Source organism: Eriocheir sinensis, unplaced genomic scaffold, assembly GCF_024679095.1.
Source record: "Eriocheir sinensis breed Jianghai 21 unplaced genomic scaffold, ASM2467909v1 Scaffold329, whole genome shotgun sequence".
NCBI classification, from domain to species: domain Eukaryota; kingdom Metazoa; phylum Arthropoda; class Malacostraca; order Decapoda; family Varunidae; genus Eriocheir; species Eriocheir sinensis.
The window spans coordinates 156,414-228,502 of NW_026111642.1; the positions used below are offsets into that span (position 1 = coordinate 156,414).

General features: G+C 44.5%; 1 protein-coding gene and 1 long non-coding RNA gene across 2 annotated transcripts; both read left to right on the forward strand.

Annotated features, from left to right (window-relative positions):
• Positions 1–35,803: 35,803 nt before the first annotated feature.
• Positions 35,804–37,384, forward strand: LOC126991731 (uncharacterized). The gene is made up of 3 exons (XR_007745790.1): positions 35,804–36,057; positions 36,749–36,882; positions 37,217–37,384. It is a non-coding gene; the product is annotated as an uncharacterized LOC126991731 (long non-coding RNA).
• Positions 37,385–37,390: 6 nt separating this feature from the next.
• Positions 37,391–41,101, forward strand: LOC126991730 (serine-rich adhesin for platelets-like). Its single transcript, XM_050850424.1, has 2 exons — positions 37,391–39,212; positions 40,043–41,101. Exon 1 carries the CDS (start codon positions 37,461–37,463, stop codon positions 39,165–39,167), a length of 1,707 nt encoding a protein of 568 aa, XP_050706381.1. The 5' UTR covers positions 37,391–37,460; the 3' UTR covers positions 39,168–39,212; positions 40,043–41,101.
• The last annotated feature ends 30,988 nt before the right edge of the window (positions 41,102–72,089 follow it).

The following is a 72,089-nucleotide window of genomic DNA, read 5'->3' on the forward strand; positions in this document are numbered from 1 at the left end:
ATTAGTAAGAACACACCTAGAACACGCCGTTCAGTTCTGGTCACCGAACTATATCGAAGATCAAGTTTTGCTAGAAAAGATACAGCGACGAGCAACCAAACAAATTCCTGTGCTCCGAAACTTGCCATATGACGAGCGTTTAAAGCGTTTAGATATGTTTTCCTAAAAAGCGAAGGATAAGAGGGGACTTAATTGAAGTGTTCAAAATCCTTAATGGATTCGACAACATTAACCCAGATAGTATATTTCAGAGAGACACCAACACAAGAACACGCAGCAACGGTATGCAGTTAAAAGGAAATCGATGTAACACATTGGTGCACAGAAGTTATTTTCAATAACAGAGTCGTCGATTATTGAATAGACTCCCACCGTCAGTAGTTAGCGCACAGAGTATCAATAGCTTTAAGTCTTCTTTGGATAAGTACTTCATGGATATAAGATTATACTGACCCTTTTTCGCATGTTTTAGACAGATTGCAGCACGACCTCAACCTATATTCATAAAATTCTCCCCCAAAACATAGATATCAAGTATCGAAAGAAAAAAATAGAGTAAAGAAACATATAATATCCTCATGGCAGGTGGAGGAGGTGTGGTGCAGTAAGGTGACAGGTTACTGGTGCGTGCCTAGTACCGCCGGTAAAACGAGGATCAAGCCTCCACCTGTGCCCCTGAAACTACACCTCACCCATCGTGGGTCTTAGTGGGGATTCTGGGGCTGCCCTGTGTAGGCCACTGTCCTCTTCCAGTCTCCCTGTATTTCTATGTTCTTAGGTTCTTATATAATGAAGTCATTTTCCCCACAGCTTAGGTTACCAGTAGTGTGTTAAGGGTAGTAATTTCCTCTTATTTCTCTCTTTACTGTAAAATTTCCATGTCCCTTTCTTCCTTAAAGGTACATGGTGTTCTCTTCTAACTATTTCCTGCCGGCACGTTGCCGGAGGGAGAGGTGGGTGGGGAGGAGCCTTCATCTTTTATGTCCTATCCTACCACACGTAGATTACTATATAGTAGTGGTAGTAAACAGACACCTCGCCATAGACCGATAGGTCTTCTGGTGTCTGTTCTTCTATGTATTCCTATGTATTCCTCCTCCTCCTTCTCCTCTTCCCAATCCTCTTATTCCTTCTTTATCTTTATTTACTCCCCCCACGGCCCTTTTTTTCCTTCCTCCTAATCTTATTTCTTCTCTTCTTATCCTCCTCCTCCTCCTCCTCCTTACTAGGGCTAATACACTACGCTAAAGGCATCTCTCTCTCTCTCTCTCTCTCTCTCTCTCTCTCTCTCTCTCTCTCTCTCTCTCTCTCTCTCTCTCTCTCTCTCTCTCTCTCTCTCTCTCATCATCCACCTTATACAACTGACTCATGACTCATCCCTTTCATCCCCCTCTCCATTCCTTCCTCCCTTCACTGACTCAAATTCTCCCAAAGTCTATATTTCAATGACTCACAAATATGCATGCATTCTCCTTTAGTCTACGGGGTTAAGTCATTACTTCAAGCATGCAGAGAGGTGAGTCACACGAGGTCCCTCCTGAGTCGGCTTGTGTATGCAGGGAAGGTGTGTCACACAAGTCTTTCTGAGTCATATAATGCTTGCAGAGAAGAGGTGAGTCACGCTATATTCCTTTTGAGTCATCTTATTTTCGGAGAGAGGAGATGAGTCATGGTAAAGCCTTCCTGAGTGAAAAAGAAGTAGAAAGATAAATGAGAAGGTGGACGGAGGAACGAGAAGAGGAAGAGGAGGAGGAGGAGGAGGAGAGAAAAGAAGAGAAGAGAGACAATATGAAAAAGAAGTAGAAAGATAAATGAGAAGGTGGACGGAGGAACGAGAAGAGGAAGAGGAGGAGGAGGAGGAGGAGGAGGAGGAGGAGGAGGAGGAGGAGGAGGAGGAGGAGGAGGGGAGAAGAGAAGAAAGACAATATGAAAAAGAAGTAGAAAGATAAATGAGAAGGTGGACGGAGGAAGGGGATGATGATGATGATGATGAGGAGGAGGAGGAGGAGGAGGAGGAGGAAGACAGAATAAGGAAGACTGTGATGAATGAGAAATAGAAAGATGAGAATGAAAAGGAGGAGGAGAAGGAACGCCGAAATAACGAAACAGTCCACGACAATCCCAGCAACGTCAACGAGAGGCTTTTCAAACAGGCGAACCGAGACACCGATATGTCTAGGAAGACAGGCCCGGGTATTACACTTTGCTGATTAGCCTGTATAGCAGCAAGAAGACTCCCTGTGCCGTGCTGATGTCGCTAATAGGCTGCGTCATGGACCATCAGGGGCAGCAGCCCTCCTGAGAGCACGCGAGTAATGGCCTCAAATCTATAAATAGCCGGCGCCGCGTCATTCAAAAGCGTTCCCACGGACCCTCGCGTACCCCGGTTTAAAGTCCACCCGCGCCGCATTCCTCGCATTCCTCAGTGACGGGCTGCCTGGACACACTGAGTGACAGACACACACACACACACACACCGCGCTGCCTGCCGCACTGCTCAGAGGCACACATTCATCCCTCCCCGCACTGCGACCTTGAGATGCTCCACACACGCCCTTCTAGCACGCAGAATTCTATAGAAAATGAAAGTATTGAAGGACAGACTTTGGAATGTGGTGGAGGTGTGTGTGTGTGTGTGTGTGTGTGTGTGTGTGTGTGTGTGTGTGTAATTCACCTCTTGGTCTGCGGGTCTCTCTCGAGACCATAGCTGGGCACTATAACAGAAAACCTTATTCCCGATAACCGATAACTGATAATGAAAAACCTTATCGGTGATAACCGATATTCGTTAACTGGAGACACAAATATAGCCAATAACCGATAACCGATACCCGATATAAATCCACAATTCTGATACTAGCTAGCGATAAGTCCGATAGGTGAAAACGATACTATATTCATATTTCAAATAGAAAAACATAGATGAATTCAAATTTTCATTATCTGTATTTTAGAAAACTTACAAAACCCGAAAACCACACGTTGACACGTACCTATGGACGGTAATACTAGAACGTTTGAGTTGGTGGTGTTATTTGGCGTCCTCATCGTCAACAAACATTGTTCAGAACTGCATGCTCAGACCAGCAAGCGTATTTGTATCACAAAGCTTTTTAATCATAGTTGAAGGCTGAATCAGACATACAGTATTAATACCACCATCCCCGCTGTTTCTAGAACGACACTCTGTACGAGTTGTATTTATATGTACCGAGTGTCGTTCTAGAAACAGCGAGGATGGTGGTACTGTATGTCTGATTCAGCCTTCCAGCAACTCTTAATGTGTTAAAAAGCTTTGTGAGACTGTACAGGGTTTCACTTACTGGTCTGAACATGCGCAGTTCACGAGAGACCAGTGTTTGTAAACAAAAGCGCCAGCTTTTGACGATGGGACACCAAATAACACAACACCGGGTGCCTTCAATACCATGGCATGCTCACAAACGAATACGGAATATCAAATTTGAGGCAGTGAATAATCATTTTGGGGGCAAAGTTAAATGATTTTTCAATTTGATATATTGACTTTTGAGTCTAATATAAAACATAACTTAGTTTTTTTAATGTTGATGATCTAAGTATGAAATCTCTTCACACGAAGATATTTCATACCCCGAAGTTTTTTCATACAACACCGGGCGCCCGGCCACGCATGCGCAGTAGGGAGGAGACGTTTTTTTTTTTCTGAGGCGGAAAAAAGTAGTGATTATCGCTAGTTTGGTTACAAAAGTAACGAAGATACCGATATATATTTAAATAAGTAGCGGATGGCCGATAACCCGATTTTGTTATCAGCGATAACTTATCGCGATAACGCCCAGCTATGCTCGAGACAGCCAGCCGTTTCCCTACGGAGGAGCACAGAGCTCGTAGTACCGATCTTTGGGTAGGGCTGAGACCACTCATACACAACACACCGCGACAACGAGGTCACAACTCCTTGCCTGACGTCGCGTACCTACTCACTGCTAGGTGAACAGGGGCTACACGTGAAAGAAGATTAACCCAATTTATCTTCACCCGGCTGGGGAATCGAACCCCGGTCCTTCTGGTTGTAAGGCCGACTTTCTATCAACTGAGCTACCGGGCCGTGTGTGTGTGTGTGTGTGTCATGCGTGCCTGCCTGCCGGCCACACGCTCCTGCTTAGAAATAAGAAAAAGAACAATGCGGGAGACACGAGTTCTCTTTTTCGATAATTAAAATCACCCGCGGCGCAGCGACACACAGGTCTGCCAGGTGCCACCGGGGATGTCAGAGACTTGACTGTGTAGTTGGTGGCTCCTGCAGACGGACCCCAGTGCTCTAACGTGGTGTTTTCAGGCGCTTGACTCTCACATCAATTATTCCCGAAGGCCGAGAGGGGATCGTTACCTTTGCAAACACAACAGCAACTTCGGAACAGTTTAATCGTCTTCATTGAGAGCCATGCATTGTGGAGGGGGGGGGGGGGGGTAGGGAAGGAGAGAGAGAGAGAGAGAGAGAGAGAGAGAGAGAGAGAGAGAGAGAGAGAGAGAGAGAGAGAGAGAGAGAGAGAGAGAGAGAGAGAGAGAGAGAGAGAGAGAGAGAGAGAGAGAGAGAGAGAGAGAGAGAGAGAGAATTAAACAGAATTAAAAAGAAAAAAAGACCACACAGACCCCAAGGTCCAGACTAGTTGGTCTATACTAAAACCTAAGTGATTTTACATTAATCAGATGGATCCAAATCTTTGCTTTTCTACACTAGTTAATATTAATATCAAGTAAGTGACGGTCGAGCTTGTTTTAAAGGAGTCAATCGTGTTACACTGGACCACTGAAGGTGGGAGCCTATTCCATTCTCGCACTACAACATTGGTGAAGAAAAATTTGGTGGTCTGAATTTACTTGTCTACATTTGAGTTTTATGCCATTGTTCCTCGTTCGCAAAGTGTCATCGATCATAAACAATGTTGATCTGTCTACATTCGTGAAACCATTAAGTATTTTAAAACATTCGATCAGTTTTCCTCGGATTCGACGTTTCACAAGAGAGAACATGTTAAGGGTAGAAAGTCTTTCTTCGTAGGATTTGTTGCGCAAGGAAGGGATCATTTTTTTTTTGCTCGACGCTGAACACCTTCTAGCTTAGCAATGTCCTTTGCATGGTGGGGAGACCAAACTGTACCGCATATTCCAAGTGGGGTCTGACTAAACTATTGTAGAGCGGAAGTATTACATCTTTATTCTTGAATAAGAAGTTTTTAATGAAGCCCAACATTCTGTTTGCTTTATTTGCTGCATCGATGCATTGCTGTGAGAATTTGAGGTTTGATGCGATTTTGACCCCAGGTCCTTAACTCATTGAGCTCCTATGAGTTTAACGCCGCGCATTTCGTAATCGAACTTCTTATTTTTGTTCCTACTTGAAGGACCTGGCTCTTGTCTACGTTATAGGGCATCTCCCATTTATCCGACCAATATGATATTTTTTGCTAATTCTCTTTGTGGGTTTGTCTTTGACTGAGAGAGAGAGAGAGAGAGAGAGAGAGAGAGAGAGAGAGAGAGAGAGAGAGAGAGAGAGAGAGAGAGAGAGAGAGAGAGAGAGAGAGAGAGAGAGAGAGAGAGAGAGAGAGAGAGAGAGAGAGAGATAGAGAGAGAGAGAAAGTACATCCATATTATATAAAAAATATAAAATCTATATTCAATTCACATCCATATCAAATAAAAATCTACATTTAGTTCACATTAATATTACGAAAAAAGAAGAAAAAACTGCTAAATTCTTGTGACAGCACCCCAGCACAATAATCATCAGTAATTTCTGGAAGGTCGAATTATACATCACCAAAAATGACACTACCCAAAATGAACACTTCTCACCAACCTCCAAGAAATCTCGCTAATGACAGATAATGATAGACAGGTCAAAAGATATACACGGGGTAGTCACACACACGCAGCTAGTTAAGAGGGTGTCGCTGCCTATAATAAAATGTAATACTTTGTACGCATTTTCTGGGTTAATCTGCGGTATGCTTATGGTATGTTGCAGGCCCGCTGTATCATTTGGGTCCATGCAACACGCCAGTATGCTACCTCTTCAAAATCAAGTTCCATATTCCAAATGCCTGCCCTCACATGAACTAATTCCAAAGTCCGAAAAGGAGATTCGTCGGGTTCTCGTAAGTGTTATTTTCACTTTCATGGCACAGAAAGCCGTGTGAAACTACCATCAGTGTCGTAGAGCTACTAATGGAAATGCCCACAGCGCAGTAACGGGCAAGTTTGCATAAATTAAAGCTCGGGAAAAAATAGACAAGAACTTGTTCACTAACAGGATGGTGGATGAGTGACCAAACTGAGCAGGGAAGTAGTTGAGACAAACATAAGTGAAAGCTTTATATGGATGTTAGCTGTGCTTATGGACGGGAGGACTTGGTGAATAATCCACTCCCTCGTATGGCCTCTCGTAGTATTGTTATAGTACGTCACCTTGACGTACGTCAAGGTGACCTCCACGCACTATGGATTGCGTTGTATACAAACTAAGACGGTAAACACTGACGGACGACATTCCTATAAGGTGGCGTGATCTATCTGTCGTGGGTTTTTTCCATTGACAATTGTATGCCTAATTCGTGGTGATATTAAATAATAATAATAATAATAATACATTGATATCCTACTATAACAGTCTCCTTGTATCTATCTTTTTTTTTTTACAGTAGAGGAAACAGTTCAAGGGCAAAAAAAGGAAACAATAATGAAAAAAGCCTGCCACTCACTGCTCTAAAAGAGTCAAGAGGAGTGGCCGAAAGATAGGTCAATTTCTTTCTGTACACAACTCCTAAGAAAACCTGGGCAGATGCGTGTGCTAAGGCGCCGAAATATTGAGAATACTCGCATGTTTTCCTTCCCCCAGAAATGATCAAAATACAAAAATTCTGCTTAGTTTAACTTTTTCTTTATACCATATTTCTCTCGTCTTTCTTTTTACACTATAATCACCTTATAGGCCTCAACAGTGTTTCTTTCTTTTCCTCCTTCCTTTCTTTCTATCATTTTCCTTTTCCTCCTTCCTTTCTTTCTATCATTTTCCTTTTCCTCCTTCCTTTCTTTTCTATCATTTTCCTTTTCCTCCTTCCTTTCTTTTCTATCATTTTCCCTTTTCCTCCTTGCTTTCCTTCTATCATTTTCCCTTTTCCTCCTTCCTTTCTTTCTATCATTTTCCCTTTTCCTTCCTTCCTTTCTTACTTACTTCATTTCCTTCTTCCTCCCTACTCCATCTGTTCTTCTCCTGATGACCAAAACCAAACACCACACACATCTCTCATATCTTCTCTCGCATTTTTTCACCCACGCCCTTCCTTCCTCCCTTCCCCTCACTAACGCGACTGTCCTTCTCTTCCCTTTCCTTCCTCCCCGCCACTCTAGCTCCAACCGTCTCCCTAACGCACTTACAAATTATCTAATATCGTTATGTTATTATCCAAATTTACATACAAATTTGCGACCATTACTCTCATCCCTGTGGCTTTATCTCCTCGCCTTGTTCACGTCCTGCCGCACGCATGACACACTCTCTCTCTGTTATGGGTTTATTTGTGGTTTTATCACACTATTCATCTATTAAGTCTCTCTATGTCTGTGTCTCTTCCTGTTATCTCCTCCTCCCGTCTAATGGTTCTTCGTCCCTTAAAATACGTATTCCTGGCGCAATCTTTGGCAAAGCACAGTATTTCTAACCTGAGGAAATACTGCAGAAAGGTTGATTTAGTACGTTTGGGATCGACGGTCTATCTTTCTCTCTCTCTCTCTCTCTCTCTCTCTCTCTCTCTCTTCACACACAAATACACTCTTACACACACACACACACACACACACACACACACACACACACACACACACACACACACACACACACACACACACACACACACACACACACACACACACACACACACACACACACACACACACACACACACACACACACACACACACACACACACACACACACACACACACACACACACATAAACGTTTTCTTTCGTGTTGGAATCCTTTACTTTTCTTCTAGTTTTCTTTTTCTTCGCTGTAGTTTTCTTCTTTCACAAATTTATAACACTTCCTCAGTCGTCTATTATATTATATTAATTTAATTTTAATTAATATAATTATATTTAATTATATTACTTTGTGTCATCTGTAAAAAAATCAAACTTAGAGTCAACTGTACTTGTTTATATATTTTAATTTTGATCAGAAAAAAAGCAAAATTAATTGAATCGAAATATTATTCAGGATTTTATTACTAATTGATTCTGGCTATTACTACACAGTGTTATATTCCCACTGAGGATAACTTAATTGTATCACTATCAGATGTGTGAAAGTGATGAGCCGGAGCAAAACATCTGACGCAAACACAACAGCATCACGGGAATATTAATCACCTGACGCGGAAACATAGAAAAAATCACTGCTGACTCAATAATATGTAATGAGTGAGTAACTGTATGCAAATAAATATAGAGGGTTAGATAGATGCCAATATATATTTAGATGATAGATTAACAAACAGACACTCGGATACAGAGGTAGGCAGATAGACAGATAGACAGACAAAGATAAATATGTAGTGAGCGAGTAACTGAATACAAATAAATATAGACAGATAGATAGAAGCCAATAAATACTTCGATGCAAGATAAACAAACAGGCACTCGGATATTGAGGTAGGCAGGTAAGACAGACAGACAGTTGTTATGTATTAATGTATATGTATATGGCAATGCAAACATGTATCCCAGCGACAACAGGATATGCAGAATTTGTTATTGGAACACACAAAAAAAATGAATAAATAAAAATATAAATAAATAAATAAATGAAGATAAAAATCTAATCAAAAGATAATAAAAAAATAGCGCATCCATTTATCGAGTCTATGAAAACAAAATCATATTCCATTCTAAATGCAAATGGCAAATTTGTGGTGAACTCTTTGCTCTCTCTCGCTCTCTCTCCTCTCGTGCTCCTTTGGCCTTCCCTGCTGAAGTGACGACCTTTTCACATCAAAGTCCAGAAGCCTTGCCAAACTATCACAAGCCTCATAAAGCTACCCGTATAAATACTAAGACAACCTCTACCAAAGCCTTATCAACTATGCGTGTGTAAGGCCCGAAACGTTTGTGAATACAGGCCTGAAGCAACTATTTCCAAAGCCACAAAGATGATTAAACGGGTTGTCATGAGTGTTCTTCCCATCCATGTTGCAGAAGTCTTGTTAAACTATCACTTGTCTCATAAAACTACCCATAAAAACACTAGCACAACAACCTCAACGAAAGCCTTATCAAATGTGTGTGTGTGTGTGTGTGTGTGTGTGTGTGTGTGTGTGTGTGTGTGTGTGTGTGTGTGTGTGTGTGTGTGTGTGTGTGTGTGTGTAAGCCCCGAAACGTTTGTGACTACGGGCCCGAGAAACACTATATAGCTTCGTCCACAAAGGTTTGGTGGCCACGCTGTGCATTGCGGGTTAACGAGTCGCCGCAGGGCCCGGACAGATGGGGCAGCCGCCGGCCGCCGCACCATCACGGGCCAGTATTTGTTTTGGTGCAGATGCGGAAACATACGCCGACAAGCGGCTAGATTATAATGTAGGACTTTGTAGGTTAAAGGTGCTTTCCTATTTCCCCTTGACAATGACTGATGATTGGGAAGCTGACGGACGCTTGGACGAACACACACACACACACACACACACACACACACACACACACACACACACACATTTAGTTCATTCTTTTTCCAAGCCACGAGTTTCACTTCACTCACTGAACTCTACTTTGTTATCTAGCAATTCATCCGTCCCACACTTCCTCCTGGAGAGGTTTCAGTCACGTAATTAAAGATAAAATGAAAAAGACATCGACATTTAATAAAGTCATACATTGAATCCAGTTTGTTTTGATGCTTGTATCAGATGGAATACTCTTGAACACACTTACCTAACTAACACCACGAAGCCTGCTGTCATCACAACGGAAAAGAGAAAAAAATATATGCTACTGCTATAAGACTACAATAACGATGATGATAACAACAGCAAAAACAACAATAACAATGACAACGATAATAACAACATTGATGATAATGAGGCAATATGATAAGAATACAATAATGATGGCAATAATATTAATAGTAGAAGTTAGTTAATTAGTAACTTAGTGAGTGAGTCGGTTAGTTCAAAAGATAAATAAGTTACCGTGTGTGTGTGTGTGTGTGTGTGTGTGTGTGTGTGTGTATTAGTCATGTATCGGATGTCCGCATCCGCATCCGTATCCGCAGAACATTCGCATCCGCGGAGCATCCGTATCCGCGGAACATCCGCATAATTTTTCACATCCGCATCCGCTGTTTTAAAAAAAATAAACATCCGCACCCGCATCCGCATATGTGATGAGGTAAATATCCGCATCCGCAACCGCACCACACACAAACAGGATGTGGCGGATATATTTCATATATTACAGAGGCACAGACTCAGAGTGCAGACGACAGAGTACAGAGCTTGTGAAGTCGCCACATCTATGGCACCCCCTCCCTTCCCTCCCCCTGTGGGGTCCCTTCCTCGCGGGGATAAACTCGCGTCCGCAGACCGTTACATCTATGGCACCCCCCTCCCTTCCCTCCCCCTGTGGGGTCCCTTCCTCGCGGGGATAAACTCGCGTCCGCAGACCCCCACGCCACACAGAGCCGTGGAAAGGGAGTGTCGGCCGCTCGCCATTTCCCATTCCTGTCCCTCATGCTGGCAGCCTCCTGTCAGTGCTCCGCCTCAACACAAGCTGCAAAGATCACCATTTTTATCTCTTGGTGTTGAACTTGTGTTCAGGCAGACGACCCGGGTAGAAGGTAGTGACCCTGAGCGACATAGATGCAAGATGGCGTCTAGGGATCCCCTTGACGAAAACCTCCTACCCACAACTCTATCTGTGGCACTCCCCCCATTGGCACCGCCATCTCTGTGGGGTCCCATTCGCGGGATGCTTCTGCGTCCGCAGGCCTCCACGTGGCTATTTTCCATCGGCACTGCCTAAGGCACCCTGGCACACCTGCAGGCCAGAGCCTGCCCCGCCGGGCCGGCCCCTCTCAGCGCCTGCTCGCGGGGCGTCACCGGTGCGTCCACGAAGGAGACGCTGCAGAGGACCGTTTTGTGTCTTCGGTTTTATTAAGAATAGAAGTGTCTGAAGAGTCTGAGGTCGTGAACGTAGTTAAGTTATAGTAGGAGGATGGTGTCGCTGAATGTATGTACATTAGACGATAGAGAGTAGTGTCACGGTTTTCAGAATGTTTAGCCTGGTGGCGGTATCTGGCAACTATACCATGGTGGCGCATTCACTGGTGATGTTAGTGACGCGTATCAATGTGTACAGTGTGTGTGTGACCGTGAAATTATAATATTGTATAATAGGTATTGTATTATATTATAATATAACGTTGTTAGAAATATACCAGATTACATGAATTCAATTTAGAAATGCGATAATGAATGTCTTCTACATGATGATGATGACGACGAGGTAAAACATCACGAATAGTCTGAAACACTTTTTCTTATTAAACTTTGAAAATACCGTGTGCAATGCTGTCCCTCACAGAGGCAGGCAGTGACTAATGCTCCTTACCCTCAAACAGCAAATAGGCTTGAGGGTCTGTTTAACTCGCGGCCTTATTTCCCGTCACTATAAAGCCTCAAAGACAATTCAGATCATCAATAATCTAAAATCATTTCTCCTTGAAGATTACGTAATATCTAAGTATAAATACGTGTGTGTGTGTGTGTGTGTGTGTTGAGTGCGAGCGCGGAAAAGCCACGGTCGACGACGCCATCATGTGAATGTTTATAGCCTATTATTACGTATAATTTTATTAATAAAGAACAAGATCTCGGCTGTCAGGATTTATTTTTGCTAAAGGCACATCAATCTCCTTAATAAGTGCAGTATATTTTAAATGTATCATAGTTTGATAAATAACTTAGAATTGCTCATGACTAAATTTGACCGAAACTAAAAGCTCGTGTCAAAATGTAGCGACAGAGCCTAAAGAAAAAATATTTATTAAGCGTTGGCGACGGGCACTTTTGATGAATATCTGTCTTAAAATTATGTAGAGTGCACCTGTGACCACCATCACCACAACAGTACGATTTCTGATAGGATGTACAATTTTCATGTCGCGTGGAGGTTGCCAGATGTCGCTTTCTGAACGAAACTTACTGACAGTGTGTCACTACTCTCTATAGCCGACTGTACGTATAGATGGATGTCAATTAAAGAAGAGAATGTTAGGAGCCATCAAGACACCAGCAGGGGGACATATTTGGTCCCTTCCTAACAGAATATTGAATCTGAAGCTGTTATTAATTAGGGAATAGTGTGTGTGTGTTTGTGTGTGTGTGTTTGTGAGTGTGAGAGAGAGAGAGAGAGAGAGAGAGAGAGAGAGAGAGAGAGAGAGAGAGAGAGAGAGAGAGAGAGAGAGAGAGAGAGTGTGTGTGTGTGTTAAGGCCTTCGTCAGTGTCCTCCCCTGCTGCATATCGTCCATTGTTTTCCTTCTCTTTGCTTTCGTCTTCCAAGTCACTGGATAGCGAGGTCAAGTCTTCCTAAGCAAGGAAAACACGAGAGCCAAGGTTCCCTTTCCTCACAGCTTGTCTTGGTGTGTGTGTGTGTGTGTGTGTGTGTGTGAACAAGAGAGGGCACCGAACTCTCTTATCCTTCTCTCATACTTCTCTCTCTCTCTCTCTCTCTTCTTTATATCTCTCTCTCTCTACTTCATTCTTACTGTGTCTTCATTCGTGTGGACGAGAGAAGGAATTGAACCTCTCCTCCTTCTGTCTGTCTGTCTGTCTGTTTGTCTGTCTGTATCTTCACTGAACATACTTTATGCTCTTCTCATGATTACTACTGAATTTAGTCACGCACCGACGCAACGATAATACAAAGGACGTAAAATAATACATATAACGTTACTAGTAGCACAAAGTTTTGAACCGATGAACAAAGAACATTGAAATAATACATGTAGCGTTATTATTAGCAGCAGAAAGTTTACTCTTCCAGCTTTTTAATATTCTTCGTGTCTGGCTCTTCTCAGTAAGATGACGCGTGTCACTGCCGGGAGTGGAGACGGCTTGGGCACGCGGACACCTCTCGCACCGCAGTTCTTTAATTGTATGAAACAAGTTTTGTGTGAGACTGAACTATCTAGAGAATGTATCTATTGGAACTAATGAAAATATAAGAAAATGTCTCAAAATACCTCACAAACATTAAGTTAAACTACGTTACGCTGACTGTAGTCTTATAATTGTATGAAGGAAGTTTTGTTTGCGACTGAACTATCTAAAGAATGTACCTATTGGCAATAATGAAGGTAAAAGAAAAAGTTTCAACTTATTTAGCCAACATAAACTCCACACTACTACGAGAAATTTAGTAGTTTTTAACATTTAGCAGTCTGGTTTTGTAGAAACTTTGGTTTGAAAATTTAGCAGTTTAGTTTGGTAGAAATTTAGAAGTTTTTTTTGTAATTTAGCGGTTTAATTTGGTAGAAATTTAGTGGTTTTTGAAAATTTGCAGTTTACTTTGGTAGAAATTTAGTAGTTTTTCTTAATTTAGCGGTTTAATTAGGTGGAAATTTAGTGGTTTAAAAAAAATAGCAGTTGAGTTTCGTAGCAATTTAGAAGGTTTTAAAATTTAGCAGTTTGGTTTGCTGAAAATTTAGAGGTTTTTAAAATTTAGCACTTTAATTTGGTAGAAATATGTTTTTTTTTTAATTTAGCCGTTTAGTTTAGTAGAAAATTAGTATGTTTTAAAATTTATCTGTTTAATTAAGCAGAAAATTAGTATGTTTTAAAATTTAGCGCTTTAGTTTAATATAAAATTAGTAGATTTAAAAATCTAGTGGTTTAGTTTAGTAGAAATTTAGTGTTTGAAAAAAAAAAATAGCAGTTAAATTTAGTAGAAATTTAGTAGTATTAATAGTTTACTACGTTCATTACACTACAACCAACACGGACAGAACTTCCACCCCACATGTTATACTTTCATTTATATTCAGAGCAAAGTACGCAGCTTAGGTCAAACAACAACAAAAACGAACACACAAAAAAAGCCCCTGCAGCTTCGATTGGTATGGGAAGGGTTCGTTAGCTGTAAATCAGATGCAAATGAGCCCATACTGCAGCACAAGGATTTAATTTGGCCCATAATGAAGGAATCATTTTGTATTTCACGTATTTCACAGGATGATTAGCAGATAGCAAACAGGTATTAGTGAACTGAGGCTTAATAATTTACTTGTGGCTATCAGTTTTGCTAAGCGAGAAGGAAAGAAAGATAGAAGGAATGAAATAAAGAGAGGAAAGAGGTATAACAGTTCTGCTAAGGAGAAGTGAAAGAAAGAAAGAAAGAAAGGAGAGATAGAAGTAGAGATGGATAAAGATAGGAAAAAGGAAGGAAAGAAGTGGAAGAAAGAAAGAAGGAAAGAAAGGAAGAGATAGAGTGAAAGAAGGATAAAGATAGGGGTAAAGAAGGACGAAATACATAAATAAATAAAGAAAGGAAGGAAAGATAGAGGTAAGGATGGAAGAAGTTAAAGAAAGGAAGAAAGAAAGGAAGAAAGGAAAGAGATAGAGGTAAGGATGGAAGAAGTTAAAGAAAGGAAGAAAGAAAGGAAGAAAGGAAAGAGATAGAGGTAAGGATGGAAGAAGTTAAAGAAAGGAAGAAAAAAAGGAAGAAAGGAAAAAGACAGAGGTAAGGATGGAAGAAGTTAAAGAAAGGAAGAAAGAAAGGAAGAAAGGAAAAAGACAGAGGTAAGGATGGAAGAAGTTAAAGAAAGAAAGAAAGATAAATAAAAGAGAGGAAAGAGATTAGGTAAAGAAGGAATAAAGAAGGGAAAAAAATGAAAGGTGAATGAAAGAGAAAACAATAAAAAAAGGAAGTGAATGAAAGAAAAAAAGAAAGAAAGAGACAAAGAAAGAAAGAAAGGTAAATAAGAGAGGAGAGAGATTAGGTAAAGAAGGAATAAAGAAGGGAAAAAAGAATGAGAGAAAACAATAAAGAAGGAAGAAATAAATAAAGAAAGAAAGAGAGAAAGAAAGAAAGGAAAGTGAGACGTAAAAAAAGGGCATGGCACTTATTTCGTCTTTCCTATAATATTGCAACTGCTTTAAAAAACATATTGTGCTTTACTATTAGAACATAAGAACATAAGAACGTAAGGAGTCTGCAAGAGGCCGGCTGGCCTATACTAGGCAGCCCTGCACACTCCAACCCCACCTTACCTCACCATCCATGGCTTTATCTAACCTCTTCTTGAATGTATCTATGGTACTGGCACCCACAACATGGCTCCCAAGCCTGTTCCTGGTAGTAATATTTAAATGACTTTTTTATTATATTTTCAGGTTTTATATCTGTTTATTTAGTTTTAAGTTTTATTTAACATCCTACAGCATACACACCATTCACTCAACCATTTATACATACATACAGTGCACACAGTGTTAGTATTGGGGCCTATCTCAAAGCTGTGTTAGTAGGACAAGGGGCATGGGAAGGGGTATATACATGCACTTTAATATGTATATGCACAATGTTGGTACATAACAATGTACACCATTCATACAGCATCCGTTACGTTCAGTCATTCACAAGCACGCGCTAAGAAATTATAACCATCACCAAAAAAACATGACGTAAACCATAACACGTTGATCAAGTTGGTCTTCAGGAAAGTCATCAGCCTATCGATCACATCCGATGACCGTCCCGGAGCACGGAGGAGAGGACGAGGGACAGTAATCCACGAGGGCCGATGCGCCTGTTCGTATTCTCCACAGTACAAAAGGATGACCGATAGAAAGCGTTCTATTACAGGGGCACATGTGGTGCCATCGATGTAGGGTCTGAGGGTTAGAGGGTGGAACCCACCCTGAGACGTGCGAGGACCACTTCCTCCCGTCGCGATGGACGACTGCAGGGAAGTGGCCCACTGGCCTAGGGATGGGCTTGAGAGTGGGGAGTTGTTGGTTTGTCCATTGGCTTTGCCACAGAAGATTTACTGATGACTTTCTGAGGGGAGACATGACTGCAGGTCCCGAGGGGGGTTCCACGCTCCACGTCCCTCGAGCTCCACAGGCGACTTACAAAATGTCAGCCTGTTCAGTGCCGTAGATGCGGCAATGTCCAGGCACCCATACCAGCGAGAAAGATTTACGGGAAGTACATAGCTTATTAATGGTGTTGCCCTGGATTTCTTTAGTATCCGTGTGTCCAGATTCAAGAGCCTGAAGGGACGACCTAGAATCAGTGAAGATTGTGGAATTACGTGCGTAGTCTATGGCCTTATCAAGTGCGAAAAGTTCTGCAGAAAATACCGAAGTATGGGAAGGCAAACGAAACCTCAGGAAATATTCACGCGACCAAACAATAGCACCCACACAGTCATTCATCTTAGAGCCGTGGAGGTGGTTGGGTAGCTGGCCAGCTCCAAGAACCGCTGCCCTCCACAGGGTTGATGTTGCTTTTGTGCTCTCTTCGCCATTCTTCAGTTCCAGGGCAAATGGCAAGGAGGAGGAGGAAGAGGAGAAGAAGAGGCGAGGACACCCTTCTGCCTCCCTCTTTCTGCTGCCGTTGCAGTCTGGCTCTCAGCTCACTTTCGCTTTCTCTCGTTATCAATCGCTTTCCCCACTTTTAAAATTTACACGCGCTTACCTGACTCGCCAAGCATGCGCCAAGTTCTACTTCTCGCCCTCCTGTTCTGGGCTCTTCCTGTGATGCTGGCGTTGGAGACCGCCGGCATGGACCCTGGGGCACTGCACGCCGACGCGCTGCGTGACGCCTCGCCAGGGGAGGAAGGACCCACGGCTGGTAACAGCATCGTCTGACAAGACACGACTGCTTTCCCTCGCCAACAGCCGTGTCCAGGACGACGATGGGCCGCGAACTTAGCCGAGCTCTGCAGGGGCACTCAGCAGCCTCCTGCGGGACAAGGCCAGCGCACTGAAGAGCAGACCTGCTACTGCAGCAGCAGCACCTCGAGCTGCTGGCCCAAGTGGCGCTTAAAGAGCAGACCGTCCAGGACCTGCGCAGGCAAAACGCGCACTGATCAACATCCTCCGCGTGGCCTATGTTGAGGTCGCCGTCCTGCACAGGGCGGGCTGGCTAAGGAGCGACACAGCGGAAACAGGACCAACGCGCGCTGACGCTTCAACAGAAGAACAGCGGCCTGCGCAGGCAACTGTATTTGGCACGGCAACGTAACTACGACCTGCTCAAAGCATTGCCCTTCTCACGAAGAGATGACAACGGCCGGCGCTCTATACTTTCCCTATCCCAGGAAGGAAATGGCACAAAGTCACAATAGTCAAGACTGTCATTGGGCCGGCCCAGTAACAAAAGCCCTGCTCACCACACTGCACTCACCGTCCTTGATCAAGTTTGCCATGCAGAGGACGAGGTGCAGAACGAAACGAACTCGTCGTCTTTAATCAAGTCTGTCACGCACGGGAGGACATGAAGCCTGTTACTGCGCCTGTCCCTTCCAAGAAGACTTTGATACTGACGATGAGACGGACTACAAAACGAGCCCGTGCCTGTAGAGGAAAATTGATGACTCAGACTACAAGATTGACTACGAAACGAGCCCGTGCCTGTAGAGGAAGATTACGACTCAGACTACGAGGCGGGACTACGAAAACGAGCCCGTGCCTGAAGAGAAAGATTACGACTCAGACTACAAGACGGACCACGAAACGAGCCTGTGCCTGTAGAGGAAGATTACGACTCAGACTACGAGGCGGACTACGAAAACGAGCCCGTGCCTGTAGAAGAAGATTACGACTAGACTTCAAGACGGACCACGAAAACGAGCCTGTGCCTGTAGAGGAAGACTACGACTAAAACTACGAGGCGGACCACGAAAACGAGCTCATCCTGTAGAGGAAGACTACGACTCAGACTACGAGGCGGACCACGAAACGAGCCTGTGCCTGAAGAGGAAGACTACGACTCAGACTACGAGGCGGGTTACCAAATCAAGCTCGTGACGATAACACGGAATACAAAGTCTATATATATACGATATTGATGACGGCATGAGCTACGATCTCGGACCCGCGCCAGTTTAGGAAGTTTAGAGCTCAGACATCGAGACGACTTGCGATAGTGAGCCTGTTCCAGCTGAAGAAGGCATACCTCCCCCTCCCCATCCTCATCCTTCCCCCTCCCCATCCTTCCCCCCCGGGGTAACTCCCCTATCGTCGGCCTCCTCATCCTTCCTCTTCCATCCTTCCCCCCGGCGTAACTCCCTATCGTCGGCTTCTCATCCTCATCCTTCCCTTCCCCATCCTTCCCCGGCGTAACTCCCCTGTCGTCGGCCTCCCCATCCTCATCCTTCCCCTTCCCATCCTTCCCCCGGCGTAACTCCCCTATCGTCGGCCTCCTCATCCTCATCCTTCCCCTTCCCCATCCTTCCCCCCCGGCGTAACTCCCATGTAGTAGGCCTCCTCATCCTCATCCTTCCCCTTCCCCATCCTTCCCCCCCGGGGTAACTCCCCTATCATCGGCCCCCATCCTCATCCTGACCCTTTCCTCCCCATCCTTCCCCCGGCGTAACTCCCCTATCGTCAGCCTCCCCATCCTCATCCTTCCCCTTCCCCATCCTTCCCCCCCGGGGTAACTCCCCTATCATCGGGCTACCATTCCCCTACGGTGGCTTCCCATCCCCAAGGTTCCCTTCCTCAACCTGGCAGTTTCTCCTTCCAGCCAGCAGCGGTTCTTCAGTCCAAGTCTCCTGTTCAAGGTGTTCGGGCAAGATTTCACAAAGCCTGTGACAAACCTCAGACCCGGGCCTTGAGTTCGCTGTCCTGACTTGCATTTCTTACATTTTCACATTTTTAAAACCTTTCTATCTATGAGTAAATTGTCCTGAAGGTAATACTTGGATCACAGAGTTACATTCAGAGTTACATGCTAGAGCAGTGTTGTCCAAACTGGGGTACTGGGGTTCGTGGAGGAGGAGAAGGAGGAGGAGGAAGAGGAGGAGGAGAGCAAGGAAAATGGAGAATGATGCATTGATAGAGGCGAAGAATTATGGGCTAATAGAGAAAGGCGGAGGAGGCGGAGGAGGCGGAGGAGTAAGATACTTACTAATACCAGGAGGAGAATGATGAATATAAAGATGAGGAAAAGTACATAAGAACATAAGAACGCAGGAGTCTACAAGAGGCCGGTAGGCCTGTACAAGGCAGATCCTTTGACCCTAAGTTCCCGTGTATCTAACCCCACCTAATATCGCTGTCCATGAATTTATCTAGTCTATTTTTTAATGTGACAATTGTATTGGCACTCACCACATGACTGCTAAGCCTATTCCACTCATCCACCACCCTGTTAGTAAACCAATTTTTGCCTATTTCCCTGTTGAATCTGAATTTATCCAGTTTAAACCCATTACTTCTTGTCCTATCCGGTTCTCTTACCAACAAAACCTTATGAATGTCTCCCTTATTAAAGTCTCCCTTCATCCATTTATAAATCCTCGATCATGTCTCCACGCACCCTTCGCCTTTCCAGAGAATGCAAGTTTAACTGCTTGAGTCTTTCCTCGTATGGCAAGTTTCTCAACCCCTGAATCATCTTAGTCATCCTCCTCTGCACCGATTCTAGCATTTTGATATCCATTCTATAGTAAGGTGACCAGAACTGAGCCGCATAGTCAAGATGAGGTCTAACTAATGCTAAATATAGTTTGAGGAAGACTTCGGGCTTCTGTTGCTTTACGCTCCTGAAATAAATCCCAGCACCTTATTAGCTCTGATTTCTAGCTTGAATGCATTGTGCCCTTGGACGGAGATCAGAGCTCACTAAGATTCCCCTAAATCCTCTCGCACCCAGACCTGCTTATGAGAGTGTCATTTAAGCAATAGTTATGTGAGGGGTTTTTCCACCTACACTCAGAATACTGCACTTCCTGCTATTGAACTCCATCAGCCATTTATCCGCCCAGTCATACAATCTGTTGAGTTCACTTTGGAGAATACTAGCGTCCTGATCCGACTCAATTACTCTACCGATCTTGGTATCATCTGCAAATTTACTAACATCACTACTAATTCCTGTATCTAAGTCATTGATATAAATAATAAACAAAGTGGACCTAATACTGAACCTTGTGGGGACCTCACTCGTAACACATCCCCAGTCAGATCTTTTACCATTGATTTGTACTCTTTGCTTCCTATTGCTAAGCCACGCCTTGACCCAGTTCAAAACTTTACCCTCTACCCGTGAGCCTGTAATTTAAGCAACAGTCGTTGGTGAGAACTTTGTCAAACGCTTTACTAAAATCAAGATAGATTACATCATAATTTACAACTCTGACAACTGCCTCAAATACATTATAGTAGAAGGACAATATATAGGTGAGGCATCACCTACCATTTTAGAACCCATGCTGCGAGTCGTGAATTGCTATGTTTCTCTAAATGCTCCTGAATGTTGCTGTCTATTATGTACTCGAGCATCTTCGCTATAACCTATTCTAATCTAATTGGGCGTTAGTTTGTAGGAACTGACCTGTCCCCTTTTAAAAAATCGGCGTCACATTAGCTACTTTCCATAGGCTCGGCACATAGCCAGTATTTACAGACATCTTAAAGATGTCGGTTAGTGGTCACTGAGCACATCACCTAATTCCTTTAATACCCTCGGAAATATCCCGTCAGACCTGGCGACTTGTTCTTCTTGTTTATCTATCTCATCCTGAACTACTTGCCTGGTAATGATTATATCCTCAATTTATCGCCATCCCCGCCCTCGTACACCTGAACTCTTTCCGTATAGTCGTTCGATCCTCCTGTGTGAATACTGAAAGGAAGTAGTCGTTCAACAATGTGCTCATATTTTCGGAATTTTCTACTAGCTCCCCTGTGTTTGTTTTAAGCGGTCCAATTTTCTCCCGTGTTTTTGTTCTATACATCTGAAAGAAGCCCTTAATATTACTTTTCGCCTCATTTGCTACTTTGATCTCATAGTTCCTTTTTGCTATCCTGGTGTTTTTCTTAACTAATCTAGACAGTTCGACGTACCGGCCCCTGAGATGTGTTTCCATTCTTTATTTTCTGATAAATTCTCTTTAACTCAATCTCGTGTTTTAGTCCACGAGTCATCCACTTAGGACCATTGTTTTCTTTTCTAAGTGTTCGCTGTGGTATATGCTGTCCTTGCCTCTACTATTACTCCAACTAAATTATTGTAAGACATTTCTACCTGGTTCTCCTGGCTCTCCAACTGCAGTTCTGGCCCTCATGAATCCTTAGATTATCCCAGTTTACCCCTTCAAGATGTCTTCGAAGCCCTCGTAATTTGCTCTTCTGAAATCTGGCACTAACACTGGGTTTGGTTCAGGTTACCGCCCAGTCTAAGCAAAACGAGCCGTTCTGTGGTCACTATTTCAACTCTCCGCCCACCTCCAACTCACGTAGCAAGTTCCCATTATTGGTTAGACTAAGTCTAATATGTTATCTCCTCTGGTAGGCTCAGTAACTACCTGCTTAAGGAAATTATCTTGTATAACTTCAAGAAAGTCCTCGGCGTCCAGGTCACCCACTGTAGGTCTTCCCAGCTCATATTCCTATAATTAAAGTCCCCTATTACGCAGACATTTCTACTCATACTCGCCCTGCCAATCTCCCTGTAGTAATATACTCGTGTCCTGCCTGTTAAGGTTGCGGCCTGTACAGAACTCCTAGAATTAGTTTTTCTTTCCCTTTGTAAACGTCCACCAAACTGATTCTGAATCCATGTTAGTTTTGACTGAATTGTTAACTAAACATTTAAGAGTCATTAACATATAGCGCAACTCACCTCCCTTTCTGCCCCTTCTGTTTTTGTGAAACATCTGATAACCCGTTATTTCAAATTCTGATCTAAAATTTCTATTAGCAATGTTCATCCATGTCTCAGTGATCGCTATTATGTCAACATTTTCTGAATGAGTAATAGGAGGGGGAAGAAGGAGAGAAGGCGGTGTGAGGAGGAATGGGAAGAGAGTTAACCCTCCAGTTGTGATAAAGACACTATAAGAATGGTGCGTTTGGGAGGATCGATCCACCGCTGCTATGCACTGTGTGTCCCAGTTGTTACACACGCACGAATCCGTCTTTTAACTTCCTCCACCTCTGAATGTCTTTGTCCGCATTAGCAGGTGTGTACGTACGTGTGCGTGAGTTGTGTCTATTTGTTTACCTTCATATTTCTCAACTAACTGTAATATTATATGTCTGCAAATGCAAGACTCTGTATAAAAATGATAATCAACATAAATTACCTAAGTTAACAGCACAGATTCATCCGGCAGAGTGACTTCGCATATTTGCTGTAAGCGTGTGTTCTAAATAAGGGACGTTTTGGCTCTGATGGGTTGGCTAAAGGCAGACTTGTTCCCTTCGCTACACCTGCTTTGATGGAACTGCACGGGCATGGTGTGAGGTGGGTCTCACTGGGCAACTTGGGAAGAGGGGGGGGGGGGTGAGGTGAGGGCGAGTTGAGGAGGTAGGGAGGAGCAGGTGGGATGATGTAAGTGTGAAGGAGCGCATATATATGGGGTCTGGGTTAGGTATGGTGCCTGAAATGGAATGGGGTGGGGTGAGGTGGGGTGAACTGAGGTAAGGGTAGGGTTCGGGTTAAGCCGAGTAGGAGGAGCAGGATAGGTGGTAGGTTTGAGACTGCATATATGGGGTTATATCAATACGAAATGACGAATCTGATCAGGTCACGATATATCGAGGATAAGGTGGTGGGACATAATGAATCAATTATGAATAGGGTTGCATGAGGAGAGGCTGAGGAGGTAGAGGGACTGAGGTGGGAGAATGGGCTGATGAGTGAAGGATGGGGTGGGCTGGAGGCGGGGATGGGATAGGGTATGGAGGAAGGGGATGGATAGGTGGCTGGAGTGAAGGGGATGAGAGGGGTATTGAGTGAAGGATGGGATAGGGTGGCTGGAGTAGAACGGCTCGATAGGAAGCATGGACAGGGTGGGCTGGAGGAAGGATGGGATAGGGTGGCTGGAGTGAAGGGATGGATAGGGTGGCTGGAGTGGAAGGGGATGGAATGAATGGGTTGATAGAAGGATGATTTGGTTGAGAAGGAACGGTTGGAGGAATGGGATGGAATAGGGTGGTTGAGGAAGCTGGAGTGGAAGGGGATGGATAGGTGGTGGATGGAAGGGGATGGGATAGAATGGGTTGGAGACGATGGGATAGGTATTGATAGCCAGACGGATTAACTTGAGTGAAGGACGATAGGTGATGGAGTGAAGGATAGATCGGGTTGAGTGGAAGGGATGACATATCTGGTTGAGGAAGGGATGGATAAGTGGTTGAGGATGATGGGATAGAATGGCTGAGGAAGGATGGGATAGGTGGGTTGGAGTGGAAGGGATGGATAGAATGGGTTGGAGGAAGGGATGGATGAAGGGATGGGATAGAAATGGCTTGAGTGGAAGGATGGAGGGTGGATGGATGGGGATAGAGGGCTGAGTGAAGGGATGGATAGTGGCTGTATTTGATGAAGGACGATTATAAGGACGATAATGATGGATAGGTGGCTGAGTGGGATTTGGGGATGATAGGGGTGTGAAGGGGATGGGAGTAGGGTGGCTGGAGTGGAAGGATGATAGGGTGGGCTGGAGTGAAGGGGATAGGGTGGGCTGGAGGAAGGATGATAGGTGTACGAGTGGTTGGATAGGCGTGGAAGGGATGGGATAGGTGGGTGGGAGTGGAAGGATGGATAGGGTGGGCTGGAGGAAGGGATGGGATAGGCTGGAGGAAGGGGGGATAGGGTGGCTTAGAGGAAGGATGGATAGGTGGCTGGAGTGAAGGGGATGGGATAGGGTACGAGTGGAAGGGGATGATAGGTGGCTGGAGTGAAGGGACGATAGGTATTGGAGGATGTGATAGGTGCTGAGGAAGGGATGGGATAGAGGGTTAGAGTGAAGGATGGGATAGGGGCTGGAGTGGAAGGGGATATTGAGGGCTGGAGTGAAGGGGATGGATAGGGTGGCGGAGGTATTGAAGGATGGATAGGGGCCGGAGGAAGGATGAGAGGGCTAGAGTAAGGGATGGATAGGTGGGCTAGAGTGAAGGGGATGGATAGGGTAGGAAGGGGATGGGATAGGTGGCTGATGGCAGATTGAGGGGAAGGATGGATAGGTGGGCTTGAGTGGAAGGATGGGATAGGGTGGGCTGGAGGAAGGATGGGATAGGGTAGCTGAGGAAGGGGATGGGATAGGGTGGAAGGAGGGATGATGGATAGAATTGTTGGAGGATGGGATAGGGTGGGCTGGAGGAAGGATGGGATAGGTGGGCTGGAGTGGAAGGGGATGGATAATGGTGGAGTGGAAGGATGGGATAGTGGCTGGAGTGAAGGATGACAGAATGGCTGAGTGAAGGAGGATAGGTATTAAGTGAAGGATGGACAGGGTAATGGAGGAAGGGGATGGATAATGGGTTGAGTGGAAGGGAAGGGATAGGTGTTAAGGAAGGGATGGATAGAATGAAGGTGGGCTGGAGTGGAAGGGATAGGGATAGGAATGGGCTGAGTGAAGGGGATGGATAGGTGGGCTGAGTGGAAGGGATGGATAGAACGCTAGAGGAAGGGGATGGGTGAGGCGGAATAAATGGCGAGGAAGGGTAGGGAAGGGCGTGGTCTCTGGGCGTCACATGAGACCTGCAGCAACAAGGGAAGGAAAATCTAAGGAGTTCCCTGGCTAATCCAAGGAATTTATAAACGCATTTTCTATAAACTTTCTGATAAATCAGAGCGGCGGAAGAGTGTTCAGGCAGGGAACTCTCACTGGGTAAAGGTTTTATGAACGTTAACTTTGCTGCGGCGAAAAGTATATGATGAGAGGGAAGAAGTGCTGCTCTCCTCCTCCTCCTCCCATTCCTTCTAGATCCCCTCCTCCACCGCCATGCTAAACGCCGCCATCATCATCTACCATCTCTTTTATAAGTCTTTCCTTCCCCACCGCCTATACTACCACACTCAGCACCGCCTCCAGTATTAGTGTTAGTTGGGATGTCATTAGCGGGACTACAAAGTGATTCCCAGGCTTTTACGGAGGATTATTTAATCATATCAAAACAAATCCTCTGATAATCACAGTCAAAATGTTGTTCAATATTAATGGCGGGCGAGAGTGCGCTGAACAAGGACTGATGACGCGAACTTGATGATAAAATTGTAACGCGAATTCTAATTGAAGCAGATGACCGATTTCTTAAATGTCTCGGCGCCTCAGTTCGTCAAGGTTTGAAAAGCCTCTCGTAGAAGTAGCTGGGGTTTCAGGTATGGACTGCTTGCGTAAGATGCTATGATAGTCTTGCCTGATTTCTGCACTTCATGAACGAAAAGCCACCCATGAAAAACCCGGTTAGTCTTTTCGTGGCCTTGGGAAACAGTGGTAATGGGAGTTCGATACGCCTTTTAAATATCGCCCAGAATTGTAACGCAGACTTATGGATAAAATTGTAACGGCAAACTTATGGATAAAATTGTGTAACGCGAACTTATGGATAAAATTGAATGATGAATGTCATGTAATGAAAAAAAAACAAGACAGCAAGTGTAATAGATCGTATAAGGTTCAATAACTTCATATTCTTCTAATTTCGTCCTGTATTCTCACAAACGCTTTCACAGCTCTCACAACAACTATTTCCAAAGCCATGCTAAAGGAGATTAGTCGGGTTCTCGTTAGGTGGTTTTTCACGTTCATGGTAGAGGCCTTGTCAACCATCTCTAGGCTCATAAAACTACCCATGAAAACACTAACACACCCTACTATACCATAATCAAATGGGTGTATAAGCCTTATAAATGTTTGAGAATATGACCTGAAACAACAGCTATTTTAAGTCGACGAAGAATGCTAGTAGGGTTTTCATGAGTGTTTCCCTGTTCATGGTGCAGAAGCCTTTGTCAAACTATCGCCAGGCTCTAAACTACCCATGGAAACACACACACAACCTCTACGAAACCCTTATCAAATGTGGGTGTCCCTAAATGTTTAAGAATATGGTCAGCTTTCTTCAAGCATTCATGGCTGAGAGGCCTTTGGTCAAGCCATCTCTAGGCTGCTATAAATCACCCATGGAAACACACACAACCTTCCTTTACGAAACCCTTATCAAAATGTGAGTGAGTAAGTCTGAAGTGGTTGAGAATATGGGCTTTAATATTAACTCATTGGTCATAGTGTACGTGGAATGACATGGTTGGAAGCGGCTGGTTGTTGTAGCTCCATCGTTCCCGTAAGTGACTGTGGCTGGACGTATATTTACCGAGCGGAGCAAAATGTAATGTGTTGCCAGCGCGCAATTTGCGTCTCCATTACAAGATCAAAAAACAATAGTAATGGAGGTGCAGGGAATTCGCGGCAGCATTTGTATGCGGAAAAGTAATGATTCCTGACCGATATTGTACTCGAACTGCGCCATGACAAAGGATGATAAACACATACCTATGAAATACTGGCCAAATAACAACAAATAAACAACACATTCAGTATCTTTCATCGCAACTCCAACCGTTCAATCAGTTTACATTGCCATCTATCAACTTCTATTCATCACACACACACACACACACACACACACACACACACACACACACACACACACACACACACACACACACACACACACACACACACACACACATTAATCTGCCTCCCACTCATGTATAATTATAGATAAATGTGTCTATCTTCTGTTTATGAATCAGTCAAATATTCACCAATTTGTTCTGCCACATATTAATGGTATTCTTCTCTCTCTTCTTCTCTATCTCTCTCTCTTTCTCTCTCTTATTTATATTGTCACACCTCACTCACTCAATTTTTCTCTCATCTGCTTTTTATTCTTCCTCCTCTCGTTCCCAATTTCCACTATCACCACCACCAATTACCACCACTCACCACCATCACCACCACACCACCACCACCACCACCACCACCTCACTGGGGTATACATTCTTAACTCGATCAGGGCAACAAAACACAATGCAGAAAATACCCCATGATCCATGATGTGTTTGGGGCATGCAAATAACACACAGATGAAATGTATTGAAGTGGAGCAAAGCGATGTTTTGAAGTTCCAGGGGGGCGCACTTTTGTTCAGGGGAGGGGGGGGGAGGGATACGTGGGAGGGGAGAGCATAAGAAGGGAAGGGAGGAAAGAGAAAGAGGGGGAAGGGAAGGGAATGTGAGGAGGAGGGAAAGGTGGAGGGAAGGGTGAGGAGAGAGGCAAAGGTAAGGTAAGGTCAGGTAAGGTCAGGTAAGGTCAGGTACAGGTAAGGGCAAGGGATGGAAGGCATGAGAGACGAAGAAAGAGAGGAGGAAAAGGAAGGAAGGAAGATAGAGGTTAAGGGCAAGTAAAGGTCATCAGGTCAGGTAAGGTAAGGATGGGAAGTGTACATGAGAGACGAAGGAAGAGAGAGGAAAGAGGAAGGAAGGAGAGGAGGAAGAGAGAGGGAAGGAAGGGAAGGAAGGAAGGAAGGAGGGAGAGAAACAGGGGAAGGAAAGGCATGACAGACGAAGGGTGAGAGAGAGATGGAAGAGGGAAAGGAGGAAAAGGTTGGAGGGAAAATAAGTGTGAAGGGAATGAAGGAGAGAGAGAGAGAGAGAGAGAGAGAGAGAGAGAGAGAGAGAGAGAGAGAGAGAGAGAGAGAGAGAGAGAGAGAGAGAGAGAGAGAGAGAGAGAGAGAGAGAGAGAGAGAGAGAGAGAGAGAGAGAGAGAGAGAGAGAGAGAGAGAGAGAGAGAGAGAGAGAGAGAGAGAGAGAGAGAGAGAGAGAGAGAGAGAGAGAGAGAGAGAGAGAGAGAGAGAGAGAGAGAGAGAGAGAGAGAGATTTACATAGATTTACATAGAAAATCAGACCACACAGACCCCAGGGTCCAGACTTGGTGGTCTGTCCTTAAACCTAAGTGATTTTACATTAATCAGAAGACCCAAAACGTTGCATTTCTACTCTAGTTGATATTAAGTTGAAGGAAGTGACGGTCGAGCTTATTTTGAAGGAGTCAATCGTGTTACACTGACCACTGACGGTGGAAGCTATTCCATTCTCGCACTACAACGTTGGTGAAGAAAAATTTGGTGCAGTCTGAATTTACTTGTCTACATCTGAGTTTTACGCCATTGTTCCTCGTGCGCAAAGTGTCATCGATCATAAAAAATGTTGATCTGTCTACATTCGTGAAACCATTAAGTATTTTAAAACATTCGATCAGTTTTCCTCGGAGGCGACGTTTCTCAAGAGAGAACATGTTAAGGGTAGAAAGTTTTCTTCTGCAGGATTTGTTGCGCAAGGAAGGGATACTTTCGTTGCCCGACGCTGAACACCTTCTAATTTAGCAATATCCTTGTATGGTGGGGAGACCAAACCGTACCGCATATTCCAAGTGGGGTCTGACTAAACTGTTGTAGAGCGGGAGTATTACATCTTTATTCTTGAATGGCTAAAGTTTCTTTAATGAAGCCCAACATTCTGTTCGCTTTATTTGCTGCATCGATGCATTGCTGTGAGAATTTGAGGTTTGACGCGATTTTGACCCCAAGTCTTTGACGCATTGAACGCTTTTGAGTTTAACGCCGCGCATTGTATTCGAACTTTAATCTTCGTTCCAACTTGAAGGACCTGGCACTTGTTCACGTTAAAGGCATTCCATCTATCCGACTGTTGAAATTTTGTGCAAATCCTTCTGAGGCTTCGCCTGTCTTCGCCAGTGAGAACCGAGTTGCCAATCTTTTGTGGGTCACGTCTGCAAAATTCTACTAATGCGGTTATTGAGTCCAACATCCACGTCGTTAATGTAAATAATGAAGAGCACTGGGCCAAGGACCGAGTTCCTGAGGGACGCCACTAGTGACAGGCGCCCACTCTGAGTTAAATCCGTCAATCACTACTTTGTTGTCTGTTGCTCAACCAATTGCGATCCATTGGTTTATTTGACCGTCAATACCTATTTGCTTAATTTGTAGTAATTTTATGATGCGACTTTATCAAACGCTTTCTTGAAATCAAGATAGACTACGTCCAGTGATTTGGTTACGCTCATAAACAGTGAAGAGGTCGTTATAAAAGGTTAATAGGTTTGATAGGCAGGATCTTGTTTCGGAAGCCATGTTGTGAGTCCCCAATCAATGAGTGGCTTTCAAGGTAATTCATAATTTTGTCTCTAATTATGCCTCATTTAGCTAATGCAACCGAAGTTAGACTAATGGGCCTGTAATGGTCTGGTACTTTTTGTCTCTCTTGAAAATCGGTGTCACGTTAGCCTTTTTCCAATCTGAAGGGACGATGCCTTGTCGCAAGGGACATATTGAATACGGTTGTGAGGGAGGAGAGTATTTCGCCTTGTTTCTTTCAGCAGAGTTGATATACTTGTCAGGTCCAGGACTTTATTTCGTTTTAAGTGAATGGAGAGCTTTAAGGACTTCATCGGTTGTTATTTCAAAATTAGGCAATGAATGCTCGAGATTTACAATAGTACTGGTGTTGGTAGCGAGAGGAAGACTGTTAGTATTAAACACCGGAGGAAAAAGTAATTGTTTAAGAGGTTTGCAATGTGTTGGCTGTCAGTCACTAGTGCACCGTCGCTGTTTGTTAAAAGGTCCAATACCACTTTTGATCGCCTTTCTGTTGTTTATGTAACTGAAGAAAGATTTCGGATTATTTTTACAGTTGGCTGCAATATTTTCTTCGTATCTACGCTTTGCCTGAACCTACTAGTCTTTTTACTCGTCGCCTGGTATCTATTATAAAGTCTAATGTTTTCGGCGTGCTTTGTTCTTTTCTTTAACCTGTAAAACAATTTTCTCTCATTGATTGATTGTTTAATTTCGCTACAAAGTTAAACCACGGTGGCTTTATTAGTGTTAATCTTTGCTTCTCGCACAAGGACGAATGTGTTCTGGCTGAGTGAGTAAGTTGATTTTAAGGCTTAGCCAGGCTTCCTCTACGTTGCCGCCTCATCTGATAGTTGTATTTCTGTTAGTTTTTGTCGGATTTCACGAAGTTAGCTCTTTTGAAATTGGGCACCTTTACTTTATTTTCCTTTCAGTCACTGATGATTGAGCTTTAATGTCGACGCGCACTAATTCATGATCGCAAGAACCGAGGTGTTCTCCACCGTGACACTACTGATTAGGTTATCTTAATGTTATAATAAGGTCGAGTATATTATTTTGTCGAGTTGGTTCAGAAACCATTTGGCTTAGATAATTTTCTTCTAGAAATTGATCATCTTCTATGGTGACTCGCCTCTCTGTACTTGGGATAGTGTCGCCCAGTCGATATGGGGGAGGCTAAAGTCTCCTAATATCAGTGAGTCGCTGTTATTAAGTGACTGGCCTTTAAGACGCTGCACATTTGAAGGTCGTCATCGAGTGATTGCCGGGAGGTCTGTAGGTGCGACAGATATACGGAAGTTGACTTTTCGGTAATGTTTACTTCGCACGCACAAATGTTCAACGTTATTGTTTCCCGGTGTTTTGTCAGGTTGCAAATAGCTTTTACATAAAGGGCGACGCCAATGCCTGGCTACGGTTTTACACGATCTTTGTTGGAAGAGTCTGTAGCCATCTATGCTGGTATTCGGAACTAAATCAATATTTTCAGTGGTGTCGTGATAAAATGTTTCAAGATAGCAATGATGCACAAAATTTTCTGTTAAAGCAAGACATCTCAGTTCATCAAATTTGTTTCTTAGGCTACGCGCATTGAAAACTAAGCGATTTTAAGTTATCTAGAGGCTTAGTAATAGGAGGTGGTACTCTTTGCAGTGGATCACACATGGGTTTGTTGGTGATGCACGTCAGCGTCTATTTATTACGGGTCGGGTGGAGGGACGTGGCCGTGACTCTGTTTTTTTGTTCGATGACACGCACTGCTTCGTTGAGGAGCCTTCCTGAAGTCTGGCTGCCCTGATGGGAGAAAGGGTGCAATCCGTCCCGGGTGAAAGAGCTTCATTTTGTCCATAGAAATTGTCCCATGTAAGTTACAGTGAACCCACGTCAAGCCTTCCCTGCAAAGAGTCTGTATGCGGTTGTTTAGGGCTAGGCCTTGATTAAGAAAGTCGCTCTCCGCCCAAGTCCGTGGTAGAACTCCTGAAATCAAAAATGTTAGGATTTGAGTCTTATACTGCTGGATGAGCTCTACGGTACTTCTCCAGGAGTTCTCCTCAGACCGGGTCGGTGATGTCAAGTTCGGGTACCTGTGTGAATCAACAAACAGTGAATCATTAGTAGCTCTGGGGGGGAGATCTCCTCAAGAGCAGCAGTTATGTCAAGTCGATCCCAGCACCAGGATAGCAATAGTTCCGTCTTCGACGGAGGAACTCTTGCCGCAGAACTCAACGACCTGGTGGCGAATCATGGAGTCACCCACCAGGAAGGCAGCTTTCCTCCCTGCTCGTCCCTCCTCCTCCAGAATGGCAAACCTGTTGAAGCAAATTTCTCCTTCTTTCTTTCCTTTCCTTCTCGTCCCCATCTTCTCTTCTATCTCGCTCCTTTCTTTTCCTTTCGTTATCCCGTCTTAATTCTCTGTATCTTATCCTCTTCTTTCCCACTCTCTTCTCCTTCTCTCTTCCTCGGTTCTTTCTTTTCCGTTCCTTTCTTCGTCTGAAATGTACCACTACCTCCTTCCTTTCCTTTTATCATTTATCTTTACGACGAGAGGATTAAACCACAGCGTCTCACACCTCAACGCCTCTCTTTCCACCCATCCCACGTCCACTCTCCTGAACACCCTATTCAATACCTTTTTTATGGGTATTTTCTGGCAGCTTTCCTCGATCCATCTTCCAGCGCCACTCTACCTTTCATAACCTGTTATTACTATTCCGCCTTCCCGCCTCGCCCACAAGAAAAATGAAAGTGGATTGGGAAAGATTTATGCCAGAGTAGATTTCCTTATTCCCGCCGCAATCTGTTATCCGTATAGGTTTCAATGTGATTTTATTCTTCTCCCTTTATTATGGATCCGATTTCCCTCTGTTCTTCTTTAATCTTCCTTACTTCTCAGTGCTGTTTTTTTTTACTTCATTTGCTTCTTTTCATCTTTTCAACAATGTGTATTTTTGTGAATCAGCTGTTTTTATTTTTACTAATACCTCGTTTTTTTTTTTTTTTGTCTTTTTCTTTATCAGCTTCCTTCCGTCTTCCTCTTCGTGTTTACCTCAATCTTTTATCGTTCATTTTTATCTTCTTTTCATCTTCTAAACAACATGTATTTTTGTGAATCAGCTGTTTTTCTTTCTACTAATACCTTAGTTTTTTTTTTTTTGTCTTTTTCTTTATCAGCTTCCTTCCGTCTTCCTCTTCGTGTTTACCTCAATCTTTTATCGTTCTTATTTCCTCTTCTTCCTCTCCCTTCCTCTCTCCTTTCTCCTTCTCTCCTCAGCATCACCGCCATCTTTTTCTTATTTTCTTTTTTCATCTTATAAACAGTATGTACTTGTGTTTTTATTCCCATCCTCCTATTATTTTTTATATCTTCTTCCTTTATCAGCTTCCTTCCATCCTTCTCAGATTTACCTCACCCTTTTTTCATTCTTTTTTTCTCCTCTTTCTCTCTCTTTCACTCTCTTTTTCTTCGTCCTCAACATCGCCATCACCACCGTTTATTTCTCCTTCCCACTTTATCACCAGTTATCAAACCTTCACTCTCTTCCCATCTGTTTATATCACCTTCCCTCTCTTCCACATTTCTTCTCTTCCTCTTCCTCCTCCTCTTCGCAAAATGAGTCACCTCTAATTCATCACACCACCAGACACACGCTTATTGCATCCTTCCCTTTTCCTCTTCCTTCCTTCCTTCCCTCTTCCCTCAGACTCTATTTATACTCTGCGTATCGTCATGCAACCACACACATCCTATCACAATCTCTCTCTCTCTCTCTCTCTCTCTCTCTCTCTCTCTCTCTTCGTATCAGTAAAGACGGGACGAAGGAAATAAGAGAGAATGAGAGGTGGGTAGGGAAGGGAGAGAAATGCAAGGACGGGTGGAGAGAGAGAGAGAGAGAGAGAGAGAGAGAGAGAGAGAGAGAGAGAGAGAGAGAGAGAGAGAGAGAGAGAGAGAGAGAGAGAGAGAGAGAGAGAGAGAGAGAGAGAGAGAGAGAGAGAGAGAGAGAGAGATGCAGTGAGAGGACGAGAGAGGGAGAGAGATGAGGAGGAGGGAGAGAGGGAGAGAGGGAGAGACATGGAGGCAAAGAAGCTGCGGCGTGGTGGAGAGAAAATGAACACAAGGCCCCGAGGGTGAGCCATCGATCAGAGGCAGTCAGTCATCACACACACACACACACACACACACACACACACACACACACACAGAGATACGTCATGTTCTAAGTAGTTGTATAGAAAGCTAGAATTAGAGATAAAATTTAATGATGAATGTGTGACTAGGAAAAAAATAAATACTCTTGCAATCAGGTAAAAAATATATAAGTGTTACAAATGTTATTAGTATTTCTATTAATAAAGCTCCTTGAATTAATAACACTTATATATATTTTTCACCTGATTTTTCCTAGAGGTATGGTAATGAAAACTGTCTACTACTACTTCTACTAAACCTGGTGCCACTACTACTACTACTACTTTTTTTTTTTTTTTTTTTTTACGTTGTTGCCTATTGCGCCGGTAGGCATCTTCCCGGTGGGGCCTGATGGTCGGCCCAAGGCTTCTTCCAGGTGGGGCCTGATGGTCGGCCCAGCCCGTTCTGGCGCAGGCGAGTGTTTATAGAGGCGCCATCTTGCATTGGCTCATGCTGAGCCCCCGGAACTCGTTCTTGATTCGCTTGGACGGCTTCCTCTAGAGTCCGGGTTGATGGGTGGTCTTCAGGACAGCATGTGGGTAGTTTTCAGCCACTCGGCGGTGACTGAAAAATCCGAGTGGTAGCGTGAGGATTCGAACCCGCGTCGTCCATCACGCGGCGAATGTGGGTCCAGTACGCTATCACTTCGGCCACCGCCTACCCTACTGCCTACTCCTACCACTATCCCCATCTCTTATTCCAGTATACTAATATTAGCCCAACAGTGACCAGGCCATCGAAGGGAACCTGCAGGCAAAACCCAAGAAAGACATACACCACTACGCGAAAAAAGAGGAGGGGAAAGGAAGGGAAAGGGAAGGGCTCAGAAATGTAAGGAGGGAGGAAAGAGTCTGAGATCAAACGTGCAGTGGTCGGAGGAGGAGGAGGAGGAGGAGGAGCAACAACCAACATTGGGTCTCATTGTGTCTCCCATTCATCCGTGAAAGAGCTGATGCTTGTGTGTGTGTGTGTGTGTGTGTGTGTGTGTGTGTGTGTGTGTGTGTGTGTGTGTGTGTGTGTGTGTGTGTGTGTGTGTGTTAAGAGGAGAGATGAGGCAATCAAACTATACACGAGGGCAAGAAAGAGCAGGAAAGGAAATTGCCATGGACTCTCTCTCTCTCTCTCTCTCTCTCTCTCTCTCTCTCTCTCTCTCTCTCTCTCTCTCTCTCTCTCTCTCTCTCTCTCTCTCTCTCCACTCAAATCAAAGAAACACTTGTAAAAACTCTTTGTAATCCTCTTGACTTAGTTTGGCGTTTCATTTAAATTGCAAAACGTATTTACGGACGAGTGACCGAGGAAGAAAAAGCATATATACATTAATACATATACAGACGTGTGTGTGTGTGGGGCATATGTAAAGGTTCATGTCATTCATATTATTCACTATATATTATTCCATTCATCATTCCTCTCCGTCTCTTTACTTATTTACACTCCATCACACCCTTTTACTCCTCCACTAATTCAACATCTCTGCCTCCTCCGCCTCCTCCTCTTATTTGTGTAACTCAATGGTAAGACCTCACCTTGAGTATGCAGTACAGTTATCTCCAAATTACAAGGATGCCAATAAATTACTAGCGAGAGTTCGGTGACGCGCTACGAGAATGATTCCACACTTGAAGACCTGCCTTATGAAGAACGACTCAGGTGACTCAACCTCTTTAGGCTGAAAAAGAGAAGCTTACGATGGGATATAATTAAAGTCTTCAAGTAACTGAGGAGGTTCAGCAACATCGACCACTCTCTAAGTATTTTTTTTAGCTACAAACCAACTCAAAAACTAGAAATATTGGTCTACTATTCAAGCGAGTCGAGGCAGTACATACATTGGCAGGATTTTTTTTCTCAAACCGAGTCATACGCTACTGGAACAACCTTCCTATAGATCTAGTACGTGCAGGAACCATCAACTCCTTTAAAAATCACATAAACCTTTACTTCTTTGCGTCAGGAGTAAACTGATAATACTCGTACCGAAGCGCTTTGAGTGACTGTCGAGCAGATCAGATTACCAGAGCGGGCAATCTCGTAATGAGCCAATGGACTTCCTGTAGCCTATCTTTCCTTGCTTCCATGCTACCTCCTCCTCCTCTCCCTCCTCCTCCTCCTCTTTTCTCTCTCTCTCTCACTGTCTACTTGTTTTATTTTTCTTCCTCTTTATTTATTTCGACACAATTACTCTCTCCTCCCAAATATTTTTTTGAGCTCCACCCCTTTTTGTCTTCGTTCTCAGGATTCTCTGCTTTTTTTTAATTTCTTCGCTTTTATTTTTTTCACCTTTATCGCCTTCTAAATTTTATCTGCCGACATTCTCCATTTAATTTTGACAATATCTAGTAAATTATATGATCTGTCATTTTTCGCAATAGGGTTAATACACCTGAGGAGTAACACTTTTAAGGGTTTGGAAGTTTAAAAAGTTATTGAGTCATGTTTGCAGTGAAAACCTGAAATAGACAAGCATTTAAATGGGTTTCAGACAGTTACGAGGAATGTGAGCAGTACCAGCTGACATCAGCAGTAGACAGTGACAGAAGCAGCAGTGACCTGGATGGGGAAGATGGTTTGACCTTGCGCGGTAGGAAGAAACGTATGAAGAAAGCTCTGCCAAAGGACTTTATTAGTAGTCAGGATTTGGATTGTTCACGTAAGTCTGTATTCAGTTACTGACATTTGCAAGCATGTATAAGGTTTTTCTAGACAAAAATATGTACCTACATACATACAATATCTTCTACTCATGCTCATCCCTATACTGTCCAAACCCCTTATGCAAGAGTTAACCAGCATCTTCACTCTTTCATCCCTCACGCTGGTAAACTCTGGAACAATCTTCCTTCATCTGTATTTCCTCCTGCCTACGACTTGAACTCTTTCAAGAGGAGGGCATCAGGACATCTCTCCTCCCGAATTTGACCTTGCTTTTGGACACCTCTTTTGTTTCTATTTTAGGAGCAGCGAGTAGCGGGCTTTTTTTTATTATTGTTTTCTTTTTTGTGTGCCCTTGAGCTGCCTCCTGTGCTCCTGTCACACACAATCACTCTACTGCTATGCTCTAGTGTCATTCCCCTTCCCTTAACTGCCTCCTTCACACTATCAATCCATCCTTTTCGCGGCCGCCTCTCAGATTCCTACCCATCCCGTTTGAACGTACTATCTTCTTCACCAACCTGTCATCCTCCATTCTTTCAACATGACCAAACCATCTCAGCACACATTGCTTTGCTCTTCCTGCCAAATTTTGCTTTATTATAGGTTTGTAGTAGATAAGCATATTTGAATTATTAGATACTACCATAGTAAATTTTGTTTTGTTAACAGCTATTATTTTTTCACAGACTTTGCCTCAGGGCCATCTTTACAAGTAACAGTTGCTCCCCCCCCACCACAAAAGGTTGTCACATACAACCATCAACACAAAGGCTTGCCAAGTGCAGCAAGAAAAAAATCTGAAAAGACATAATTCTAACAGGTAAGATGTAGCTGTATTCTACAACTAATTGCTTTATGTGATCATGACCTGATGTAGAGAAACGAATGCAGTCCATGTGCAGTAAAGGGTCATATTACTGTATTTCTTATATAGGATGAGGTCATCTATGATGTGATCTCAATCTGAGATGAATATAGTATGACAAAATGTAGCTGTGAATCTATCTATCTATATATTGAGGCTGTTTCCCCCGTAAAGGAGTGACTCCTCTCTCCAAAACCACAAATCTCCTGAACTGTGGCCCCATCACCGGATGCAGTTTAATGTCCGACCAGGATAATTACTAATATTTCCTATTACATATATTTCACAGATGTGAAAGTAACCGGCAAAAGAAGAGTAGTTACCAACAGCAAGATGAAGGCAGTCAGCCTGATACCCTACACGGCAGTTTGGACCTTCATGACAACCACAGCCTAAGGAACAGATCTGACCGACAGACGAGACATGACAGCAGTGACCAACAAAGCAGACATGACAGCAGCAGCGATTGACACAACAGACATGACAGCAGCGATTGACACAACAGACATGACAGCAGCGATTACACAGCAGACATGACAGCAGTGACCGACACAGCAGACATGACAGCAGTGACCAACACAGCAGACGTGACAGCAGTGACCAACACAAAAGACATGACAGTCGTGGCCGATGCAGCAGACTTGACAGCAGTGACCGACACAACAGACATGACGGTCATGACCGACACAACAGACATGACAGCAGTGACCGACGCAGCAGGCATGACAGTCATGACCGACACAACAGACATGACAGTCGTGACCGACATGACAGCAGTGACCGACGCAGCAGGCATGACAGTCATGACCGACACAACAGACATGACAGTCGTGACCGACATGACAGCAGTGACCGACGCAGCAGACATGACAGTCGTGACCGACACAACAGACATGACAACAGTGACCAACGCAGCAGACATGACAGTCGTGACCGACACAACAGACATGACAGTCGTGACCGACACAACAGACATGACAACAGTGACCAACGCAGCAGGCATGACAGTCGTGACCGACACAACAGACATGACAACAGTGACCAACGCAGCAGGCATGACAGTCGTGACCGACACAACAGACATGACAACAGTGACCGACGCAGCAGGCATGACAGTCGTGACCGACGCAGCAGGCATGACAGTCGTGACCGACGCAGCAGGCATGACAGTCGTGACCGACGCAGCAGACATGACAGTCGTGACCGACGCAGCAGACATGACAGTCGTGACCGACGCAGCAGACATGACAGTCGTGACCGACGCAGCAGGCATGACAGTCGTGACCGACGCAGCAGACATGACAACAGTGACCGACGCAGCAGGCATGACAGTCGTGACCGACGCAGCAGACATGACAACAGTGACCAACGCAGCAGGCATGACAGTCGTGACCGACGCAGCAGGCATGACAGTCGTGACCGACACAACAGACATGACAACAGTGACCAACGCAGCAGGCATGACAGTCGTGACCGACACAACAGACATGACAGTCGTGACCGACACAACAGACATGACAACAGTGACCAACGCAGCAGGCATGACAGTCGTGACCGACGCAGCAGACATGACAACAGTGACCAACGCAGCAGGCATGACAGTCGTGACCGACACAACAGACATGACAACAGTGACCAACGCAGCAGGCATGACAGTCGTGACCGACACAACAGACATGACAACAGTGACCAACGCAGCAGGCATGACAGTCGTGACCGACGCAGCAGACATGACAGTCGTGACCGACACAACAGACATGACAGTCGTGACCGACACAACAGACATGACAACAGTGACCAACGCAGCAGACATGACAGTCGTGACCGACGCAGCAGACATGACAACAGTGACCGACGCAGCAGACATGACAGTCGTGACCGACGCAGCAGACATGACAGTCGTGACCGACACAACAGACATGACAGTCGTGACCGACACAACAGACATGACAACAGTGACCAACGCAGCAGACATGACAGTCGTGACCGACGCAGCAGACATGACAGTCGTGACCGACGCAGCAGACATGACAGTCGTGACCGACGCAGCAGACATGACAGTCGTGACCGACACAACAGACATGACAGTCGTGACCGACACAACAGACATGACAGTCGTGACCGACACAACAGACATGACAACAGTGACCAACGCAGCAGACATGACAGCAGTGACCGACAAGGGAGCGATTGGATTCAGAATCTGTCTAGTGAAGACCTTGATGATGTTCAACCCTTGAACCAAGGAGAAAACCGTCAGAGTGGATTTCCTATGGATTGGGCAAGTAAGTTGAAAAGTTTTTGTGCACTGAGTAGTGCTCAAGTGTTTTAAACACTGAACAGTGTAGTGCTTTTCATTAGGTGTTCCAATTCTTCTTGTATGAATATATTGTAAATGTACTGAGTTATGTTGTCCTAACAGTTTTACATCCTTTCTGGTTGCATTCATTGTGATAACAATTTTCGGTAACCTGACATTACAGTGAGTGTACCAAAGTCCTGCTGTCTTTCACTTAGTGGCACCACTCATCATCTACCTGCAGGTTCCAAATATTACACAAGTGTCCTATACCATGTACTTACAGCATCATGCCTGATTGTAATTTACAATGCTATGATTTTCACAATGTATACTGTAAATACTTTTTTTTAATCTGTCCAAAAATAAAAAAAATTAATGGAGATGTAGCAACAATGTAACATGCCAGGGCTTTGGAAAGTATTACAATACTGAAAGTCTAAATATTATTGTTCAGCTTCCATGTAATTACTGCAAAAATCATTATCAATAGATTATTATTGGATTTGTGTTGTGATTTGTAAAGGAGTTATGATATTAAGTTAATAAATTATTAGCATTAATCTGTATAATATAGGTACTACTTCATATAAATATTTGGTGGAGAGTGGATTGTTGATTTGTGAGGGTATGTGTAAGTAGGAAGATTCAATAAGTAAGAGTGTAGCTCTAAATAGTTTCCACACCATAATTGATATGGTTCACTCACTCAGATTCACCACATTTGGATAACAATATCTGAGGAGGATTGAAATATTGCCTGTTCTAAAATGCCAAGTGTATGTTAAAACTTCTTTTCCTCACTATTTTTTCCAGAATTCCAGAGGCGAGTCATTCATTTGTTGCTGGATATGAGGACCTCTTTGCATACTCTTACTGGCTCTACACCAAGTGACAATGATATATCAATTCAACAGCTGGACTCTATGGAGGATGCAGAGGCATTTGAAAATGAATTGTGAACACCCTCTTTTTGCAAAGAAATGACAGAAAAATTTGTCCACATAGGTGGAATTTCAGTGAAGGATATGATATCAAAGGTATTGTGCAGCATTATGTCGAAGAAGTTGATGTGTAAGTACAACATGTATGGACAACGGGGCAAAGTAGCTTTTAAAAATACAAGATTGTGCAGTGTCATCACAGACTGTTATGAAGAAATTCAGAGATGTGAGTTTAACAGAAATACAGAAGATGATTGCAACACAATTGTGTAATGCCCCAAAAATGAAGTAAAGTGGAAACTAAATCATGTAGGGTAGTGGGCAAATAGTGATGCTGGGTCAGGGGATACCATAAAATCAGGTAACTTCAGACATTTTTTAGGGTTTTGGCCTATAAATTCTTGTAGAACTACACTATTTGAAACCTGTCCTTACTGTGAAAACTGTTCTATGATCTGTCCAACAGTTTGGTTAGACTCAGGAAAACTGTTGATACCCACATTTTTATTCCAGGTACGGTGTGCAAAAAAATGTAGCAACAAGATGTGTATTCTCAAAGCATGAACAGAAATTTGTATTAGTAATTAAGAGCCACACCTGTAATATCAAGGCATACTGTGTAGAACAGTCCTTGAGTTAGGGCTGAGGAGGTAAAACTAAAATCTGAAATCTGACTCCTTTATTTTGAAATAACTGCCACAAAATGGTTGTTGATAATGAAACTGGCTTTATAATGCTACCAAGAACTCAGCTGGAGTCGAAGTCATGGTAACTTTACTGCCTCCTTCCTGCCTCCTTTCACCCACTATTGCTGTGACTTGACTGCAGGCCTGCCATGAATAACAGCAAATTGTGAAAATGATGATGTACAGTATTGTATTGTGGCTTTTCTTTCTCCTGATGGATATTAAATTTACATAGTATTATATTGTATTGTGGCTTTTCTTTCTCCTGATGGATATTAAATTTACATAGTATTATATTATGTCTCATTGCAATACATACTGCAATGCTGTAGTGCTTTATGTTAATTTTCTGTGTTGATTATTTTCTTGTTAATCAGCAATGCATACTCTATATTGTTTAAAGATGTAAATGTCATTGTAGGATGTGTGTATTTGCATTCCTAAAATCCTGTGCTTTGTATAGAAAGATATACATTCACTTCAAGATATTCATGTATGTATTCCTTGTACTACCATCATAGTATAGTGCCATACTATATTATGCGTTGTAGTCCTTATATGGAATACATACAAATATCCTTCAGTACGTGGATGTATATATTTCTATTCAATACAAGATTTAAAAATCCAGATATACAAATCCTACCTTGGAATTTATATCTTTAAATAATACAGGACATGCATTGCCGATTAGCAAGGAAATTATCGTATTAATACAGAAATTACCTTGGAAATTACACGAGTAATTCAAGTGTTTTGGTCACGTGAAACACTCGTGTTCACGACACGTAAAACTCACGTGAAAATTTCGTGAATTTCACGTGTCAAAACACGTGAATTCCATTTTGCGTTTTAGATCAGTTTTTCTCGTGATATTCACGTGTCATATTCACGTGAATTTGATCAGATTTATCCGAGTTTTTGCCCACTGGGATGGCACGCATCCAGTACCCCGTCACCTTACTGCACCCACACCTCACTGCCACCTGCCGTCCTCTTCCATGTAGCTATCCAGTCTACTCTTAAAACAAGCTATCGTCCCTGCACTAACTATGTGATTGCTGAATCTATTCCATTCCCCCACCACCCTATTACTACACCAATGCTTGCCTATATCTCTCCTAAACCTATACTTTTCTAATTTAAATCCATTACTGCGAGTTCTATTCTGCTGGCTAATTCTCAGTACTTTACTTATATCGCCTTTGTTGTAACCCTTGACCCATTTGAATACTTCTATCAGATCTCCCCGCACTCTTCGTCTCTCTAGTGAATGTATAAGTTTAGAAGTTTCAGCCTATTTTGATATAGGAGGTTCCTCAGCCCCTGAATCATCTTGGTCATCCTCCTCTGAACTGATTCTAGCAAGCTGATGTCCATTCTGTAGAGGCAGCTCCTTTGACCCTAAGCTCCCGTGTATCTAACCCCACCTAATATCGCTGTCCATGAATTTATCTAGTCTATTTTTTAATGTGACAATTGTATTGGCACTCACCACGTGACTGCTAAGCCTATTCCACTCATCCACCACCCTGTTTGTAAACCAATTTTTGCCTGTGTCCCTGTTGAATCTGAATTTATCCAGTTTAAACCCATTACTTCGTGTCCTACCCGGTTCTCTTACCAACAAAACCTTATGAATGTCTCCCTTATTAAAGCCCTTCATCCATTTATAAACCTCGATCATGTCTCCACGCACCCTTCGCCTTTCTAGAGAATGCAAGTTTAACTGTTTGAGTCTTTCCTCGTATGGCAAGTTTCTCAACCCCTGAATCATCTTAGTCATCCTCCTCAGCACCGATTCTAACATTTTGATATCCATTCCATAGTAAGGTGACCAGAACTGAGCCGCATAGTCAAGATGAGGTCCAACTAATGCTAAATATAGTTTGAGGAAGACTTCGGGGCTTCTGTTGCTTACGCTCCTTGAAATAAATCCCAGTACCCTATTTGCTCGATTTCTAGCTTGAATGCATTGTGCCCTTGGACGGAGATCAGAGCTCACTAAGACCCCTAAATCCCTCTCGCACCCAGACCTGCTTATGAGAGTGTTATTTAAGCAATAGTTATGTGAGGGGTTGTTCCTACCTACACTCAGAATACTGCACTTCCCTACATTGAACTCCATCTGCCATTTATCCGCCCAGTCATACAATCTGTTGAGTTCAACCTGGAGAATACTAGCGTCCTGATCTGACTCAATTACTCTACCGATCTTGGTATCATCTGCAAACTTACTAACATCACTACTAATTCCTGTATCTAAGTCATTGATATAAATAATAAACAAAAGTGGACCTAATACCGAGCCTTGTGGGACCCCACTCGTAACACATCCCCAGTCAGATCTCTTACCATTGACTGAATTGTTAACTAAACATTTAAGTGAGTCTTTAACATATAGCGCAACTCACTGAACTGCCACACACTACTGGCGACCCACCAGCGTCACGTATCCTGCCTAACAATTCTCTAAAACGCCTGAGAAGGTCCTCGCTTGGCACACGATCTATCATGGTGCTTGTAGATTAGCTCTCTAACCATTGGATCACATTTCAGGATATAATGTGCTGTGCCACCGGCAGCAGGCTTACTAAAATTTTTCTCAATTTTCTCCTCAACTTGTGTAATCGAGTGTAGGAACTCATTTCTTTTAAGCAGTGTCTCAATTATCTTATCCCCAGTCTCCTCCTTGTGCACATTACGATCTTTGGCCTCAGTTTTCCCACACTTTTAGTCCTGACTTTCTCCACAGATTGCAATTTTTGGGCTGCCTCATTCCTCATATCCTCATCATCAAAGTTCATTATAATATTACCTCCAATAGTAAATCTTGAATCAGTAATCTGAATGCCATGTAATGCTTCAGAAACTTCACTTTTCAACTCTGTAGCCTTTTTATCTTGTTCCGAGGCCTTGACAACAAGTAAATTCTTCTTAACTTTCCTCTTACGTTTGGTGACCTCAGCCCAAGTTGCATCTGCTGACTCCACATGTTCAGCCCGCTGCAAAACGTCCGCCACATCCTGCGCCACCTCCCCCAGCTCCTCCTTCACACTGACCGCTTGTGACTCAACTTCTTGTTTCACTTCTGATATTTCCTTAGATAATTCCAGCTTGAATTCTTCCATTTTTTCCACAATTTTGGTAGCCAGAGATGCTTTATGAAGGCATGGGTTGCAAATCCAATTTACTTTATATATATTTTCCGACTTAATTCCAGACAGATGAGCACACTTCACATGACACCACTTAGGGCACAGACAGCACCCTATCCACTTATCGCCTGTGGGATCCGCACAAACGTAACAGAACTCCACCGAGTTCTTGGCTCGGCCAGCCATGTCGATTCAGCGTTTTCGCGAGCAAGGCGCAGCACCTCCGACCCGCGCGGCGACTCACTACTCACTCTGCCATAATTGTTTTAGCATCCTTATTCTTTACCCGCTTGTTGGACTGAGTAAGTGACCTTTGACCTGATGAAGTAAAGTCTGTGTCCACCTCTGCCAGCCATCGCTCGTCAGCACCCCTGACCAGTCCTCCGGGACCCAAGCCACCCCGGGGACAGAGTGGCCTCAACGCCTAGCCTCGCAGCCTCAATGATTAGGTATGTTTGTGCGGCTTACTCGCATCGGACTCCGGTTTGGCCTAAAAACTATGAGACTCCTAACTTGTGGGCTGAACTAAATCATCGCCTATTCGACTAAGTGCTTATGAAGTGCAAAAAGCAGCCTAGATTCCGATAAGTAGTAATATTACTAGATTTACTAGCGGCTTCTCTTGTTACCGCCGATAAAAGACTGTTGAACTCTTAATTAACTTCCATAATAAATCAAACTATCGCCTAGTCGACCAAAGCGCTTATAGAACGTAGCAAACCTAAACTCCGAAAAGTAGGATTGATAGATTTTAGCGATTAGCACTTCCTTTCACCTACGATAAAACAACAAGCGATTGGACTCTTAACATCTAGTATTAACCAAACCTTCATTTATTCGAGTAACACAGCGTAGCAGACCTTACAAACTCCCCAAAACAGTACTATTAGGAGAGCCTAGTGATTACCAGCGCCCAGCCAATTTTTTCCACCAAATCGATAAAATACTGACGGTGACCGCGAGCCTTTAGTAGCCATCGACCTTAATCCCCCCGGAGCCTTGACACCTGTGAGACACTCTGCTGGTCTCAGCGTGTAACCTTTCAGCTTACTCTGTTAACCGTTCCTCCTGGCTCTCCCTGACCACGCCCTGCTTCTGTATTCCGTCCCATCCCTCCGGCGTGGTCTCGGGGGCCAGCGCGCGAAACTGCTTCTTGCATTAGCCACACCGCTGCTCCGAGGGGCGGCGCGAGGCGGAACTGTCCTGCTGCTCGTCCGTGTATTGAGGCCTCGCGGAAATGACGATTTTTACATCATCTTCCTGTTTTGAATTCCCCTTTTCTCTCCTTTTCCTGTATGTCGTTCATCTGTTGTCATATTGTTTCCAACCCTTTTCCGATTTTTCATTGTGTTTTTTGTTTTGTTTCCTTGCTTCCGTTTTTTTCATAATTTGTAACCAATCGACTACTTATCTTCATAATTTCTCTTTCGGTTCAATGTGGAGGCGTTCTCTGGTCTTGTTTCCCTAATGCCTGGGGGCGAAAGCAAGATCGAGAGAAGTGAGCTGCATTGTATTCATATGATATTAATGTCGAGTTTAAGGTTAGATCCTCTTTACCAGTTGTGATGTAACTTGAGCCTCCCATCGCCTGAGAACGAAGCTCTATATATCTATGGCTTGAATCGAGCCGTAACTCTACGACTCATATATTTTTCCATTAAGAAGGAAGCTGAAAGTAGAGGTTCAATCCTAGCTGCAGTTAGCCGGTTCAGTGATGTTTCCTGAGTCTTCCATCACCTGAGAACCATGACCTTTATATACCTGGATAGAGTCGAACCAAGTCTCTCCCTTACTTTTTTGACGAAAAGGAAGGAAAGCGTAAAGGTTCAATCATAGTTACCCTTGGCTGGTTCACTGATGTTTCCTGAGTTTTCCATCACTTGAAATGTACGGTTTTTTTTTATATATATCTGGCTTGAATCGCACCAAATCTCTATAACCTTTTTTTTCTGAGTAAGAGGGATAGAAAGTAAAGGTTTAATGATATTTTCTCCAGGCTGGTCAGGTGATGTTGCCACTTGAGCATTCCATCACCTGAGGTCCACATCTGAGTTCTTCGCCCGCTGGAGTGATGTTACTACTTGAGCCTCCCAACACCTGAGGTCCACATCTTTTCTTCGCCCGGTGGAGTGATGTTACTACTTGAGCCTCCCAACACCTGAGGTCCACATCTTTTCTTCGCCCGCTGGAGTGATGTTACTACTTGAGCCTCCCAACACCTGAGGTCCACATCTTTTCTTCGCCCGGTGGAGTGATGTTACTACTTGAGCCTCCCAACACCTGAGGTCCACATCTTTTCTTCGCCCGGTGGAGTGATGTTACTACTTGAGCCTCCCAACACCTGAGGTCCACATCTTTTCTTCGCCCGGTGGAGTGATGTTACTACTTGTGCCTCCCAACACCTGAGGTCCACATCTTTTCTTCGCCCGGTGGAGTGATGTTACTACTTGAGCCTCCCAACACCTGAGGTCCACATCTTTTCTTCCTTTGCCTTGAATCGGTTTGTATTTATGTTTTCACGACTCACTGTTTCATTTTACATCCTGGCGCTACAAAAACTGACATTTCTGTTTCTTGTTTTGATTGGTTCCCCCAAGGCAGAAATAAACCGTGACTTTTTTTTTAAATATTCAATAATTTTCCTGCGCGGGATGATAAAAAAACCCTTGTCATTTTTATTTTTTTCTTATTATGGCGGGATGAGCTGAAAAACTTCCTGCACTTTTCATTAATTTTGTTGCGTTGAAGTACTACACAAATCGTGGCACTTCATATTTTAATAATAGTTTGCACCTTGAGCGTTTGTCTTAACTTGTTGCACCGAGTAGATACTAAAAACACAACTTTGGTTTCCTAACTCTCGTCTTACTCGTTCCGTCAGAGTAGAAAACATGTTATTTTGTTCAATCTACCTCGCTTCACGAACGACTTAATGCAAGCTTCCATAAAAAAGAAAATTTACACAAACTTTCGTTAAAAATCTCCGCCAATACCGGACCACTGCGGGCTTCTCCTTCCTCCCTCCATCCGTCCCATTATACGATTACGAATTCGATTAAGATTATTTCAAATGTTGTTTTCTCTGACTCAGCATCTGTGTCTGTCTGTCAGTCTGTCTGTCTGTGTCTTTGTTAGTCAATCTATCTGTCTTTCTGTCTGTATTTGTGTGTCTGTTATTCGTTTATTTATCCATCTATATAAAAAACATTCCAACTCACCTATCCACTTATTCATAGCCAATCTATCGATCTATATGTCTATATCTATCTATGCATCTATCTTTTTTCCTATCTCTGCATCGATTTATATATTTATCTATTCCTTTCACATTACTGTTATTATTGTCCTACACACACACACACACACACACACACACACACACACACACACGATTCCACAATAGCTGCAGCAATTAACAACACTTCACCATACTACACCTCCCTTCAAAATGATCTCAACACCCTGCTGGCCTGGGCCCAAGACTATTCCGTCACCATTAACAGGAAGAAAACAATAGTCATGCACTTCGACCTGGCCATTACACCTACTCCACCCCCAACACTCAAGCTCGGTGATCACATCCTGGAAGCTGTGCACACCACTAAACTACTTGGCATCCTCCTCGACGACAAGCTCAGCTGGGACCCTCACACCAACACTACGATCTCCGCCACCTCATACAGACTGCACATGCTCCGCACTCTCAAGAAATTTGGCGTCACTACCTCCGACCTGACACATGTCTACACCACATTCATCCTGCCAAGGCTGTGCTACGCCTCTCCACTCTGGTCGTCATCCCTCAACAACACACAAACAAAGAAACGGGAAAAGTACAGAAGAGGGCAATTGTAAGCATCATGGGGTCGAACTACACAATTTACAATGAAGCCATCACCCAACTGAACCTTCTCGCCATTCCAAACCTCCTGACGCTTCAGCTTCAGAGGTTCGGCACCAAGCTTCACAACCCACACCACAGACACCTGCTCCCTCCCGAAGCCCCGAGGCCCCGTCGAACAGTACGCCGCCCCAAGAAGCTGGTCCCCATCAGAACCTGAGCTGACCGGTACAAGAACAGCACCATACCGACAGTAGTTAGCTTTTAAATAACTAGCAAGGATAATAACCTGACTTTTATGTTTTTATCATGAAGTACTCTAATTTTCTGTTATTTCTATTCAAATTTATTTCACGCCTGTTGTATTTCATTAACTCATCACATTCATTTTCTTTTATTCATATTCACCTATTTTCTAGTCAACATTGCCAAATTCTCATCACTTCATTCATCTTTTTTTTTTTTTACAACAAAGGAGACAGTTCAAGGGCACAAAAAAAGGAAACAATGATTAAAAAAGCCCGCTACTTGCTGCTCCTAAAAAAGAATCCAAAGAGGTGGCCGAAAGAGAGGTCAATTTCAGGAGAGGTATCCTGATACCCTTCTCTTGAAAGAGCTCAAGTCGTAGGCAGGAGGAAATACAGATGAAGGAAGATTGTTCCAGAGTTTACCAGCGTGAGGGATGAAAGAGTGAAGATGTTGGGTAACTCTTGCATAAGGGGTTTGGACAGTATAGGGATGAGCATGAGTAGAAAGTCGTGTGCAGCGGGGCCGCGGGAGGGGGGGAGGCATGCAGTTAGCAAGTTCAGAAGAGCAGTCAACGTGGAAATATCGATAGAAGATAGAAAGAGAGGCAACATCGCGACGGAATTTAAGAGGTAGAAGACTATCAGTAGGAGGAGGAGAGCTGATGAGACGAAGAGCCTTAGACTCCACTCTGTCCAAAAGAGCTGTGTGAGTGGAGCCCCCCAAACGTGAGATGCATACTCCATACGAGAGCGGACAAGGCCCCTGTATATGTATAGCAACTGCGCGGGGGCGAAGACCGGGCGGAGACGATACTGAACGCCCAACCTCGAGGACGCTGTTTTAGCGAGAGAGCTGAGATGATGTTTCCAGTTGAGACCGAGGATGTTTAGTGTTGAAGATGGTGACAGCTGAGTGTTGTCGAAGAATAGAGGATAGGTGTTTGGAAAATTGTGTCGAGTTGATGGGTGGAGAAATCGAGTTTTTGAGGCATTGAAGGACACAAGGTTCCTTCTGCCCCAATCGGAAATGATAGCAAGGTCTGAGGTTAAGCGTTCTGCAGCCTTCAGTCTGGAGTCGTGTACTTCCTTTTGTGAGGGCCTTCTATTGAAAGAAGTTGAATAATGCAGAGTGTAGTCGTCGGCGTATGAGTGGATAGGACAGTTTGTTATGGAAAGAAGATCATTGATGAAAAACAGGTAGGGAGTGGGCGATAGGACAGAGCCCTGTGGAACACCACTGTTGATAGGTTTAGGGGAAGAACAGTGACCGTCTACCACCGCAGAGATAGAACGGCCGGAAAGGAAACTGGAGATAAAGGAACAGAGAGAGGGATAGAATCCGAAAGAGGGCAGTTTAGAAGGCAAAGACTGGTGCCAGACTCTATCGAAGGCTTTCGATATATCTAGCGCAACAGAGAAAGTTTCACCGAAACGGCTAAGAGAGGATGACCAAGAGTCAGTTAAGAGAGCGAGAAGATCGCCAGTAGAACGCTCCTTGCGGAACCCATACTGGCGATCAGATAGAAGGTTAGAAGTGGAAAGGTGCTTTTGAATCTTCTGGTTAAGGATTGATTCAAAAGCTTTAGATAGACATGCAAGTAAAGCTATAGGACGGTAGTTTGAGGGATTGGAACGGTCACCCTTCTTAGGCACAGGCTGTACAAAGGCATATTTCCAGCAGGAAGGAAAGGTTGATGTTGATAGGCAGAGACGAAAGAGTTTGACCAAGCAGGGTGTCAGCACGGAAACACAGTTTTTAAGGACAATAGGAGGCACTCCATCAGGTTCATAAGCCTTCTGAGAGTTGAGGCCAGAGAGGGCATAGAAAACATAATTTGAAGAATCTTAATAACAGGCATAAAAAAGTCAGAGGGGGGATGAGTAGGAGGAATATGCCCAGAATCGTCCAGGGTGGAGTTCTTACAGAAAGTTTGAGCGAAGAGTTCAGCTTTAGAGACAGATGAGACGGCAGTGCTGCCGTCAGGGTTAAGGAGAGGAGGGAAAGAGGAAGAAGTGAAATTGGAGGAGATATTTTTGGCTAGATGCCAGAAGTCACGGAAATAATTAGAAGAAGCAAGGTGTTGACATTTTCTATTGATAAAATAAGTTTTGGTAAGTCGGAGAATAGATTTGGCACGATTCCGGGCTGAAATGTAAAGGTCAAAGTTAGCGGGTGTTCAAAGGCTCAGGAACCTTTGTGAGCTGCCTCTATCTTTAATAGCACGAGAACAAGCGTGATTAAACCAAGGCTTTTAGCATGAGGAGTAGAGAAAGACCGTGGACTGTATGCCTCATGCCAGAGACCATCCCCTCCCTGCAGCGCTGGGCACACACAGAGGGGTCTCGATCCTGGCAGCACTACTCATTCCACGGGACATCGGAAAAGTACATCCTCAGGTCGTCCCACCGAGCTGAAGCAAAATGCCAGAAGCATCTCTTCGGTGGGTCCAGAGGCTGTACAGGAGCGTTAGGACAGGATACAGAAATAAGGTTGTGATCGAAGGAGCCCAACGGAGGGAACAGTTGACAGACTAAGCAGAAGGATTAGAGTTAAGGAAGAGGTCTAGTGTGTTGGGCTTGTCTCCAAGACGGTCGAGAATACATGTAGGGTGCTGAACCAATTGCTCTAGATCATTGAGGAGAGCAAAGTTGTAAGCTTGTTCACCAAGCTGGTTCAGTGAAAGAGGATAAAAGCCAAAACAGGTGATGAACATTGAAATCTCCTAGGATGGAGATTTCAGCGAAGGGAGAGTGAGTCAAGATGTGCTCCACTTTAGAGTTCAAATAGTCAAAGAATTTTACAGAGTTAGTAGAGTTAGGAAAGAGATAAACAGCACAGGTGTATTTAGTAATAGAATGACAATGAAGTCTTAGCCAGATGGTGGAAAATTCAGAAGAGTCATGGTTGTGGGCGCAACATCCAGCTTTGGATTGAAATTTAGGATAGAGATAGTAGGAGGGAACAGAGTAGAGGTTGCTGTCAGTAGCCTCAGAAACCTGTGTTTCGGTGAGGAAGAGAAGGTGAGGTTTAGAGGAGGAGAGATGGTGTTCCACAGAATGAAAATTAGAACGAAGACCGCGAATGTTGCAGAAAATGATAAGGAGGAGGTTCGAGGAGTTATCAGGACACCTCTCAAGTCGGCAGCGAGAAGGGGAATCATCCCCGGGGGAATTTATGGTCCCCCCCACCCCCAAGGCGGGGACTCTGAGGTTCTGTTGTTCATCGCCATTTTGAATTGAATTTTGGGAAAAGGTGTGTGTTGTGTGGCTGTAGTGTTGTGTAGAAAGAGAGAGGAACTGTCTTTAGAGAGCATGCTGAACTGCTCTCTGGTGTTGATGAGACAAAAGGGAAACGGTTAGTGAGGACATGGGAAGGGTCTTTGAAGGGCTTCAGCACCCTCCTCGCTTCCCATATATCCTCACCGGGAGTAGCTCACGCCCGTTCGGTATGTGTCTTCCTACCTACTCTAACCATATATTTGTACCATTATTTGTATTCATTTCATTTCATTTGTCGTTTTCATCAACCCCTTTCATTCATTTGCCTTTTATTCACATCGAACCTATTTTAGTCACCATTTTGCTTTTATTCTCCTTTTAAGTTTATGCATCTTTACTTTTTTTGTGTGTGTATCTTCAGCTATTGGCTGCACGTATCTGTCATCATTAAACCGTAAATTATTATTATTATTATAACACACACACACACACACACACACACACACACACACACACACACACACACACACACACACACACACACACACACACACACACACACACACACACACACACACACACAAGATCTTCCCAAAAAGGACTGTGTTTATGTGTATGTCATTCACCTCTTGGTCTGCTGCGGGTCTCTCTCGAGACAGCCAGCCGTGTGTGTGTGTGTGTGTGTGTGTGTGTGTGTAATTCACCTCTTGGTCTGCTGCGGGTCTCTCTCGAGACAGCCAGCCGTGTGTGTGTGTGTGTGTGTGTGTGTGTAATTCACCTCTTGGTCTGCTGGGGGTCTCTCTCGAGACAGCCAGCCGTGTGTGTGTGTGTGTGTGTGTGTGTGTAATTCACCTCTTGGTCTGCTGGGGGTCTCTCTCGAGACAGCCAGCCGTGTGTGTGTGTGTGTGTAATTCACCTCTTGGCTGCTGCGGAACTCTCTCGAGACAGCCAGCCGTGTGTGTGTGTGTGTGTGTGTGTAATTCACCTCTTGGTCTGCTGGGGGTCTCTCTCGAGACAGCCAGCCGTTCCCCTACGGAAGAGTACAGAGCTTATAGTACCGATCTTTGGGTAGGGCTGAGACTACTCACACACAACACACCGCGACAACGAGGTCACAACTCCTCGCCTGACGTCGCGTACCTACTCACTGCTAGGTGAACAGTTGCTACACGTGAAAGAAGATAAACCCAACTTATCTTCACCCGTCGGGGAATCGAACCCCGGTCCTTCTGATCCTGAGGCACACGCTCTACCCACTGAGCTACCGTGCCGTGCAGGCTACCGGGCCGTGTGTGTGTGTGTGTGTGTGTGTGTGTGTGTGTTTGAAGACAAATGATTAACGTGCCCGTCACTGGATTGACAGTACGATGGAGTACAAATGAACACAAGGAAAAGCAAACAGCAACAGACCTCTTGGTCCTAACTAGGCTGTTTGTTGTTGCTACCATCTACCCTAATCTACGAGTCAGAGACACAGGACAGCAAGGGCGAGGGCTCCTCCCCTCCCACCAGTCCCTCCAGCCGAGGCTGGCACGATGAGGAAGAATACCATGTAGTAAAAAAACTACAACGGAATTTTACATGGAGAGAAGGAAGATCATACACGACAACTTAGCTAACACTACTTTCTGCTATACCGGAGCAAAATAGCGGTTGTTCGGGTTACCTTCTAAATATTTGTCTTGTCGGTTTTTGAACGTGCAAATAGTCTCGCTTTCGACGACGTTTTGAGGCAGACCATCCCATGCATTGATGATGTTTTGATTCATTTGAGTTGAAACGCTTCCTCGTTATTTTCTATCCATTGTTTTCTGTTACACTTGATTGAGAGACTGTAAAGCAGGGGGGTGCAACCTTTTCACTTGAAGGGCCACTATTCAAGAATCGTATGTAATGGAGGGCCGCACATTGGGGTGTTTAGAATGACACTATAGTAAAAAACAACAGCAAAATTAGTCTTTTATTTTGAACATATGAAAAACATTGTGCGGTATAAGAAGCCTTAACACAGGATATGTGAATGTGATATATAATACAAAATTATACAGAAAATACAAAATCCTTTATCACTGTACGATACCTAGTTTCGAACTTCGAAGAGTCGGGCCGCACTTTACGATATTCAGTTTTGATGGATCGGGCCGCACTGGAAGGTCTTAAAGCCGCATGCGGCCCCAGGCCTGAGGTTGCACAGGGCTGCTGTAAAGTAATCATGAACATTAACGTTGTCGAATCGCTTGAAAATTTTAAACACTTCTTTAAGATCACCTCTTTGCCTGCGCTTTGATAAGCTGAATAAGCTAAGTTCCTTAAATCTGTCCTCGTACGGTTTATTTCGCAGTCTAGGGATCATTTTAGTAGCTCGACGCTGCACCCTCTCGAGTTTGTCTATATCTTTTCTGTAATAGGGAGACCAAAACTGAACGCAGTACTCAAGATGTGGGCGAACTAACGAATTGTAGAGTCAATATTACTTTTTCTGATTTGTGTTCAAATGTACGACCAACAAATCCGATCAGTTTGTTGGCAGTGTTTACTACTTCTGTACAATGTTGACTCGGTTTAAGATCGCTGGAAATTATTACTCCAAGATCTTTTTCTTTGCTGGCTTCAGAAAGTCGCACTCCATTAATTTGATAATGAATACGATCGCTGTTGATTCCGATATGCATAACCTTGCACTTTTCAATATTGAAATTCATTTGCCATGTTCGTGCCTAACTGCTTAAGTTCGAGATCAGCTTGGAAGTGTTCTTTATCCGTTGTCGTAGTGACTCTGCTGGCTATTTTTGTGTCGTCGACAAATTTCGAAATTTTACACGATAGCCCCTCGTCAATGTCGTATACGTACACTAAAAACAGTTAGTTAGATGATATACCATTCATAACAACTCTCTGTTTACGGTCGGTAAGCCAGTCTTTGAGCCACTTACGAATATTACCAGTTAAACCGTGAGCTTCCAATTTACTAAGTAGGCGGTTGTGAGGGACTTTGTCAAATGCTTTCTGAAAGTCCAAATATATAATGTCTACTGATTGACTTTCATCGTATACATTAAAATGGTAGTTGAAGAAATCGAGAAGGTTAGTCAAACAGGAACGCCTGTTTCGAAAACTATGTTGCGAATTCTTAATTAGTCTGTTATCTTAAAAAAAAAAAAACTTTACCATTTTTCCACGAATGATCGTCTCCAAAATTTTGCACACGATTGGCGTTAGACTGATCGGTCGATAATTACCTGGTTGTGACTTGTCGCCTTTTCTTTTAAAGATAGGAGTTACGTTAGCGAGTTTCCATTCCAGTGGTACTTTTCCTGTGTTTAGCGACTTTGAGAATATGTTCAAGAGGGGCTTGCTGATCTGATGTCTTGCCTCTTTAAGAATACGCGGGGATATTTTATCTGGGCCCGGCGTTTTGTTTACTTTAATATTATCGATAATTTGTACTATATCACTTTCTACAATGTCGCTAATACTACTCAAGGATATGTCATCAATATATCTAGGGCCTTTCGGTTGCCTATCGGATAAGATTTCTTTTGGAAAAACCGAGGCAAAAAAATAATTCAATATGTTAGCGATTTCTTTATCATCATTTGTGGATTCGCCATTTACAGTTGCTATTGGGCCAATACTGGAGGAGGAGGAGGAGGAGGAGGAGGAGGAAGAGGAGGAGGAAGCGGAGGAGGAAGAGGAGGAGGAGAAGGAGGAGGAGAAGGAGGAGACTCCTTACCCAGCCTGCTTCAGGAGACAACATCTGAATTCTCTCTCTCTCTCTCTCTCTCTCTCTCTCTCTCTCTCTCTCTCTCTCTCTCTCTCTCTCTCTCTCTCTCTCTCTCTCTCTCTCTCTCTCTCTCTCTCTCTCTCTCTCTCTGTCTCCACTTGTGAGGGACAGGGTCCAGGCGTAGTTAGGTGTAGGTGAAGCCAGATCAAGTCCCTCGTTAGGACCGGTATCCTCAGCTTCCCTGGGTGCGTGGCGAGAGACACACTAGAGTGGCGTTTACATTTAATTGCCTCCTCAACACCCACACACACGGGAGAAGTATAGTATTCCCGGGGTAGCGTCGCCCAGCATCAACAGAGTCCCGGTTGGAGAGAGCCAGGGTCCACTGGCAGGGTGGTAACGCGGCGGCGAGACGGTGTCGGGATGTCGGAGTTGGAAGGGCCCAGGGGCCACAAGTAGGATGGAGATAAGGCAGCGAGATGAAGCCACAACGTCCGATGAGGAGGAGAGCAATAACGGGGGCAGCAGACTGGCAGGGCTCGTGTCAGCCACAACCCCGCTCGGCGGTGAGCAGAATGGGAGGCCGGTAAAGGTGTTAACTCGGCTGAGTCCCAGGGTAGTCTTGGTGGAACTGCAGCAAGACAGCTCCCAAAGCCTGGTTTGAAGCATCCGTCCGTAGCACAAAGGGCGAGTCTGGTCCGGCAACCTCAGTACTGGATCGGAGTGTAGAGCAGTCTTCAGACGTTCGAAACATACTTGTAGTTCCTCGGTCCATACAAGTGGTTCGGGGACGCCCTTGCGCAGAAGATCCGACAGGCTGCTGGTGTATGAGGCTTCATCCGGGATGAACATTCTATAGAAGGATATCATGCCTAAAAGGATCGAAGCAGCTTCTTATTAGAAGGAGGTGGTATTGAAGAGATGGCCGATACCTTGTTTTCCTGAGGGCGCAGGGTGTTGCCGTCCACGATGAACTGAGGTACTCAATTGATTCGAATCCAAACCGGCACTTCGAGGACGGGCGGTAAGACCATGCTGTCTGAGACGGATGAGGACGGAGTTGAGAGCATCGAGATGTTTTCCCAAGTTGAGCCAAAATGAATATATTATCAAAGTGAAAGTTACTCCTTCCAGACCAGCAAGGACGAGTCGCATCAATCTGATGTAAGTGGCACAAGCTGTAACAAGTCCAAATGGGAGGCGGCAGAACTCCATCAACCCCAGGTGTGTCGGAAAGGCTATAAGACACATAGCTCGGTCAGTAAGTGTTACCTGGTAATAAGCTTTGGTTAGGTCTAATTCTGAGAAATACCTGCTCCCGTAGACTTTATGAAGGACTTCCGTTATGGTAGTTATTGGCTCCGCATCGAAAACTGTAATGGAGTTTAGTACCCGGTAGTCGACGGCAAGGCGGTAGTTGCCAGCAGTCTTTTTGACCATGACGACTGGGGAGCAATGCGGTGACGTGGAAGGCTTGATGATCCCTTAGCTGAGGAGTTGTTCGACTTCCTGTTGAAAGAAGGGCTTGAGATGGAGGGGGATCGGATAGAGTTTAGGCTTGACGCGCTCAGTGGTACACACTTCTATGTCATGTTGGAGGGAGGAAGTACAACCAGGAATTTCTGAGAAAACGTCCTTGAAGTCGGAGATGAGCTGGAAGAGTTCACTGCGTTGGGATGTGGTGAGTGTTTCTCTTACCTCCGGGACGGTGTTCGAGTCGGCCTGATCCAAGCGACCATCCGGGGTGATTGGGAGATCGTCTGCCGTTTCGAGAAGTTCCGGCTCGGCTAGAGAAAAGGTTAACTCTGGGGCATCCTGTGCATCACTGGGGAGGAAGATCTCATCCAAGACAGCGGCTTGGTTCACCTGGGCACGTCTGTAATAGCGTTTCAACAGGTTAGCGTGGTACAACTTGGGTTTCTTTTCTTCTATGACGTAATTAACTCTGTTCTTACGTTCGAGGACAGTGTAAGGACCGTTCCAGGCCAGCAGCAGCTTACTAGTGGAGTCTGGAAGGAGGACAAGCACCTCGTCGCCTGGCTTGAACTGTCGGTCCTGGGAGTTCAAGTCAAAGTATGTCTTATATTTGGCGGCGCTTATGTCTGCGTTTTCAGCGGCGATTTTCGCACAGGCCGCTAGCTTGTCCTTCAGCTCTATAACATATTGGTAGCAAGATCGATCATCAGTAGTGAGCTTGTTTTCCTCCCATAAATCGCGCAAGATCGAAAGCGGGCCACTTACTGCCCAACAATACACGAGCTCAAAAGCCGAGAATCCGGTACGATCGCTCGGCATCTCCCTGAATGCGAACAAAACAGCAGGTAGGTAGCGGTGCCATTCCCGAGGCTTGTCAGAACACAGTTTTCGTAGAGATGCCTTGAGAGTCGAGTGGAACCTCTCAATCCTCCCGTTGCCACTAGGATGATACGGCGTAGTAAAGAGTGGCTTAACTCCTATAAGCCTATGGAGTTCAGACATCATCTGCGAGGTAAACTGTGTGCCTCGGTCCGACAGGATCTCACGGGGAATACCCACTCTTGAAAATATTTCTAACAGTGCCTCAGCTACCGAAATGGAAGTAACTTCTTTTCGGGGGACAGCTTCAGGAAACCCTGTGGCAAAGTCTATGAGTGTTAGGATGTACCGGTGTCCTTCAGAGGTTGGAGGAGACAAGGGGCCAACGATATCAACAGCAACCCTTGAAAAGGGTTCTGTAATTATTGGGAGTTGTTTCAGGGGAACTGGTTTCACTCTTCCCCTGACGGACATGCGCTGACACTTGTCGCACGACTGACAGAAGCTACGGATGTCAGACCACATACCTGGCCAGTAGAATTGTTCTCCGATCTTCATCCCCGTCTTGCGGTGCGAAAGATGGCCAGCTAGAGGACTCTCATGGGCGAGGGTTATTACTGCACGGCGGCATTCTGCGGGAACCACTAAATATCTCTTGCCAGGCAGGTTCGGGCAATTTGACGAAAGGCAAATCCGGTAAAGTAGTCCTTCGGATACCTCATAGCTAAAAGTGCAACCCTTACGAGTGACATCTTGTTCACCATTGGCGGCCTTGTTCCGCAGGGCTACTAGAGTAGGACACGCCTTCTGCAAATCAGAGAATTCTTTAGGTGTCACAGACAAAGGCTCGAGGTTTGAGAGTACCAAAGGGTGAATTTTCCGAGCGGCGGCAGCACGGGTCTGGACAGCAGCCACCTCAACTGGAATAGGATGAGTTACAGTGTCTTCGTAGATCTTGGTGTTGTTCGGGTCGTCAGGTGAACGCACTCCTTCGACGTTACCCACCAAGACGCTGCAGTACTTGAATGGGGCGCGAACAGCGTCGATTCAACCGTCGAAGTAGGGACAGCGAAGGAAACACCTTACCACCGGGTATTCATCCGCTCGTCCCAAGTAGTCGAAGCAGCGAACGGTGTTACACTGAGAGACGTCCACGTCGGGCAGGGCTTCCTCTGACACTAGAATCCTAGAGCATCCCGTATCCCGAATGATTGTTGACACCCTGGAGCCGTTGATGGTGCCCGTAGTGTAGTACTATTGACAAGAAGGTTTAGAGAGGCAGGACGCGATCTTTACATTTCCCGGGGAAGAGTCAGATTTAGGCTTTTGTATGAATAATGCAGGATTTTGAGGACAGTTTGGTCTAATGTGGCCTGGCTCTCCACAATTATGGCACTTAACTGAGGATGATTTCCTTGAAGTGGGTGGAGATCCCTTTGAAGACGATGGTTTAGTAGAGAGCGGCCGTTTGTTGGGCTCAGTCACTGAAGGGTACCTTGAATAGTAGCGGTGGGCAGAAGCCCAGATATCGGCGCGCTTTACGGCTTCGTCTAGTGTGCGAATGTTGTTCTCCTTCAGGAACATCCGTAACTCAGCTGGGACGGAAGCCATAAACTGGTCAAGGATCATAAGGACCTGAGATCCGAGAAGGAGAGAGTTACCTCGCTGGAGTCGAGCCAGTGATCGAAGTGTCGGCCTAGAAGGGTGGAGAATTGTTGGAATGTTTCCCCGGCACCGAGTTTGGCTGAACGGAAGGCGCTGCGGTAGTGGTCGCTTGTCCGGTGGAAGTGCTGCAAAATGGCTGCCTTCAGCTGGCTGTAGTCTTCTGTAACGTCTGCAGACAAAGAAGCGTAAAATTCAGCCAGTTTACCGGTAAGCAAGCTTCCTAGGTAGATGGCATAATCACTGACGGCAATCTTGAGGAGAGGCGACTCGTTCGAACCGAGTGAAATACAAGCTATCTCTTCCCCTTCGCGATACACTGGTAGCTTGGGACGAGTGGCAGGTCGGCGCCAAGGGGACCATACCTTGTTACCAGGTGCTTGAAGTTTAAGCCGCTCAAGGGCAAGAGCATGCTCCCTTTCCTTTTCCTTCTCTTCTCGCTCCTTTTCCTTCTCTTCTCGCTCCTTTTCTTCCCTTTTTCTCCTCTCTTGTCTTTCACGCTCCCGCTCGTCCCGTTGGCGTGACTGCTCCTCGGAGACGAGGTTCCTGAGGTCGTCCCCTTCGTAGCCCAACTGTCGTCCTAAGCTGACTAGTTCCTGAATTGACGACATCTTCAACGGAGTACTAATAAACAGAACAAGACAACAAAACACTATAAATGAAAACAGTTAAGCTGTTCAACCTTCTAATTAAATAAACACAAACAATGGAGACTACCAGCTCAAAAAAAAAGGGGTGAATTAAATCACCACCAAAGTGCACGTAAAACGACCCAAACTAATGTGAAACATTAGGATGAAGGGGTCCAAGGTCAGAAGAGTTAAACTCTGCACCTGACAATCACGAGGCCCTGAACCAGAGTCATCTATGACGCACCTGGTTAGGCAAAGAAAGAGCCTCACACAACAAAAACCCAGTCACCAAAACACTCACGTTGAGCCCGGAACAGCAAGTGGAGGTAGGTGACAATCCTGACTGTCAATGGTGACTGGGGTGATTCACCTCGCCTCGAAGCACACGGAAGGGAGGAGGAATCCTGGCGAGGTCGCCACTTGTGAGGGACAGGGCCCAGGCGTAGTTAGGTGGAGGGGACGCCAGATCAAGTCCCTCGTTAGGCCCGGTATCCCTCAGACTATCCTGGGACTCAGCCGAGTTAACACCTTTACCGGCCTCCCATTCTGCTCACCGCCGAGGGGGGTTGTGGCTGACACGAGCCCTGCCAGTCTGCTGCCCCCGTTATTGCTCTCCTCCTCATCGGACGTTGTGGCTTCATATCGCTGCCTTATCTCCATCCTACTTGTGGCCCCAGGGCCCTTCCAACTCCGACGTCCCGACACCGTCTCGCCGCCGCGTCACCACCCTGCCAGTGGCCCCTGGCTCTCTCCAACCGGGACTCTGTTGACGCTGGGCGACGCTACCCCGGGAATACTATACTTCTCCCGTGTGTGTGGGTGTTGAGGAGGCAATTAAATGTAAAAGCCACTCTAGTGTTTATCTCGCCACGCACCCAGGGAAGCTGAGGGATACCGGGCCTAACGAGGGACTTGATCTGGCGTCCCCTCCACCTAACTACGCCTGGGCCCTGTCCCTCACAGGGTTTGGACAGTATAGGGATGAGCATGAGTAGAAAGTCGTGTGCAGCGGGGCCGCGGAAGGAGGGGAGGCATGCAGTTAGCAAGTTCAGAAGAACAGTCAGCATGAAAATATCGATAGAAGATAGAAAGAGAGGCAACAAGCCAGCGGAATTTGAGAGGTAGAAGACTATCAGTATGAGGAGGAGAGCTGATGAGACGAAGAGCCTTTGACTCTACTCTGTCAAGGAGAGCTGTGTGAGTGGACCCCCCCACACATGAGATGCATACTCCATACGAGAGCGGACAAGGCCCCTGTATATGGACAGCAACTGTGCGGGGGAGAAGAACTGGCGGAGACGGTACAGAACGCCCAGCCTCGAGGAAGCTGATTTAGTAAGAGATGAGATATGAAGTTTCCAGTTGAGATTTTGAGTTAAGGCTAGACCGAGGATGTTTAGTGTTGAGGAAGGTGATAGCTGAGTGTTGTCAAAGAATAGGGGATAGTTGTTTGGAAGATTGTGTCGAGTGGATAGGTGGATAAACTGTGTTTTTGAGGCGTTTAAGGACACCAGGTTCCTCTTGCCCCAATCGGAAATAATAGTAAGGTCTGAGGCTAAGCGTTCTGTTGCCTCCAGCCTTGAATCGTCAAGTTCCTGTAGGGTGGGTCTTCTATTAAAAGAAGTTGAGTAATGCAGAGTGGAATCATCGGCGTAGGAATGGATAGGACAGTTCGTTTTGGAAAGAAGATCATCAGTGAACAACAGAGAGTGGGAGATAGGACAGAACCCTGTGGGACACCACTGTTAAAAGGTTTAGGGGAAGAACAGTGACCGTCTACCACAGCAGAAATAGAACGGTCTGAAAGGAAACTGGAGATAAAGGTAAAGAGAGAAGGATAGATACCGTAGGAGGGTAGTTTGGAAAGCAAAGATTTGTGCCAGATCCTATCAAAAGCTTTTGATATGTCCAGCGCAATAGCAAAGGTTTCACCGAAACGGCTAAGAGAGGATGACCAAGAGTCAGCTAGGAAGGCAAGGAGATCACCAGTAGAACGCCCCTCGCGGAACCCATACTGGCGATCAGATAGAAGGTCAGAATTGGAAAGGTGCTTTTGAATCTTCCGGTTTAGGCTTGATTCAAAAGCTTTAGATAGACAAGAAAGTAAAGCTATAGGACGGTAGTTTGAGGGATTGAGGTCACCCTTCTTAGGTACAGGCTGTATGAAGGCATACTTCCAGCAAGAAGGAAAGGTAGATGTTGACAGGCAGAGGCGAAAGAGTTTGACCAGGCAGGGTGACAGCACGGAGGCACAGTTTTTAAGGACAATAGGAGGCACTCCATCAGGTCCATAAGCCTTCTGAGGATTGAGGCCAGAGAGGGCATAGAAAACATCATTTTGAAGAATCTTTATAACAGGCATAAAGGAGTCAGAGGGGGGATGAGTAGGAGGAATATACCCAGGATCGTCCAGAGTGGAGTTTTTAGAAAAGTTTGAGAGAAGAGTTCAGCCTTAGAGATAGATGAGACGGCAGTGTTGCCGTCAGGACTGAGGAGTAGAGGGAAAGATGAAGAAGTGAAGTTGGAGGAGATGTTTTTGGCTAGATGCCAGAAGTCACGGGAAGAGTTAGAGAAAGCAAGGTTTTGACATTTTCTATTAATAAAAGAATTTTTGGTTAGTCGGAGAATAGATTTGGCACGATTTCGGGCAGAAATGTAAAGTTCATAATTAGCATTAGTTTGAAGGCTCTGGTACCTTTTGTGAGCTACCTCTCTATCATTGACAGCACGAGAACAAGCGTGATTAAACCAAGGCTTTTTAGCGTGAGGAGAAGAGAAAGAACGAGGAATGTATGCCTCCATTCCAGAGATAATCACCTCTGTGATGCGCTGAGCACACACAGAGGGTCTCTATCCTGGAAGCAATAATCATTCCACGGAATGGGAAGTACATCCTCAGGTCGTCCCACCGAGCTGAAGCAAAATGCCAGAAGCATCGCCTCTTCGGTGGGTCCAGAGGGTGTACAGGAGCGATAGGACAGGATGCAGATATAAGATTGTGATCGGAGGAGCCCAACGGAGAGAACAGTTTGACAGAATAAGCAGAAGAGTTTGAGGTAAGGAAGAGGTCTAGAATGTTGGGCCGATCTCCAAGACGGTCGGGAATACGTGTAGGGTGCTGGACCAACTGCTAGGTCGTTGAGGATAGCAAAGTTGTAGGCTTGTTCACCAGGATGGTCAGTGAAAGAGGATGAAAGCCAAAGCTGGTGGGAATATTGAAATCTCCTAGGATGGAGATTTCAGCGAAGGGAGAGGGTCAAGATGTGCTCCACTTTAGAATTCAAATAGTCAAAGAATTTTACATAGTTAGTAGAGTTAGGTGAGATAAACAGCACAGATGTATTTAGTAATAGAATGACAATGAAGTCTTAGTCAGATGGTGGAACATTCAGAAGAGTCAAGGTCGTGGGTACGAGAGCAAGTGATGTCGTTGCGTACGTAGACGCAACTTCCAGCTTTGGATTGAAATTTAAGATAGAGATAGTAGGAGGAAGCAGAGTAGAGATTGCTGTCAGTAGCCTCAGAAACCTGTGTTTCAGTATATATATATATATATATATATATATATATATATATATATATATATATATATATATATATATATATATATATATATATATATATATATATATATATATATATATATATATATATATATATATATATATATATATATATATATATATATATATATATATATATATATATATATATATATATATATATATATATAGATATATATATATATATATATATATATGTATATATATATATATATATATATATATATATATATATATATATATATATATATATATATATATATATATATATATCTATATATATAGAGAGAGAGAGAGAGAGAGAGAGAGAGAGAGAGAGAGAGAGAGAGAGAGAGAGAGAGAGAGAGAGAGAGAGAGAGAGAGAGAGAGAGAGAGAGAGAGAGAGAGAGAGAGAGAGAGAGAGAGAGAGAGAGAGAGAGAGAGAGAGAGAGAGAGAGAGAGAGAGAGAGAGATATATATATATATATATATATAGATCTATATATCTAGATATATATATATATATATATATATATATATATACATATATATATATATATATATATATATATCTATATATATATATCGTGCATTTCAGACATTCCTCAAGACAGCTCTAGAAGAAGGAAGCCAGGAAAATCGACTCAATCACTTTGTAGTCAATCATACACAACTGTGATATGATTGCAGCGTCCGCCAACCTGGAGATGGCTCTATGTATCTATTCGTCAATTTTCGTGACGGGCTGCACTGAAAGAGATCGTTTTGTGTTAAACAGAATCAAGGACACTGCGCAGTACCATGGGAGAAAGTCGTTTGGCGTCTCTGGCCCTTTTGAGTGCTGAACACAAATTATTTCCTATTGTCCCATTGTCCTTAAAACTGTGCTCCGTGCTGAAACCCTGCCTGGTTAAACTCTTTCGCCTCTGCCTGTCAACATCTACCTTTCATTCCTGCTGGAAGTATGCCTTTGTACAGCCTGTGCCTCAGAAGGTTGACTGTTCCAATCCCTTAAACTACCGTCCTATTGCTTTACTTTCTTGTTCATCTAAAGCTTTTGAATCGATCCTTAACCAGAAGATTCAAAAGCACCTTTCCACTTCTAACCTTCTATCTGATCGCCAGTATGGGTTCCGCAAGGGGCGTTCTACTGGCGATCTTCTTGCTCTCCTAACTGACTCTTGGTCATCCTCTCTTAGCCGTTTCCGTGAAACCTTTGCTATTGCGCTGACATAATAAAAAAATTATCAGAAGCCTTGATAGGGTCTGGCACAAATCTTTGCTCTCCAAACTACCCTCCTACGGTTTCTATCCTTCTCTGTACCTTTATCTCCAGTTTCCTTTCTGACCGTTCTATTTCTGCTGTGGTAGACGGTCACTGTTCTTCCCCTAAACCTAGTAATAGTGGTGTTCCGCAGGGTTGAGTCCTATCTCCTACTCTTTCTGTTGTTCAATGATGATCTTTCCAAAACGAACTGTCCTATCCATTCCTACGCCGATGACTCCACTCTGCATTGCTCAACTTCTTTTAATAGAAGACCCACCCAACAGGAACTAGAAAGCTTAGCCTCAGACCTTACCATTATCTCCGATTGGGGCAAGAAGGACTTGGTGTCCTTCAAAGCCTCAAAAACACAGTTTCTCCACCTATCCACTCGACGCAATCTTCCAAACTATCCCCTATTCTTTGACAACACTCAGCTATCACCTTCTTCAACATTAAACATCCTTGGTCTATCCTTATCCTTATCTTTAATAAGGACTGTATTATTACATGCATTATAAAACTTGGTTTCCTGATTTTCCTACGTTACATCTAATGAGTAGTTGGTGAGTTTGTATAAACATGACGATTAGTATATGACAAATTTACTAAATGCTTGTGGGGAGGAACCTGACAAGGCCCTGCATACTTTCAGGGCCCGGGGCCCCGCAACATGTAAATCCGGCCCTGTTGACAAGGCTTTCGTAGAGGTCGTGTTAGTATTTCCACGGGTAGTCTTATGAGCCTGGGGATAGTTTGACAAGTCTTCTGCACCATGAACGTAAGAAACAATCCTCAAAGACCTGACTAATCTCCTTTGTGGCCTTGGGAAATAACTGTTGTGAGAGTCGAAAGCGTCTGATACGGATCTTACACGCACTCATTTGATGAGGCTTTGGTACAGGTTGTGTTAGTATATCCAGGGGTAGTTTTATGAGCCTGGTGATAGTTTGGCAAGGCTAGCACACCCCACATCAGGTAAAACTTCCGTAGAGGTTTTGTTAGACTTTCCATGTGTAGTTTTATGAGACTAGTGATAGTTTGACGAGGCTTGCACACACCCACACCAGGTAAGATTTCCTTAGAGGTTGTGTTAGACTTTCCACAGGTAGTCTGATGAGCCTAGTGATAGTTTGGCAAGGCTTCTGCACCATGAACGTAAATAACATCCCAGAAGACCCGACTCTGCCGCTGTGACCTTCATTCCTCTTAAGTTTTCTCCTCTTTCTCTCTCCTCTTTCGCCTTCCCTTCCTCCTCCCTTCTTCCCTCCTCTATTTGTTTCTTATTGTGCCCTCACACGTGCTGCTCTTATCCGTTTTTCCTTCTTCCTGTGTCTTCCTCCCTCCTCCTTCCTCTTCCTCTTCCTCTTTTTACTCCTCCTCCTGACTTCTCTTCCTCTCTCTCACACAACACACATATTATCATTTAATTTCTTTGTTTCTCTGTTTCACTCAATTCTGCTTCCTCTCCTCCTCCTCCTCCTCCTCCTCCTCCTCGCCTCTTCCCACAGTCCACCCTCTTTCATTATTCTTCCTCACTTCTTCTTGTTCATGTTTTCCTTCCTCGCTTCTTCCTTCCTGGTGTTTACTGTTTTCCTTCCTCGCTTCTTCCTTCCTGGTGTTTACTGTTTTCCTTCCTCGCTTCTTCCTTCCTGGTGTTTACTGTTTTCCTTCCTCGCTTCTTCCTTCCTGGTGTTTACAGTTTTCCTTCCACACTTCTTCCTTCCTGGTGTTTACTGTTTCGGTTATTTACTACTGTTTCTTTTTCTTGGATCTTACCTTTTTCTATTTTTTTCCTTTAATTTCCATTTGTCTTCTCTCTCTCTCTCTCCGTGACTGACAGCCAACACGTTGCAAACCTATTAAATAATTACTTTTCCTCGGTGTTTAATAAGAACAGTCCTCCCACCACCACCACCTACACCAGTACTAATGTAAATCCCGAGCATGCATTGTCTAACTTTGAAATAAAACCTGATGAAGTCCTTAAAGCCCTCAAATCACTTAAAACAAATAAAAGTCCTGGACCTGATAAAGTATATCCAACTCTGCTGAAAGAAACAAAGTGCGAGATACTCTCCTCCCTCACAACCGTATTCAATATGTCCTTGCGACAAGGCATCGTCCCTTCAGATTGGAAAAAGGCTAACGTGACACCGATTTTTAAGAAAGGAGACAAAAAAGTACCAGGTAATTACAGGCCCATTAGTCTAACTTCGGTTGTAGGTAAGCTACTTGAGGGCATAATTAGAGTCAAAATTAGAGTTACCTTGAAAGCCACTCATTAATTGGGGACTCACAACATGGCTTCCGAAATAAAAGATCCTGCCTATCAAATCTATTAACCTTTTATAACGACCTCTTCACTGTTTATGACGTAACCAAATCACTGGACGTAGTCTATCTTGATTTCCAGAAAGCGTTTGATAAAGTCCCGCATCATAAATTACTTTACAAATTAAAGCAAATAGGTATTGACGGTCAAGTAAACCAATGGATCATGAATTGGTTGAGCAACAGACAACAAAGAGTAGTGATTGACGGATTTAACTCAGAGTGTGCGCAGGTCACTAGTGGCGTCCCTCATGTCTCGGTTCTTGGCCCAGTGTTTCATTATTTACATCCACGACGTGGATGTTGGACTCATTAACCGCATTAGTAAATTTGCAGACGACACAAAGATTGGTAACTCGGTTCTCACTGACGAAGACAGGCAAAGCCTCCAAGAGGATTTGCACAAAATTTCAGCTTGGTCGGATAGATGGAGATGCCCTTTAACGTAGACAAGTGCCAGGTCCTTCGTTGGAACGAGGAATAAGAAGTTCGATTACGAAATGCGCGGCTTTAAACTCAAAAGCGTTCGATGCGTCAAGGACTTGGGGTCAAAATCGCGTCAAACCTCAAATTTCACAGCAATGCATCGATGCAGCAAATAAAGCGAACAGAATGTTTGGCTTCATTAAAAGAAACTTTTATTTAAGAATAAAGATGTAATACTCCTGCTCTACAACAGTTTAGTCAGACCCCACTTGGAATATGCGGTACAGTTTTGGTCTCCCCACCATGCAAAGGATATTGCTAAATTAGAAGGTGTTCAGCGTCGGGCAACGAAAATTATCCCTTCCTTGCGAAACAAATCCTACGAAGAAAGGCTTTCTACCCTTAACATGTTCTCTCTTGAGAAACGTCGCCTCCGAGGAAAACTGATCGAATGTTTTAAAATACTTAATGGTTTCACGAATGTAGACAGATCAACATTGTTTATGATCGATGACACTTTGCGCACGAGTAACAATGGCGTAAAACTCAGATGTAGACAAGTAAATTCAGACTGCACCAAATTTTTCTTCACCAACGTTGTAGTGCGAGAATGGAATAAGCTCCCATCATCAGTGGTCCAGTGTAACACGATTGACTCCTTCAAAAATAAGCTCGACCGTCACTTCATTCAACTTAATATAAAATAGAGTAGAAATGCAACGTTTTGGAGTCTTCTGATTAATGTAAAATCACTTAGGTTTAATGACATACCACCAAGTCTGGACCATGGGGTCTGTGTGGTAAGATTATCTCTGTAAAGCTATGTAAATCTCTCTCTCGTCCACCCTTTCTTCCTCCTCTGCGTCCACTCTTTCCTTCCCTTCTCTTAGTACATACCCATTTTCCTTTCCCTCCCCTTCCTTAGCCATTACACATTCACCAGCCCTCTTTCCCTCCTCCTCTCTCTCCCTCTCTTCTTTATCCCCAGTCACACTTTTCACGTTTCCTCTTCCCCTTCACTCATCTCCATTCCTCTCACCTCCCCTTCTTCTTCCTCCCCCTTTTCCCTTCTCTTCCTCTCCTTCTCTCCTCATCCTTCCTGTCCCTCTCCTCCCTTCCTGTACCATCGTCCTCTCCCCTTTCTCTTCCTTGTATATCTTCTCCCCTTTCTCTTCCTTGTATATCTTCTCCCCTTATCTATTCCTTTTCTTTCCTCCCTTCCTTTTCTCTCTTTTTTTTATTTCTCTTCATCCGTCTCTTCTCCCTTCTCTTCCTTCGTCTCTGTCACCCTCCTGTCCCTATTGTCGCTCCTCTTTCGTCTCCTCCCTAATCATCCCGTCACCCTTCTCTCCTCTCCTTACCTCCCCTTCATCCATCTCCTGTCTGCTCCTGTCCAGCCCTTCAGCCTTTCTCATCCATCTCTCTCCGCCCTTCTTTCCCTCCCCTCCCTTCATTTCCCCCTTCCTTCCCCTCCCTCCCTCCCTGTCACCTGTCTCCCCTGCCAGGTACACAGCCATTACCTGAAGTGCATTACAGGTGGCAGGGCCAAGGATACACAACTCCCTCACCTGCACTCCATCACTTCCCATCTCCTTCCCATCACTTTCTCTCACCTGCCTGTCTTCTCCATCACTTCCCATCAGCCGCTCCTCTTCCCCATCCCATCACCCTTTCTTCTTCTCCTCACCCGCTCACCTGCTCTCTTCCCATCACTTTCCCTGACCTTCTCTCCTGCCCATCATTTCCTATCACCCTTTCTTCTTCCCATCACTCCCTCTCACCTGCTCTCTCTTCCCATTACTCTCTCCTTCCCATCACTTTTTCTCACCTGCCTGTCTTCCCCATCACTTCCCATCAGTCTCTCCTTCCCATCACTTCCCATCACCCGCCTGTCTTCCCCATCACTTCCCATCAGTCTCTCCTTCCCATCACTTCCCATCACCCGCTCGTCTTCCCCATCACTTCCCATCAGTCTCTCCTTCCCATCACTTCCCATCACCCGCTCGTCTTCCCCATCACTTCCCATCAGTCTCTCCTTCCCATCACTTCCCATCACCCGCTCGTCTTCCCCATCACTTCCCATCAGTCTCTCCTTCCCAACAAATCCCATCACCCGCCTGTCTTCCCCATCACTTCCCATCAGTCTCTCCTTCCCATCACTTCCCATCACCCGCTTGTCTTCCCCATCACTTCCCATCAGTCTCTCCCTCCCATCACTTCCCAACACCAGCTCGTCTTCCCCATCACTTCCCATCAGTCTCTCCTTCCCATCACTTCCCATCACCTGCCTGTCTTCTTCCCAATCACTTCCGATCAAGCGCTCCTCTTCCCCGTCCCTTCCCATCACCCTTTTTTCTCCTCCTCACCCCCTCACCTGCTCCTCCCCATCACCTCCCTTCACCCTTTCCACTTCCCCTCACCCTCTTCCCGTCCCCTCACTCCCCCTCATCTCCATCACTTTCCCTCACGTTCTCCTATCATATCCCCTCACCATCTCTTTCCATCACCTCAGAAAATTTGTTTTTATGATGAATTTTTCGTTACTCCTTAAGTTTTGTCTCATTGTTTGCTTTTTCCTCTAATCTCGTCGAATTTCTTCTATTTTTGGCTGGAGTAGGTACGAAGACACCTACCGAACGGGCGCATGCCACTCCCGGTGAGGTATATATGGGAGGTGAGAAGGGAGCTGAAGCCCTCCAAAGACCCTTCCCATGTCCTCACTAACCGTTTCTCTATTGTCTCACCAACACCGGAGAGTAGTTCAGCATGCTCTCTAAAGACAGATCCTCGCTCTATCCACACCACACTACATTCACACAAAACACACCTTTTCCCAAAATTCAAATTTCAAATGGCACACCTACATCATACCTCGGAGTCCCCGCTTTGGGGGGGGCTACAAACTCCCCCAGGGAGAACTCCCCTTCTGGCTGCCGACCCGAGAGGTGTCTTGATAACTCCTCGAATCTCTTTCTTCTCAATTTCTGCAACATTCATGGTCTTCGTTTTAATTTTCATTCTGTGGAACACCATCTCCTCCTCTAAACCTCACCTTCTCTTCCTCACCGAAACACAGGTTTCTGAGGCTACTGACAGACATCTCTACTCTGTTCCCTCCTACTATCTCTGTCCTAAATTTCAATCCAAAGCTGAATGTTGCGTCTACGTGAGCAACGACATCACTTGCTCTCATGCCCACGACCTTGATCCTTCAGAATTTTCCACTATCTGGCTAAGACTTCATTGTCATTCTATTACTAAATACATCTATGCTGTTTATCTCTCACCTAACTCTACTAACTATGTAAAATTCTTTGACTATTTGAACTCTAAAGTGGAGCACATCTTGACCCACTCTCCCTTCGCTGAAATCTCCATCCTAGGAGATTTGAATGTTCACCACCAGCTTTGGCTTTCATCCTCTTTCACTGACCATCTTGGTGAACAAGCCACAACTTTGCTATCCTCAACAACCTAGAGCAGTTGGTCCAGCACCCTACTGTATTCCCGATCGTCTTGGAGACAGGCCCAACATTCTAGACCTCTTCCTTACCTCAAACCCTTCTGCTTACTCTGTCAAACTGTTCTCTCCGTTGGGCTCCTCTGATCACAATCTTATTTCTGCATCCTGTCCTATCACTCCTGTACACCCTCTGGACCCACCGAAGAGGCGATGCTTCTGGCATTTTGCTTCAGCTCGGTGGGACGAACTGAGGATGTACTTCTTCCAATTTCCTGTGGAATGATTATTGCTTCCAGGATAGAGACCCTCTGTGTGTGCTCAGCGCATCACAGAGGTGATTGTCTCTGGAATGGAGGCATACATTCCACGTTCGTTCTCGACTCCTCACGCTAAAAAGCCTTGGTTAATCACGCTTGTTCTCGTGCTGTCAATGATAGAGAGGCAGCTCACAAAAGGTACCAGAGTCTTCAAACTAATGCTAATTATGAACTTTACATTTCTGCCCGGAATCGTGCCAAATCTATTCTCCGACTAACCAAAAAAAATTTCATTATTAGAATATGTCAAACCTTGCTTTCTCTGACTCTTCCTGTGACTTCTGGCATCTAGCCAAAAACATCTCCTCCAACTTCACTTCTTCTTTCCCTCCACTCTCAGTCCTAACGGCAACACTGCTGTCTCATCTATCTCTAAGGCTGAACTCTTCTCTCAAACTTTTCCTAAAACTCCACTGTGGACGATTCTGCATATTCCTCCTACTCATCCCCCTCTGACTCTTTTTATGCCTGTTATAAAGATTCTTCCAAATGATGTTTTCTATGCCCTCTGGCCTCACTCCTCCGAAGGCGTATGGACCGGATGGAGTGCCTCCTAGTGTACTTAAACACTGTGCCTCCGTGCTGACACCCTGCCTAGTCAAACTCTTTCACCTCGGCCTGTCAACATCTACCTTTCCTTCCTGCTGGAAGTATGCCTTCATACAGCCTCTGCCTAAGAAGGGTGACTGTTTCAATCCCTCAAACTACTGTCCCATAGCTTTACTTTCTTGTTCATCTAAAGCTTTTGAATCTGCCTAAACCGGAAGATTCAAAAGCACCTTTCCAATTCTGACCTTCTATCTGATCGCCAGTATGGGTTCCAAGGAGGGCTTTCTACTGGTGATCTCCGTGCCTTCCTAGCTGACTCTTGGTCATCCTCTCTTAGCCGTTTCGGTGAAACCTTTGCTATTGCGCTGACATATCAAAAGCTTTGATAGGATCTGGCACAAATCTTTGCTTTCCAAACTACCCTCCTACGGTATCTATCCTTCTCTTTACCTTTATCTCCAGTTTCCTTTCAGACTGTTCTATTTCTGCTGTGGTAGACGGTCACTGTTCTTCCCCGAAACCTATTAACAGTGGTGTCCCACAGGGTTCTGTCCTATCT

Coding starts and splice junctions, on each gene's coding strand:
- LOC126991730 (XM_050850424.1), top strand. CDS start 37,461: ATGACAGCAGTGACCGACACAGCAGACATGACAGCAGTGACCAACACA.